The following is a 72,089-nucleotide window of genomic DNA, read 5'->3' on the forward strand; positions in this document are numbered from 1 at the left end:
CAAGTGGAAGGATGATGTCATCGTTGTAGTTCGTTACTTATTCATGTTCTTCATGTCTTCAGAGTAATACTTGTGTGTCTCAACATTCCTAGACTTTCTAGTCTAACCTAAACGAAGTTGACTCTAGTATATAATCAAGTGAATTTAGATGAGTTTTGAAACACTAAAATATGACAACTAAACTTGACATACCAACACTTGGTGAGTTTAACCGATCTATGCTCTAACAACAACTATCAGCATTGTAATTTGTTTTCTTCTCCATTAATCTTTGTTTTCACTAAAAACCCATTAAAAAAATATTAACCCTAGGTTAGAATTTTGCTCAATTAGTAAACTATTGTGGTTAAATTTATTATTTCTTTAACTCTTATCATTTAATTCGTCAGAAATCAACAATTTAAACGCCACATAATCCATAAAACAGTATTTTGGAAGATTTCGCGATTGAAAATCTTGTGCAAAATATCCAAACCTTAGATGAATCAAACATCCAATAAGATTATGTTAATTTAACTGAAAATATTTCCAGTTAAAAAGGTTTGGAGGTTAGTAAATAATTCATTTTAGTTGTTTGACTAATATTTTTTTTTAATAATTTTTTCTTTTTTCTCTGAACTAGACACCAATTTTTGGACGACACAATGTACTTCAGTCATCCAGACACGAACGTCTATGAAGAGTAATGAAAATATTCAATTTTTTTAATGAGTTAATGAATTACAAACCATTATAGAAGTATTCGATTTAAGAAGGAAAAGGATTTTTGAAGTTCAGTCATCAATACATGCACCTCTAAGAAAAGTTGTGTAGTCGCTAACCAACACTAAGACGGTCCAAAAATCCTAAGTCGTTCAGAATTTGACGACTGAACCAAGATAGTTTTTGAATTTTAGTTAAAAAGGCTTAGTCGTTTTGAATATGACGACTACTTATTGGCAATTCTTAAATTACCGATGCTAATACACTAAGAGTTTTTTTCTCTCTCTCCCTTTCAAGGTCGTCATAGACTCCTAATTATTTGATTCACACTAAGACCAGTATACCACGAGCATTCAAACTTTCCAACAGTATGCCAATCTAGTGCAAAAATCCATAATAATAAGATATTACAACAACAATAGATAAGGGAAGGCACTCCCCCTTTACAAAGTGGCGTAATAATATCCTATAATCAAAACAGATATTCTAAGGACGAATAAATAATCAAATTCGAGGTAGCAAGTAGCAGAATCTTTTTCCCGAAAAAAGATTACAAATTTATATAAAAAAGGAAGGACTCTTATATACTGCTATCCCTACAATTTCTTTTTTATGAACGCAAATTTAGTAGTTCTCGGTATTGAAGTGTACCATATTTGAGTTAATTGAACCCATCCTTAAAACACTCATATATTATATGACCTTTAATAAATTTATGAAACCCTTGCCTACTGTCATGATAAATTCTTTAAACTTACATAACAAATCTACTTGGTATTTTTGTTTCTCTTATAAACTTGTGACGCGTCTCTTTCAACTGTGTTAGAGCACTGCTCGGTCGAACTCGCAAGCGTTGCTATCTCAAGCTTGTTTGTCAAGTATAGTTTCCAAAACTATAATTCTTGATTTCTAGTCTACTTATAGCTAAGTCTCGGATTATGATAGTTGATCGAATTTTGTATAGTGGTAAGAAGGTTGTCGTTCTCTCGGACTTGTAAAGATTGATTTAAGATTTAAGATTATGGAAAGAACTGAGACTATGGATTCCACCATTGACCAATTTTTAAGTGATTCAGTTAACAACAATATTTATGCAATTCATACGTTTAATTTGATTCTAAGATATTGCCAATATTAGATTTCCAAAATATTAATTATTAATCGCAAGTATGGAACATCAAGAGCTCTAAGCTAAGCATGCACCATCAAGAGAGAACACAACTAATTAATCAAAATCTTATAATCAATTATAGTTCAGTGCAAATAATCATAAAGAAATTGCAATAATAAATTAATAAGAAAATACCACTTTATTATTGGAACAACGCTTCTTCCATAATCCCAGCATGTGATTCTAGTTCCTCGTTATTAAAAAGAAAACTAAATAGAAGAAATAAAAGAAAATTATGAAACTGGCTACCGGCTCACCGGCTCTCCAATAACTCCCCCTGGCTTCTTGTTCTCGACATCAATATATATATTTCAATAAAATCTAACCTTCCTCTTTTAATTCTCTTCCACATGTCATGTCCAATGGGAGTGTGTCACTTGTCTAAGAATACATAATATCACCTAATAAAGACTCGCCACATGTCCGACCACTTTCTTTTCTTTTCATGGGAAAGAAAATATTATATAAGCACATATCGATCTTATGTACGAGGTAAGTACTCATTTTGTCATTATCTCAATTCCAAAACAGATGTCATGTATTAATGCGGTGAAGTATATACTATGCTCAAAATCAATCTTCTTTAGTTGCAAAAGATATTTAGTTTTCTTTCTTCCTCCACCATGTCGACATACCTCGTACATTAATTATTGAGTAGGATTTTTCATTTTACGTGATACCTCCTAAATCCTTCGAGAACTAATCACCAAGTCCTTCATCCTGAAATCCACGAGACCAAAATGCCCAAGCATGTTAATTTCTTAAACCAACTTCAGCCTATCATCTCCTTTACTAACTTAAATTGGGCCTATCCCATTTAGATCCAAAAGTATCCACGACCCCTGTACTCCGTAGTCCATATTTTCTTCTTGGAATCCTAATTTTAGCCGATTTTCTTGGAAGAGCCCATTTTATTCATTTACCTACAAAAACACAATAAATACCAAAATAATCACCAACAATATATATTTTGGGTAGTAAATATGTAAGAATTAATCGCTCATCACACCCCCAAACTTATACTTTGCTAGTCCTCGAGCAAATTTATTCCAGAAAATAAAAACTCACTAGGTGGACCTAGTGACCGAGTGATAGTCTCGGGGAGGGTTTACCAGAGGTGTACCCACAAAACCTTTACTCCAGACCCTAGCTATCTACGCAGAACCTTGAAAGGCACTAAAGAATCTCCTTGGTTGGCATACTCTCATTGACTACAGGAGGAAGTACCCTGATGCGAAATTCCAATTGATGTACACGAGTTTGCACTCAGTATACTAAAATTCATATATAAGTGACAGAGATCTACTCAGATAGTTTCTGGACATCATAACCGGAGTCAACCAATCACATGGAAACATTAATAAGATGGATAAAGAGAAAAAATAGATGGTTTAAAGTGAACAGTGTTTTCCATATCTGTCTGAAGGCCTCTTCCAAGATGAACCTATCCTAATGGACTGAGATACCGGTCTGACTAATATGAACACAACTGGCATATACAAGGGGACCAGTGGTCGATAAACCTAACTCTAGGTCAACACAACTGGCATATACAAGGGCACCAGTGGTCGATTTTATTGAATTTATTCTGGTTGGTCTGATGGTCTGGTCTCAATTTTTTTTTTTTTCGTATCTCAATCACTCTATTTCACCCTAGCAATGGTAACAACTTGAATCGTGTGCCCCACCAAATCACTTAAAAAAATAAAAACAGAAGGATTAGGATTCAATGAGATATGGCGAAACTACCATGTTTATTTTTAATTCTAACACCTGAGCTCTGTGCTTTTATGAATAGACTCTTTAGATGTTTCCATCTAATCAGATTGGTTCCTCAACTCCTACAACCAAGATGTTCCCATCCACTTAGATTGGTTAGTGCCAACCTTAATAAGCATAAATTTTTAGGCTCTGGAGTTTATTTATTGCAACTAAAAGTTTCTCCCAAACTTAAATCTAACATTGTCCTCAATGTTCTAAAGATAAAATTAAAAGCATGAACAAGGAGAAACTGTTATCACTTGAAGCAAAAGAGTTAAGGAAAGATATTACCGTGTTGCAAGAGCATGGGTTACCTCCCAAGAAGTGCTAAGTTTAAAGTCTTCAGACAGACTAAGAAAGGATTAGTCACCTTATAGAATCATAAAGTAATAGCCGGAATAACTTCGGATCACCAAAACCAAATAGAGTTATCACAAGTAAAAGGAATATGCACCATGCCAAGAAAGTTAACAAATAAAGCACACCCTTGTCTAGTTTCCTGTTTAAGACAACTACATCTAGCTATGGTTCAGGTTCAGGTTCTATAATTGGGTCTAGATAATATATTTTCCTGGGTTGCATTTCCTCAAAAGTTAGATCCGAGTGTTCAGGTTCTAAGAGTCTAGAAAACTCAAATAAAAACTTAGAAGCATATAATAACAACCTAAATAATTGCGGATCCTTAAAGTCAATCAAATTTGACTTACACAACTGACCACAAAGAGAGTGGTGGTCTTCCTTAAACGAATATGTCGACCCTAATCCCCTAAAGTAATTAGGTTTAGTCTCGAACCTTAATATCTGACACATTTGAATTTCATAAGTTCCCACAATTGGAGAAAAATTTTTTGGTGGGAAAACAAAGTCAATCGAGGTATCGTAGCCTGGGTTAACCACATCAACCAGGGGATGGGTTTCTAACAACTTAACTTCTTTCTGGACATCATTAGGTTCAGGAAAACGTGTATGAAGATAATCTTGTAAAGTGATTGAGGCACATATGTCAAGTCCCTAGTGAGGGACCTTTCAAAGAGTTAAAGCACATGGAGAATGAAAATCACCCCCAAACTTAGAGTTTTCAGTGTCTCTAGGAAGACTAGTCACAACTTCCCTAATTTCTAGGTCATCAGCTTCCTGAAAATGGTCAATTGATTCTTCTAAGTCGGGTTCATCCTCACTGATATCTACGAGTCATTTTATTTTTCTAAGTCTAATGTTTCTGAACCGCTAGACTCTAAAACAATATTCTCAGAATAAACTCGTTCCTCAAAACTATCATCGGCTTCGTAAAAAGGAAATATTACATCGTCTAAAGCGGGGGTATTTCTAGTCAAATCCTCGTCCTTTTGAATAGGTAAATAATTATTAAAATTATTTGGATTCGAACTAGAAATAATATTATCATTGTAAAGCTCAATTGGAGCAATAAATTCCTGATCGATATGCCTATATGTATCCGATTCTTCATCAACACTATCCTCATCATAATCATCATTATAATAACATGAAAATGGTTGAACCTCATCTAAACAATTAGTTTTACCAATTCTAACCTCGTCATCTTGATTATGTGAATAACTATCTTCATTTCCAAAGGTACTATTGGAAACACTATATTGGAAATTAAGATTATTTCGAGCAGTTATGTTCTGGGCCTCAAACAAAATATTTTGAGTCGACTCACATGACTTCCTGATTGAATCTAGGAAAGAAAGTTCACTCGTTGCATTGCTTTCGACCATAACTAAGTTATTCATTTCTACTAACTTACGTATCGACTCAGCTAACTTACGTGTTGACTCTAGTAGAGATGAATTTTGCTCGTATGACCGGTTGGCGTGTGTATAGTAATTGGGCTCACCATGGTATGGACCATAACCTTCAAAATATTGGTGTTCCCAACCACTATTCACACTATGGTCAAAGTAATGTCCATTTTGAAAATCAGTCTTATATTCGTTGTATTGGCTATTGTAATACCAGTTCGACATTCTCAACACAAAATAAACCCACTGAGAGGGGATTCGCGGGTGTTCAAAAAAACTTACCTCCTGTTCCAGACGGGGGATGAACCGTTGAATTCGACTCGGGCCACGATTACGATGTCGTGTACGAACCCGAGAGGCCGAGACAGTATCGTAACTGTCGTCCTTCCCTGCAGCTATTTTATTTAAATTAACCCTTCCTTAGGGTTTTAAAAAAAAATCCAAAAAAAAAGGTCCCAAAAATAAAGTCCAGAAATAAAAGATTACAAAAATATAACCCTAATTACAGTTTATATAAAAAAAATATCTAATAAAAATAAATTAACTATATACAAAAATATTCTTCTTTACTCCTTTGGATTTCTCTTTTCTTTCCCTCTTTGGCTTCGCTTTAATTTTCAACATTTTCTCTTTTACATAAGCTCCGCACCAAGTCTGAAACAAAACTAGAAAATACCAAAACGCGTAAAAAGGAACAAAAATAATAAAATAAAAACAAAAACCTAAAAACAAGTCCGCGTCGGCGGCGCCAAAAGTTGATCGAATTTTATATAGTGCTAAGAAGGTTGTCGTTCTCTCGGACTTGTGAAGATTGATTTAATATTTAAGATTATGGAAAGAACTGAGACTATGGATTCCACCATTGACCAATTTTTAAGTGATTCAGTTAACAACAATATTTATGCAATTCATACGTTCAATTTGATTCTAAGATATTGCCAATATTAGATTTCCAAAATATTAATTGTTAATCGCAAGTATGGAACATCAAGAGCTCTAAGCTAAGCATGCACCATCAAGAGAGAACACAATTAATTAATCAAAAACTTATAATCAATTATAGTTCAGTGCAAATTAGAGTTGTCAATTTATAACCCGGCCCGCGGATTGACCCTAACCCGGCTTGTTTCAACCCGGCTCGGCTTGGCTTGTTGTCTAAACGGGCCGGGTTAGGGTTTCCATATATAGCCCTACTAGAAAACAAGCCGGGCTAGGGTCAACCCGCGGGTTACCCTCCAACCCGTTAAATTATGTTACTTTGACGAAATATAGAAAACCTGGCCTTGATATTTCTTACAATCAGTTCATTTCTTACTTTCAAGATGTTAAATCATATATATCTAAATCTTTATTAACTTTAAGTATACACAAACAAGCTGGTAACAAACATAGATCTATCAAATAAGATGCACAATAGAACAAGTCTAGAATTTGAAGATCCAGTGAATACCCATTCTTTTAATCCATTCAAATCAGGCAACCATTATATTAAATCCAAAGAAAGAGAGAAACAGACATATAAGGAGAGGATAAATATGTTGGTTTGTATACGATTTTTACCATACAAATATTAATCAACTGATTGAATAAATAAAAAAATGATAATCAACTGATTATCAAATTCTTAGAAAAATCTAGGTCTAAGCAAAGTGAAAGGCGGAGAATCTTGATCTAAAAAGGTAGAGAAGCAAAGTAAGAAAAAATAAAAAAGAGAGGAAGGACTAAGGAGGGAGGTGGAGGAGCCGAGGAAGGAAGGAGATAGTGATGCGGCAGAAGAAATGAGAAAGATTTGCTGTAGGGTTTTTAACTCTTTATTTTTGGTGAAAAAAAATACCATGTAAATAGATCATATATGTGATTGACGGAAAAATGGGCAAAGCCGCTTTCATAGTCCAGTGGTCTGTATGCTATGTGACCACCTAATTGACCTGGGTTCGAATCTCCACATTCACAGCTCATTTTTTTTTAAATTCGAATCTTCTCATTCACAACTAGTTTTCTTTTAAAAAAAATTGATAACAGTGACCAGCCAACCCGTCGACCCGTCAGGGCTGACCCGTCTAGGGTTAGGGTTGGGGTTTTTGGCTTGTCCATGAATAGTACTAGGGCTAGGAATGACCCTAACCCTACCACGGATTGGCAAGCTAGGGTCGGGTTGGCCCTAGCTTGCCCCGTTTGACAGCTCTAGTGCAAATAATCATAAAGAAATTACAATAATAAATTAATAAGAAAATACCACTTTATTATTGAAACAACGCTTCCTCCATAATCCCAGCATGTGATTCTAGTTCCTCATTATTACAAAGAAAACTAAATAGAAGAAACAAAAGAAAATTGTGAAACTGCCTACCGGCTCACCGGCTCTCCAATAACTCCCCCTGACTTCTTGTTCTCGACAACAATATATAGATTTCAACAAAATCTAACCTTCCTCTTTTAATTATCTTCCACATGTCATGTCCAATGGGAGTGTGCCACTTGTCTAAGAATACACAATATCATCTAATAAAGACTCGCCACATGTCCGATCACTTGCTTTTCTTTTCATGGGAAAGAAAATATTATATGAGCACATACTGATCTTATGTACGAGGTAAGTACTCATTTTGTCATTATATCAATTCCAAAACAGATGTCGTGTATTAATGTGGTGACGTATATATTATGCTCAAAATCAATCTTCTTTAGTTGCAAAATATATTTAGTTTTCTTTCTTCCTCCACCATGTCTACGTACCTCGTGCATTAATTATTGAGTAGGATTTTTCATTTTACGTGATACCTCATAAATCCTTCGAGAACTAATCACCAAGTCCTTCATCCTAAAATCCACGAGACCAAAATGACCGAGCATGTTAATTTCTTAAACCAACTTCAGCCTATCATCTCCTTTACTAACTTAAATTGGGACTATCCCATTTAGATCCAAAAGTATCCACGACCCCTGTACTCCGTAGTCCATATTTTCTTGTTCGAATCCTAGTTTTAGGCGATTTTCTTGGAAGAGCCCATTTTATTCATTTACCTACAAAAACACAATAAATACCAAAATAAGCACCAACAATATATATTTTGGGTAGTAAATATGTAACAATTAATCGCTCATCAATAGTAAGTGTAGTTGAGCTTTAGACTTCACGGCGTTCATAGAATGAAGACGAAGAACTACTCAAGGGAACTTGTGGAACTTCATCGACAAAAAGTATGTGGAGACTTGGACTCATCTATCACTCAAAAGTCTATCTACTTTATCTCCTATTTGAGACAAAAATTCGTATTGCTATATAGACTTCAATTATACACATTTGGTATTTCGAGCCAATTTTATCTCGCTTATTTATTTCTCGAAATGTGTGTTCGTAAGCTTTCGATTTAACCAAGTTCATCTTTTAATCTTGACGAAAGTCAAAAAATGATCATGTGAAAATCGCCTTGTAACATCTTACATGATTTGTGTGAGACGGTCATTTGATGTAGACTCGAAATGTTTCGTATTGATCATTCGATCACTTGAAAATTGCTTTGAAGCTAATAGTTTGTGTGAGACACCTATTGTCGTCTTCCAAGAATGTTTCAATGATTGAAGTAAGGGTTTACAACATATAACCATGATTGGATATAAACATAGTATGTATTCACATTTGTGTCAAGTACAAAATCTGTGAACCTTGGTATGCGTACCCGTACGCATACTGGCGGAAGTTCATATTCTGTGAACACCTGCTGGAGTTTGGAAAAGTAAATGGTATGCGTACCCGTACGCGTACTGGCGTAACTCAACTCAGTCCGGCTACTTAGGTATGCGTACCCGTTTGCATTTTGTTCATGAACTAACACATTTATATAATAAGGAATGCAATCTTTTACAAACCGTGACTATAATGTTCATGAAATGATTTGAGTGAATCAAAATCGATTTTGCTTCTATTGTGTCTCGTATACTTCTATGAGAATATAAATAATTGAACAACTCTAAAACTAGTTTCATTTGAGTCATTTGAACGAGTTATGATAAAGATGGATAAGGTTGATATGAAAGTGCTCATATGGCTAACCATTGGTTAACTATTGTTGAACCAACTAAGTGTACACGTTTAGGTACGGTTACCTTTATTTAAATGACGGTAGATTTCATTTGTGTATAACAAGCTAGGTTCGATCTAACAGTTGAAAGATATTAGCTTGAATCTAATCAGGTTTTCATCTAACGGTGAATGTTGAATGCTTTGTTACCAAGGTAACATTGATTGCAAACCCTGATTCGGGGACTATATGAAGGAGAACTCTAACAACTGGGAAACCTAATACCCACACCTCCTGTGTGATATTAGTTGCGACTAGAGTCGATTCTCCTTTAACCTTAGGTTTTTCACGAAACCATGTAGGTTAACGACTTAAAGACTTCATTGGGATTGTGAAGCCAGACCCAACTATTTTCTCTGTAGTTGCGTGTTCTGATCTTGCTGTTTTCTATCGTGATTGAGTACCATCTTCTTTAAGATTTGCTCGAGATTTATTCTCCAATAGGCAAGATTGAAAAGTAGTCACAAACATATTTGTCTCATCGTTTGTGATTCCGCAATATCTTGTTTCGTTAATCGATTAAGATTATTGTGAGGTGATTGATAATACTAGGCTGTTCTTCGGGAATATAAGTCTGGTTTATCAATTGGTTCATGTTCACCTTGATTTATCAAAAGTCAGAATAAAACTCATACATATATCTGTGGGAGACAGATTTATCTATACAATAGACTTTTCTGTGTGATAAATATTTTTTTATCAAGTCTTCGACTTATGGTCGTAGAAACTCTTAGTTGTGGGTGAGATCAGCTAAAGGAATCAAGTGCGTAGAGTCCTGCTGGGATTCAGGGACTAAGGAGCGCAACTATACCTTGATCAGTGTGAGATTGATTAGGACTCAACTACATTCCAGTCCGAAGTTAACTTGGAATAGGCTAGTGTTTGTAGCGGCTTAATACAGTGTGGTGTTCAAATCTGGACTAGGTCCCGGGGTTTTTCTGCATTTGCGGTTTCCTCGTTAACAAAACTTCAGGTGTCTGTGTTATTTATTTTTCGCCTTATATTTTGTTATATAATAGAAATATCACAGGTTGTGCGTTGAATCGATTAATTGGTAAATCCAACCTTTGGTTGTTGATTGAAATTGATTGATCCTTGAACATTGGTCTTTGGTACCGTTCAAGTTATTTCTCTTATATTCAATCGGGATCGCAAATTCCTATTTGTTTGATTGCGGATTAAATTGAGTAATTGAGATAAACTCTTGGATATACTTTTCTTGAGATTGAGTCTGACTATCTAGTTGATTATCTCGAAGGCATATTGGAGTTTGTCCATACAGATTGCTAATAGAAATATTAGGTGTGGTTATTAGACCCCTGCTTTTTCAATTGGTATCAGAGTAGGAAAACACGTTTAAAACCCCATAAGTCTGTGTTTGTAACGATCTGACTTTATGAACAGAGTTGGTATCTCTATAAACGTACCACAAGTCTTCGCTTGCCCAAAGTACTTATGGTGGAAAATTGCTATGCGTGCCTTTCTTTAAGCGCGTGATTTTCAATCATGGGTTTACATTGTTAATGGCTATGATCCTCCGGTTGTTACAATAGGCATTGTAACCGTTCCAAAAGATATTGGTGATTATGATGATGTTGAGATTCTTGCTGCAAAGCAAAATTCTGACGGATTGAATGCAATCATCCATGCCATTACCCCAGATCTTCAGCACCATGTGACTACGTGCACTCGGTCTAAAGATGTTTGGGATATCTTAGAAACCGTATTTGAAGGGAATACCTGTGAAAAAGAAGCTAGGCTTTAAAACCTAAATTCTGATTGGGAAAACCTTTGTATGACAGATTAAGATTCATTTGATGAGTTTGATCACAAAGTGTCTGAAATTGTTAATGCATCTTTTGCGTTGGGTAAGACTATTCCTGAAAAGGACATTGTGATGAAAATTCTCAGATCATTTCCATCTAGATACAATTCTAAGAAACATGCCATCGTTGAAGGAAATAACCTTGATGTGCTTTCCAGAAATACCCTCGTTGGGAAGTTAAAGATCTTTGATCATGAGCATGTATCCAAATCTGGAAAGGATAGTGCTTTCAAAGCACAAAAGAACACTAAATACTTGATAAAAGTAAAAGTGTTGGCATCTCCGAAGATGATCCTTCTAAGACTAATTCATCAGATGAAGATCTTGACAAGTCAGGCTCTTTGATCCCAAGAAAGTTTAGAGATCTTCTTTTGAAGAGAAGTAACCGGTTCACTAGAGATGAACCTAAGTCATCAGTTAAACCTCATAATCGTGTTCCTCCTAAAAACAGGGATGCCAACGATACTGATGATGAGGATATGCCACAGTGCTTCAAATGTAAAGGTTTTGGTCATGTTGAAAATGAGTATCCAAATCGTAGAAAATACACTGGAAACAAAAGTCTTGCTGCAACTCTTGATGAAATGTATGATCAGTATGATTCTAATGAAGACGAAAAATCAAGTGTTGTATTCCTCTGTGAAAATATTGATTTTGATAATTGTAGCAATACGTACATCAATCTCAATATTCTTCCAGGAGAAACTTCAACCAATTTGGAGGATAAAATGGACTTCTCTTTGTCTACTGGAAATTATGTTTCTAATCTTTCAGGTTCTAACATTTGTCTAACATCCTGCACAACCATGACGTTTAAACCATCCTCCACATTGACATGTTCTTATTGTACTATCAAGGGTCATGAAATCTCCAAATGTTTCAAGTACATACATAAGATAATATATGTCAACAAACTTCAACGAAGAGCAAATCGATTAACAAACAAGCTTAAACTTGTTCAGAAATCGTCTGAGGTATGTAATCTCATCTCTTCCCCGAAAAAGTTAATTTCCAAAGAAAAAATTAGACCACTAGAGAAAAGAAGTCGGTCTAGACATTATATGAAACATGGTTCTAAGAATTCCATTCAAGAAGGTTATGGTGGAAAGATTATTGTTCACCCCAGCAGAACTTAAATGTGTTGGTTGTGTATCTTGTCTCATGTGCATAGTTCAAAAAGAGACAAGGGTTTGCATACTTCAGGCTTTAGGAAAAGAAAATTTTTTTTGTCATATTTTCATCTTTTTGGTCTTGTTTTCACTTTTTGGAATTCTTCCATCTTTTCATATCTAATTGATATTGAAAGGACATTACTCTGTTTGAGGAATAAAAGAGGGTTAAAATCGACAATTCTGCCTTCTATAGGGTTGTGAGTTGTGTGTACGTGAATCCTTTAGTGAATAAAGGTTCCGTAACCCTACATTCCTTTTTCCTTCTCTAAGAAAAACTCTTTCTATCACAAGATTGCTTGTTGAGTCTGATTTGTGAATTCCTCTCACAATCTCATATTGGTATGGAGAATCCAAGCATTATGTCTTCTGATGGAAAAGATGTTAATATAATTGTTAAGCCATCAATCATGGAGGAAAAAGATAAATCTCCGATACCTTCAACTTTGAAAAGAAAAAGGAGGAATGTGAGAAAACCAAGAGTTGTTCCTTCTAATCAACAGAAGTTTTCTGGTGTTCTTGAAGAGTTGAAGGAAATAAGAAAGAAGATGCAGCAAATAAAGGCTTTTGTGTTTAGGACTCTTGAAATTCAGAAGCCCTGGTTCGGTATCAGTCAAGAAGGTTCGTTGAAATTGACTCATATCTCCATGAACCTTATGTTCTAATGACTGTTGACAACAAGGAGTTCAGGGACGATAAAGAATTTTTCAAAGGTCTTAATGTCTAGGAAACTTCTTATGTTGTGTTTTAAGAAGGATAACTAGATTTTGGAATAACCATTATTGTGAGTACACATAGCTATTTCCAACGATTTTCATCTTGCAATGTTTTTAGATTCATTTATTTAAATTTTAAAGTTTATTCAGAAGATGATTTTGCAATTTTAATCTTTATGGTTTTATATATTGCAACTTGTTATGGGATGTGTGTGTTTGCATCCGTGAACTATGATTGTCCCATACGTGGTCAAAAGTTAAGTCTTTCATATATCATTATGCAAATATTGATGAAAGATTGAATGAACTTTTGACAAACAAAAGTTAGCCTATTATGTCATTATATGCAAATATTGATGGAAGATAGGATGAACTTTTGTTTACAAAGATTAAGTCTATTATATGTCATTGTGCAAATAGTGATGAAAAATAGAATGAATCTTTTTTTATTCCGTAGTATTGGTCTTCCCCTGATCCACATCTTTGTGTATGTACCACGCGGCCCCGTAAGTTCTCTTATGTGAGCATTTCCGATTAAATTATTCACGGGTTCTCTTGTAGTTAATTTACTTGAGCTTTTTGGATACAAATTCACGTCTCATGTTATTTGTTAATGTCCAAATAAATCCTTCTTTTATTGTAAAAGTAAGGTCGCTCTTGTTGTTCCTTTGGGAATGATATTTTATGGCGATAGTTCTTATTTGAACTTGTGCTTAATTGCCATATCCTTGTGGGGAGTGCGGCCGTGGAATATTATATGGGTTATCTTGTATCTTTATAAACTTCTTGATGAAGCATTTAGTTTCGGCTATATGATTGCATCTAAATAAAGTTGATATATAGTTCTCTTTTGGTCATGAAGTATCTCTATGGAAATTTCATTAGGATCCCACTAGTTTTCGTACCTTTGCCAATTTATATTGACAAAAAGGGGGAGAATTAATGTATAGTCACACTACAAATACATATAATTTACGGATCATTATGTAAGGGGGATTGGTTTTCATGTGAGATTAAGTATTGACTAAGGGGGAGTGATACATATCACCATAGTATTGTTGTCAAAGTTGTGATACAATTGAACTTTGATGCTGTGTAATAATACTATGACACTGTATAAAAATGATTAAGAGCAACTATTTTCTCATTTTTATAGCTGCGGATCTTCAACAACAATGATGCCGAGTTGAACACATTTAGAATCATTGGAGTACTTGGAAGTGACGAATATTTCGAGTAATGTTGAAGAACCAGGGATATCAAGCATTTAGATGAGAAACTACAAATTTTATTTATTTTGTAATCCATATATATTGATAGTTTTGTCACTAAAATTGACAAAGGGGGAGATTGTTAGAGCACTGCTCGGTCGAACTCGCAAGCGTTGCTATCTCAAGCTTGTTTGTCAAGTTTAATTGCCAAAACTATAAGTCTTGATTTCTAGTCTACTTATAGCTAAGTCTCGGATTAGGATAGTAAGTGTAGTTGAGCTTTAGGCTTCACGGCGTTCATCGAATGAAGACGAAGAACTACTCGAGGGAACTTGTGGAACTTTATCGATAAAAGTTATGTGGAGACTTGAACTCATTTATCACTCAAAAGTCTATCTACTCTATCTCCTATTTGAGACAAAAAGTCGTATTGCTATTATAAACTTCAATTATACACATTTGTTATTTCGAGCCGAGTTTATCTCGCTTATCTATTTCTCGAAATGTGTGTTGGTAAACTATCGCTTTAACCAAGTTCATCTTTTAATCTTGACGAAAGTCAAAAAATGATCATGTGAAAATCGCCTTGTATTATCTTTCATGATTTGTGTGAGACAATCATTTGATGTAGACTCGAAATGTTTTGTATTGATCATTCAATCACTTGAAAATTTGCTTTGAAGCTAATAGTTTGTGTGAGACAGCTATTTTCGTCTTCCAAGAATGTTTCAATGATTAAAATGAGGGTTTAGAACACATAACCATGATTGTATATAAACATAGTATGTGTATTCACATTTGTGTAAAGTCCAAAATCCGTGAACCTTGGTATGCGTACCCGTACGCATACTGGCGGAAGTTCATGTTCCGTGAATATCTGCTAGAGTCTGGAAAAGTAAATGGTATGCATACCCGTACGTGTACTGGCATAACCAAACTCAGTCCGACTACTTAGGTATGCGTACCCGTTTGCATACTTAAGTAGGTTATGTTCTAAAATCGGTTTGTTCATGAACTAATACATTTATATAATAAGGAATGCAATCTTTTGCAAACCGTGGCTATAATGTTCATGAAATGATTCGAGTGAATCAAAATCGATTTTGCTTCAATTGTGTCTTGTATACTTCTATGAGAATATAAACAATTGAACAACTCTCTAACTAGTTTCATTTGAGTCATTTGAACTAGTTATGATAAAGATGAATAAGGTTAACATGAAAGTGCTCATATGGCTAACCATTGGTTAACTATTGTTGAACCAACTAAGTTACACGTTTAGGTATGGTTACCTTTATCTAAATGACGATACATTTTATTTGTGCTAAGTTCGATAAAAAGGTTGAAAGATATTAGCTTGAATCTGATCAGGTTTTCATCTAACGGAGAATATTGAATGCTTTGTTACCAAGGTAACATTGATTGCAAACCCTGATTCGGAGACTATATGAAGGAGAACTCTAGCAACTGGGAAACCTAATCCCCACACCTCCTGTGTGATATTAGTTGCGACTAGAGTCGATTCTCCTTTAACCTTAGGTTTTTCACGAAACCATGTAGGTTAACGACTTAAAGACTTCATCGGGATTGTGAAGCCAGACCCAACTATTTTCTCTGTAGTTGCGTGTTCTGATCTTGTTGTTTTCTATCATGATTGAGTACCATTTTCTTTAAGATTTGCTCGAGATTTATTCTCCGATAGGCAAGATTGAAAAGTAGTCACAAACATATTCGTCTCATCGTTTGTGATTCCACAATATCTTGTTTCGTTAATCGATTAAGATTATTGTGAGGTGATTGATAATACTAGGATGTTCTTCGGGAATATAAGTCTGGTTTATCAATTGGTTCATGTTCACCTTGATTTATCAAAAGACGGAACAAAACTCATAGGTATATCTGTGGGAGACAGATTTATCTATACAATAAACTTTTCTGTGTGATAAATATTTTTTTATCAAGTCTTCGACTTTGGGTCGTAGAAACTCTTAGTTGTGGGTGAGATCAGCTAAAGGAATCAAGTGCGTAGAGTCCTGTTGGGATTCAGGGACTAAGGAGCGCAACTATACCTTGATCAGTGTGAGATTGATTAGGGCTCAACTACATTCCAGTCCGAAGTTAACTTGGAATAGGCTAGTGTTTGTAACGGCTTAATACAGTGTGGTGTTCAAATCTGGACTAGGTCCTGGGGTTTTTCTGCATTTGCGGTTTCCTCGTTAACAAAACTTCAGGTGTCTGTGTTATTTATTTTTCGCCTTATATTTTGTTATATAATAGAAATATCACAGGTTGTGCGTTGAATCGATCAATTGGTAAATCCAACCTTTGGTTGTTGATTGAAATTGATTGATCCTTGAACATTGGTCTTTGGTACCGTTCAAGTTATTTCTCTTATATTCAATCGGGATAGCAAATTCCTATTTTTTTGATTGCGTATTGAATTGAGAAATTGAGATACAACTCCTGGATATACTTTTCTTGAGGTTCAGTCCGACTGTATATTTGATTCTCTCGAAAGTATATTGGAGTTTGTCCATACAGATTGCTAAGCGAAATATTGGGTGTGGTTGTTAGACCCCCGCTTTTTCAAACTGGTTTTGGTGGTCTCGTGGACCCTCGAACTCTCCTCTGCTCGATATCTTCATTTTCACCATCTTGTTGGCTACTCTCTCCTTGATTTGTATCACTGATCAACCTTCATTAATTAGGTTTAGTTTTACCTCTTCTTGGAGTTTGGTTTTGCTCGAACATTCTCTATTGTTTTTACATACATCTATTTGGTAAAGCCAAAAATCAGAAGTGAAGGTGGTGATAGTGGGAGATATGAAATAAAAGAACGATGGGAGATATGGAGCAGAAGAAGGTGTCGGTGAGAGATTGATTTGTAACTCGGGGCTTTATAAAAGTTTAGTTATTGGGGTGCTTTCATTGTTGGGTGTAAACAAAAATTCAAAGATGTAGTATTTAGGATAAACGAAAAAATATACGGGTGACAAATAAGATAAGTGGGGGTGGCAATTAATGAGAGTGGAAAATAGGTGGAACCTTTTTCATCACTTGGATTTTGAATTATATAAAAAATTATTTAAACACACGTAACAACATAACACACATATTGACGAAACTCACTAAACTAACCTCCTGAGCTTAAAATTCAAAATTATTTCCTTTTTTATCTTCGCCATTCCTTTCGAGATTGCGATCCAACTTTAGCATTTGTTTCACCCTTAAGTCTTTATCGATTGACAATCTTACTTAAATCTATAAATTTCTTCACTTTATTTTCTTATTGCTATAAATCGACATAACAACGTTGCACGATCCCGGTTGTGAGGATTAGCCGTGTCAATGCAGAAAGTATCATGAAATTTTGACCCAATAATTTATATTGACTAAACCATTTTGTCGTCGTTCTTCACCCCTATTCGGATTATGTTGCATAGTTTTTGCAAATAGCTAAATCTTCATCATCAATGAAGCTATAATCAAGCATATTTCTGGAGATAAAGTAAGAGTACAATTTTTTCTTTTTAAATGCCGGCGTAAAAGGTGTGATTTTAAAATGAGGATGAACGAGGTATATATATGAGGATTGTTTATAGAGTCTTGTACGCTTGGCCAAGTAAAAACAGCTATAGTAAAATTTAAAAGTTAAATAGACTAACAAATTTGAAACAATTTATCATTCAAATGTTTAAGCTAGAATTTAGTATAATGAACTTAAAATGTTTAAGCTAACAAACTTAAAATGATTTATCGTTTAATTGTACGCCCTCCCGATCTTTTAATCTCGTCGAAAATTTCATTTATAGATCTTTTATTAATCTGCCATATAAGTTTTTGTTCTGAATGTGAGTAATCATTCAGTTCCTTTCAAGTATTCTTCTCTGTGGTCGAATCTCATGCCTCAAATCTTGATTATCATTGTTAATCCAATTCTTATTACTTCGGGTTTCCGAAATTACCATGTTGTGCATAATTATACAAGTGAGCTTTGTATTATACATTTCATGAGTACTTAAACCACGATATGACCCGCAAATATGGTGAACTTTCGCTTCGAAATTCCGAAATTTCGTCCCACTCCTATTAAAATACCGGCATGAACGACCCAATTCTCCCCGAGGGATTGACAATAAGCTTAAACTAAGGTTGACCATTTTGGATAGGTTTCATCCGCAAGATCCCATGAGTGTATTGATGGTCGTTGATTGTGAAATGTACTTGGAGGAAAATTCCATATTTTCGATCTTCAAACAGAGACGGTTTGTACAAAACATGTATGTCATTTTGTGAACCCGGAAGACAACAAAAAGATGTGACTTATCGAACAATCATGGGAACCAACAACTTTAAGGATAACAGATACGTAATGACCCATATATTGACCGACCTAATAAGTAGGGCATCCCGTCCATACTGATGCATGATAGCAATCCCGAAATACTCCATCCTAGTTTTGCTTTAATATTTTTCTAACATCTCCCTCTGTTGGTGTCCGTCGATATGTTGGACTAAAATGGTTATTCATTATTTCACAAAAACAATGCAAGATACTTGTGTGAAGTTGTTTAGTCCATGCGAAGGTACTCATCGTTAGAATCCGCTGAACGCCAGTAACCTAGAACTTTTAGGGTCGAAGTAACATTTTGTTTAGGACTATAACCTCTAATATTTCAACTTTAATACATATATCTTCTTTTGGCTCTTGAGCTTTAGATATTTGCCTTGGATGTACCGACATCATAGTGTTGATTAGTTCACTTTCTTCATTCGACTCATCATTCAGTTATCGCAACATCAGATCGAACATTTATTTATTGTTATGATTCTAGTCGATATATATGAGCATCCGTCTTTTCATTAGAAGAATCCATCAATATACGAAGACTAAAAATAAATAAATCAAGGATAAAAATGAAAGAACAAATATACTACGATAAAAATTATGTGCGAGTAAATTGAACTTAGTGTGTATAGGTGGGGTGAAAACGGCCATTAACAACATAATCTCACCGTGGATCACGGCTATATCACCAGCGGTACAGAGAGTCCCGCTACCGATAGTTTCCAAGGGTTGGCCGATCCGGCAAATCTCTCTCAGTCTGAAGGATTCTACCACGTGGCATCGTAGGAAGACATGAAATCGGATACCCGATGAATTACTCCCGGTAATAGAATGCCACATCAGGATCACCTGTATCCTCGTTCGGGCCCACACTTACCCAGCCTGCCTACACTTTCGTTTCTCTTTCTCGTTCCTTCTCTCTACAAAAATCGTTCACCAGATCTAAAGAAGAAGAAAAATCAAAATCAAAAAAATCAAAGAAGAAGAAAAAGAGTTCGAGAAAGAAAACCAAAGATGTCGACAGATAGTGAAGATCTAGATGAAGATGAGCTATTACAAATGGCATTGAAAGAACAATCACAAAGAGATACAAATTATCATAAACAATCAAGAAATTCTTCTTCATCGTCAAAGAAACCAGTTGTTAATCTTGTTCAAAAACCCTCATCACAAACTAGAAAAAATAATAACCCTAATAATAACAGTAGAATGTCTAATCATCAAAGTAGACAAAGTATAGATGTTGACGATGATGATTCTGAGGTTGAATTACTTAGTATATCTTCTGGTGATGAAGATAACAACTCTAAAGATCCTGGTGTTGTTTCTAAGAATCGTGGAAAAAGTGGTGGTAGTGCTAGAGATGATGTTACTGATCGGAATTGGGATGGCAAAGAAGCTAATTGTTGGAAACGTGTTGATGAAGCTGAGGTAATTTAGAATTTCGAGATTCTGGTTTTTCTTTGATTTCCTATTGAATGACCAGTGTTAAGTTTATCTTAGTGAAACCTTATTGTGAAATTTAGGTCTGAAGTGTGGAACATAGGTCTGAAATGAGAACTTTAAGTCTGAACTGTGGGATTTAGGTCTGAGTTATCATACTTGTCTTATTTGTAGTTGAGTTGGATCCTAAATTGTGGAATTTAAGTTTGAATTGTGGTATTTGTAACGGAAGTTAGTTAAGTTGTGTCAGGAAACTTGGGCATTGCGAAATTGGCAAGAATGAGATAGTGTTGTACCCCGATGAGTTTGTATTTGAGGAAATTGGCCTAGCCGGTTTTGTTTTCTTTTACTGATGGTGTTGGAAGATATCTGGATTGTTTAAAATGCCATTACAATGAAAACTTAGAGACAATTCTCTCAAAATGAGCTGGTAATACTTAATAGCAACCCAAAAAGCTTGGATGTTACATACATTGAGGTGATGCCGTTCAAAGGTTATATTTTCTTTCCTTTCAAAAAATTACCTCTCTAAGCAGAAATAGCTATGCCAAATTGTCCATGGTAGCTGAACTAGTTTCAGTGGTGTTTCGCATGAGTTACTTTTCCAGTGTACGGAGCATGTTGGTTTTGTACAATAGTTTTAAATGGAGATTTTTGGGTTACCCAGGTCTTTAATAATTCTTTTATTATGGTTGATGACCCGAAGTCTGTATCTTTTCATAATCCATATTGAATGGTAATGGAAATTGTTAGCCTGAAATGGATGGGATTTTATTTGCTTTAATCTGTGAGGTGTCTGGTTTCACCCGAAGAATAACCGGTGCAATAAAAAATCGTGCAAGGATTTCTTTCTGCGAGGTGGAGTGGCCTTTGTTAGTTGTTAGTTGTTACTTGTTACATACCCTTTGCCGTGTCCATGCAAGTTAACACTGCCAATTTGTCTGGCATTCGGGGAGGCAGAAACGGGTGGTTCACGTAATTGCTGTATTTTTAATTCATCTAGCATAATGTGTGATATTTATAAATCTGTTGGTGAAGCTACAAATATTTTCATTTATTTTCTATAACTGCTATCTTGTTTGTGCGCAATGTTTACATGCTTCCTTTTGCAGCTTGCGCGCAGAGTTCGTGAGATGAGGGAGACTAGAGCAGCTCCAGTTCCTCCTGTGGCGCCAAAAGCTGCACGTGGTCGAATCGGATTTACAAATTTGCAGTCCTTTCCTCGAGGAATGGAATGTGTAGATCCCCTTGGACTAGGGTAAGTTTTTTTCATCTTTATGTGACCATAAATGCTTGCGTTTGTTACCAATGTTCATAACAGGGATGCTATATGGTGTACCAAGTACTAAATTATCTTATTCTAATCATAAATGACGTTTGCAAGTTTCTATTACTGTTCCCATTTTTTTTGTTAGCCCTTCCAGATATTAGCCCCGGGTCATTTATTGTATATCCCATCCCACTGCTAAATCAGTTTGAATTTTTTGTAAGTATGAGTTCATGACTGATGTTTAATTTTAAGTGTAATTAAACTAAGAACTGCATGGATTGAACGAAGTGCTCTACCGGTATAGGGAGACTGCTCTCTTTGCTGCATCTTCATCTTCATTTGTTTCTTAAGCCTCCTATTGGGGAATAAGTACACGGGTCAACACTTTTATGATTTTAAATGGATAACCAGATTGGGTGACGCAATTGCACACTACAGTTACCTAATAGATATGTGCCCACAACATGTTAACTTCCCTAGAAGTTTTTACTTTCTACGTCTCTCATGCTTCCTGTTGCCTCACTCTGTATAATATGTTGACAGGATAATAGACAATAAGTCGTTGAGGCTGATCACAGAGGCTTCAGAAAGCTCCCCGTCCAAGCTTGATAAAGATTATTTAGACAATAATCTCCGTGGTATTACATCTTAATTCATTTAGTATTTTTATCAGTGAAAAATGTATGCCAGTTTTTGTATTTCCTTGCAACTGCGCGATGATTAACTCTTTTTATTGTATTGATATTACAATCTCTTGACCAAATAAATAAAACTCATATTTAAAATTATCGCCAACATTTTCTTTGAAAATTGATAAATGCCTATTTTTTGCATTTATGCTGATGTTAGCTTAGGTTTTTGTTGATTTTTTTTTTTTCGATCACCTGGTTTTTGCTGATTCTGTTTGTTGAGTTAGTGGCTTCACTCTTAGGATGGTATGCAAATCAGATGTTCAAAAATCATCAACATATAGTATGTTTCATGAAAGTTTCATGTCTGAAGATCAATCATCAAATATTATATTTAATTCTAAATTCTGCTAGAGTCTTCATAATCGGTGACAAGCTCTGTATACCGCCTAACCTTAGACAGTAGGTTATATTGTGTTCAATTGCTACAAAACTCTGGTATTCGAGCACGTGCAAACAATCATATATTGTGAGCAATATATGGTACTTCTTCATTAACTGAAGAGGAGGGAATCTTAGGTATTTAGAGAAGATCTGGATACAAGCCTGGTTAAGAATTAGGCACATGAACTGTTTTGCGGTTAGCTGTAGCATTTCAGATATTCCGACAGTTTGAAACATTCTGAACATTACATGAATAGTATAAAGACAGCAACTCAATCTAGTCTTTTCATTACCACTAATCAAGGTAATATTTGAGATATTCTGACAATTTGAAATTGGTACGTAGAATCTAGCTCTTAACTAGTCACTATCTCGTTCTGGTAACTGAACCAAAATGAAATAATCCGACAAATCAAACTTTTTGAATCATCAGTAAACCGAATAAATCTTTTGAACTCGTGAGACCTTGTTAAAGATGGTACTTCCTTTTTTTGATCAGTAAAGAAAGGATTTGTCTATAAAAATAGGGTACAAAAATTTGATATCTGTTTAATTGTTTCCTTGCAGAGAAGTTGATGTATGTTTCTGACAAGTTTGATGCAAAACTATTTCTAGCCCGTATACATCAAAATACTTGTGCGGCAGATTTAGAAGCTGGTGCCCTTGCTTTAAAGACTGATCTGAAAGGAAGGACTCAGCAAAAAAAGCAATTAGTCAAAGAAAATTTTGATTGCTTTGTTTCTTGCAAAACTACTATTGATGGTATGTTATTTATGCCATTTGATTTCTCTCTGCTCTAATCCTTGTTGCCATTGTCGATACTGTGCTTTGGCTTTGCCTATTTCAGTTAAATCTAATATCACTGTGCGGAATAGACATCAGTACTATACAAGTTCCTTAGAGACCTTAGGAAAGATTTTTAACACCTAATAAGTCCAGTAATATTTCATATTAAATTAGTTTCTCCTTTCACGGTGAAAGAGGAAACTATAATATGATGAGCTGTGCCACCTTCAATGTGTGTTCTCAAGTCTGTGGCCTCATTGACGACATGCCTTCTATAGTCACCATGCTTTATCCGAGTTGTTTGGGCTACAGTGACATGGAAATAAACTGATTATTAAGCTGTGAGATTGCAGTTAGAGGGAACTTCTTCAGACTAGCAAAAGAGAGGACACATAAATTGTAGAATAGTCCCCAAGAGTACCAATTTGAGTCGGCAAAACAAAGTAATAGTCTGAGACTTTAAAGGAAATATAAACAACATGAAACTAAGCGGCTAAGTATCCTAGATATCTTCAAACATGTGAAGATTTTCCTTTCTCGAGGAGTTTTGATTTGGTAAATGGTATATCTTTGGTGAGTGCTTGATTGATTTATGTTCATGAGACTTCAATCACGCCACTAATAAAAACTGACGTGTTAGTTAAGCTTATTGGAGAGTGGAGACTACAGATAGTTGGAGGAACCCCTTGAAACCTTGCACAGTAGATGCAAAAAAGGGAAATCCGAGTCCTGAATGAATATTACCTCCCACATCTGGGTCGTTAAACATTCATCTGGAATTCGTCTAGCATCAACCTACAAGTGAATGTTTTATTGTGAATCAGCATAGATAGAATTCACAGGGTGAAAGTGGTGCAAGTCGTTTCCTTTATTTTTAGTAAATTCTTTGTGCTATCTCTTCTGGTTTTTTATGATTGTAAGCCTGTTGAATAGATATTGAATCGAAGTTGAAGCGAATTGAAGAAGACCCCGAAGGCGCTGGAACTGCACATCTATATAGTAGTATACAAAGTGTTAGTTCATTAGCAAATCGTGCATTTGAACCTCTATTTGAGAGGCAGGTGAGACAAGTCTACCGTTGAATATGGACTTATCAGCTACCTAGTGGTACCGTTGTGACTATTTTTTTCCTTTGCCAACATCAATACAGGTTCAAGCTGAGAAAATCAGGTCCGTTCAAGGTATGCTTCAGAGGTTCAGAACACTATTCAATTTGCCTAGCTCGATTCGCGGGAGTATCAGTAAGGGTGAATATGACTTAGCCGTCAGGGAATACATGAAAGCAAAGTCGATTGTTCTGCCTTCTCATGTAAATAGTGTTCTTCTCTAGTTCCTTGAGCAATTCTCTTATATATTTGACACCATTTTTTGCTGGTTAAGTCAATTTTGCGTGCTAACAGTGCCAAAATAGCGATTCCCCGCATTGGCCTTGTCTGTCTCCCTGATTGATCTTTTAGAAACAAAGTTTTTACTTGATATCTAAGAATCATGTTCTTTAGATCATCTCTCCCATTTATTTGTTTCTTTGAGCATGCAGTGAAGTGTTTGCCTCCTGTTTTTTTTTTTTCTCTTTATTTTATTTATGATTCATTTTAACTAGTTAAGTATTTAAGAGAAACACATATTTAGGTGTGGTTGCCATGGGACAGAATATTTAGGTTATCTAAATCTAACAAATCATCAGAACTGTGGTGTCTTAAAATATCTATAAGGTTCATCTCTTCAGAATCTGCAGTGGGGATTATCTAATTTTGAACTCATTAAATTTAAGAAAACGTACAAACTCAGGCATTAAGAAAACGTATTTTGTTCATTTTGTTTATTTGAACTTTATAAAATGTGGCTCTAATAATGTACTATACACTTGCAGGTCGGAATACTGAAACGTGTTCTTGAAGAAGTCGAAAAAGTGATTCATGGATTTAAAGGCATGCTTTATAAGTCGATGGAAGATCCAGAAATAGACCTAGCAGAAGTAACACTTTATTCTTATTTCTCGGCAATACGTTATAATTTCTTTCATAATTACATAATTAGTTCAAACACTGAAATAGCATGTGAAGTATTTTTTCTTCTAAAATGAAACAATGCGTGTGGGTCATCTTTCTTATCTTTTGCTACTGAAGTTCTTCGTTTTGGAACTACTTAATTGGACGCTAAGTTGCCAAGATGCAAACTGGAATTCTGGGTTTGCTCGAAGTATCCTTGGATCAGATTTCCTGTTAGATAGTCACATGCTGATATGATTGTTTTAGGGTATTTAGTTTTTTCCTTCCTTACGTTTCATCGGGAGTGTATCTGTGTTTGATGGATGATCCAGGCACTTTAATTTGTAAGTGCGTGATGTTAATGAATTTTGAAGCAAACTTTTGTTAATCCATAGTTGGTAAACAGTAGGATTTTCTATAACTTGTATGGCCGAGTATGAGTTTGCATCGGCAAGGAACGCACATCGAATGACATTCTTTGGCCAGAGTTCATAATATAAAGTTGATACCAGTTACTCTTGGCTTAATTCAGTCCTTTCTGCACATGGTATTTATCTTGTATTGTTGGTTTACCTGTAGCTTGAGAACATTGTGAGACTGTTGTTGGAGTTGGAACCTGAGTCAGACCCTGTCTGGCATTATCTTAATATTCAGGTTAGTATGTTATTTGAGATGTTGAAACGGCTCTTTGATTGCTTCCTGAATGAAATAATTGTAATTTATCCTCGCTTACTAAATCTGCTTGGTATTGTTTTGTTCTCATCTATGGCTCGTAATTCATTGTTGTCTTTGAATATACTTACTATGAGCAGAATAATAGGATACGGGGGTTACTTGAAAGATGCACGTCAAATCATGAAGCAAGGGTGGAAGCTTTGCAGAACAAGATCCATGAGAAAGCCCTGTCTGATGCAAGGTGGAGACAAATCCAGCAAGAGTCTAACAATTCTGTATGTGAAACAATCAAGTGAACCATGTTCGTTTTATTAGGAAAAATTAGTCACTCGATCAGTTTATAGCTGTATTATAGTTGCATCTAATACTTGTTCTATGACCCTACTCAGTCAGATTCCCTTCTTGGAGACACCAATTTGCAAGGAGATTCACAGCCAATAGATTTACCTAGTGAGGAAGTGGATGCTCTCAAGGGAAGGTATATTCGTAGGTTAACTTCCGTACTTATCCATCATATACCGGCATTCTGGAAAACAGCACTCTCAGTGTTTAGTGGAAAATTTGCCAAGGTATGCGGGTACTCTTTGACTCTTCAGATTTCTAAAGCGATGCTTTGATTTTCATTTTAAAGCAAGTTCATATCTGCATACACGTACTTGAGATTGCAAGTGCTTTCACCTTTCATACCTCGTCCTCTAATAATAAATGTGATTTTCTTTTGGGAGTTGGTACCTTATCAATGATTTATACCGTGCCGTTGTTCTACCTTAAAGATATTGTGTGATTTCTATCTTTCTTGTACTGTACGCATTGACATGTATTATATCCTCTGAGTACGTAAAGATCTCCTGAGTAATCGACCTTGTCAAGAATATGCGGCTTAATGGGAAATAAGATATATACATAACAAAAATCTTTGCAAGATGCCTGGAGTAGGAAAATCTTGGATGGTATATCCAATTGCTATACAAGCAAAAGAAAAAAAAAAAAAAGAGGAAGTTATTAGCTAATTAGTGTTAAAAATTTATGTCTACAACTGTCTGAATTTGGTGTTTGCATATTAAATATTTTTGTAAGGTTTGGTTGTTTTCCTCTTTTAGACTTTTAGAATGTAAAATCGTAATTCTTGCTGTGCGTGTAAATTTGTTTTGTGCAGTCTTCTCAAGTTGCTACTGAGAGCAATGCTAAGCCATCGATGGGTAAGACTGAAGATAGAGGTGGTGATGTCAAGTACTCAAGTCATTCCCTCGATGAAGTTGCTGGAATGATTCGCAGTACTATATCTGCATATGAAGTCAAGGTGAACATCCTATCTTGCATTCTCTATGAGAAAAAATATACTAGTTCAAATATCGTATCAGGATTAAATTTGTTCCAAAAGATACTGTTTGCTTGAGATAGTGGGTAGACATTACATGGAAAAACAATGTTTGGATACCTTAAGAATGAGGCATCTATCATGGCCTTCATGCTTGTATGTTGAGTTATTTCTTGTGCTATTATTAGGGTTTCAATAGATCATTGTAGCTAGCTTAGTTGTTTTTCTTTTTAAGCTGTATTCTGATCGGTAGATAGTCAACCACGGTGGTTATCACCAGTTATACGGCCAAATGTTTATGCAGCTTGGGCTATGAGCAAGTATATGTGTTCTAAGTGTTGTAATTGCATTATAAGAGTTTCTTTTCCTTGTGAAGCCATTTTTTTTTGTTTTGTTTTGTTTTGTTCTGTTTCTATTTTGTGAGTAGTGTTAGCAGGCGGTTCTAAAGGAGTTGCACTGTGCAACCTCTCATTTAAGAGATGTGACCCTAGCACGTGGTCAGTCGGACAGTTTGGTTCCACAATCAGCAAATAAAATGGGGGTTGCGCTGTATATCTCCCTTAGGGAGCTGCTTGCTAGCAATTCTCTATTATTCTTATCTTTCTTCTAAGCACTGATGCAAATGCTTAGATAGAGTTGAATGTGACAGCACAAAAGGGTATTATGTTGTACCATGAGATTTCAAGATCTATGTTAATGAGCTTGGACGATCATGATTATAGTCAGGGAGGTGGTTTTTCTTTACTTGTTTTTCTCAACGTTCCGTTTCTGTGTTTTCTTTACTCTGATTAATAAGATTCATCTCTTCAAGAGACAAGAGGTCAATTATGGTCTTTATGTTGTCCATGTTGTAGCACCTTTGAATGGGGGTTATTGTTGCTTTTAGGAGTTGTTCTAGCAATATTCATATTTAACTGTTTATGGAAGTGTTGAATAGCTTTTCCCTTTTCTGTTAGGTTTGTGAACTATATCCATTTCACCCAGCTGGTAGCCGTAGGTTTAAATAATTTTACTCAATCCCATCTTATATCTGCTTGCAATTGTGTCGATCCTTATATTTACTTTAGCATATCAGCACAATTGATTGGGAGGGTGAAAATAGTTTGAACTTTTTTGCTGTTCTTGATCAGGTCCATAACACATTTCGCGATCTTGAAGAGGCAAATATTCTGTGTCCGTTCATGAGTGATGCCATAGAGGACATATCTAAAGCTTGCCAAGCTATTGAGGGGAAAGAGTCCGCTCCTCCTAGTGCAGGTATTCATCAAATTTTTTAGGGTGCACACACCCTTTCATTTTCTTCGATTTTATTTTAATCTAAGGTCCGCTAAATGTTGCAGTTAAGACTTTGCGTACGCTTTATTCGGAAATCACAAAGATCTACATATTTAGGCTATGCTCATGGATGAGACTAACAACGGAGGAGATATCAAAAGATGAAGCTTGGGTCCCAGTATCCATTCTCGAGAGGAATAAGTCACCATATACAATATCTTTCTTGCCCCTAGCATTTCGTACGATGATGATCTCAGCAATGGACCAGATCAACTTGTGAGTCTAAATTAAAATTTTGTCATAAACTATTTGATTTATTCTGCACTTCCTCTATTCCTTTTTTTTCTTTTTTTTTTGAATGACGCCCGAATCACAAGCACTTGGATGTAAAGGCACCAGTCCACCATGATGAGATGAATAATTAGAGGAAAAACTTAATTGTAAAATCAACAATACACAATTTATACATCAATATATGCTAATATCACCTAGAAATTATAAACACCTACTGAAAGATATCTCAGATGTTCTGCTGTCAACTCTTACCAGTGAGTACCTGTAATGTACAGGTTATAGAGCAGACAACTTTTAAGAATCTGTAGTCCTTGTTACTTAAGTAGCAGGTACAACATTGCGCCTTCAAAACATTACCATGATCATGATAGAGAATTCCAGTTTTTTATTTTTAGCTTCGTCCAAAACTGAACTGTCTTGGTGTCACTCACAACTTTTGGACTGTTTCCTTCGGTTATCAAAAAGTTTAGCGGGCATATTTTGGTGATTGTTGTTCAAAAGAGTGGATGAAGCAAATTCTTAATCTAAGCTCATCCTATATTCTGTTTGGTTATCAGTGATTCAGGAAGCGCTGGCAGTTCATTTCCCTCCTTTTTCTTCTTCTTCTTCCACTTCTCGCCTCATCAATAATTGCAGCATCTTGTGGGATGCATCACTCTGTTTGCAAAGATGCTATAATATATAATGTGTTTGCATGCTAGTAATGCAGTGCGTCATATTCGTTACTGGCAGATACTATGATTCTGAATTTAATATTCAGCTTACGGTTAATTGTAATGATATCTGCATTTTTTATACAGACTCTAGAAGTCTAGGAAACACAACAAAGTTAAAAAACGGAGTAGTTTGACGTTTTTGGCATTTCCTTGGTTTACCTTTTTCCTTGATGTCCTTATACTTATCAGTGCTTGATATATTTGGCAGGATGATTCAGAACCTCAGGAGCGAGGCTGCGAAGTCGAATGACAGATCTGTACAGCTTCAAGAAATTCAGGAGTCTATAAGGATTTCATTTTTGAACTGTTTCCTAGATTTTGCAGGTGTGAGAGGACTAACACCTTGTGCATTTAACTCGGAGATTGTGCTTTGATTCCTTTTTAGATTCTTTGTTCTTGTTTTTAAAGCTTGGTTTGTTTTCTTGCTCTATACAGGTCATCTAGAAAGAATTGGTAGTGAACTTACGCAGAGTAGATCAAACAAAGACACTCCCCCCTTACAAAATGGATCTCTGTCGGAGCCTGAACGAAGAACCTGCGGCCTTCACCCTGGTAGCACTGTTACTGATCCACATCAAAAGCTGTTGATAGTTTTGAGTAACATTGGATATTGCAAAGACGAACTTTCTTCTGAGTTGTACAACAAGTACAAATATATCTGGCTATCTCGGTAATTAATGGGTTCTTGGTCTCTCATTTTTTATTTATAAATTTATTTACATTTATGCTGGTTAGGTGTTACTGTGGTTTTGGTATATGAAGTTAAGAGTCTTAAGACAATTTACTGCATAAAATCAAGGAAGAACTCTATTAAAAATGATCTGTTTATTTAAGGAGGTATTACGTCAATGACTTCAGGTGATTCTAGTTCAGAGGTTGCAGTTTCATTTTTACGCCGTGTTAGGCCTTCTAGGCTTAGAGCTACTTGTTCTACAGCTTAACTGACGTAATATTTGTATCTGATCATATGGTTATACACAATATTGCAGGGACAAAGACGAAGGGGATAGTGATGTACAAGATTTGACGACGTCTTTCTTGGGACTTGAGGAAAAGGTCCTTGCTCAGTATACTTTTGCGAAGGTATTGGACAATCCACCTTTAAAGATGCTCAAATACTCAGATCCTTAACTTATTTTGTCTTTATCTCTTGGTTTCATTCAGTGAAAGACAAAAACTGCTGTAATAAACAAGAAAATACCTGTGTTACAATGATACGCCTAAAAATAAAATCAGCCGTATCGATACGTATTTACATGGATACGCGTACTAATACTCCCAATACTTCAAGATACAACTCAGTTAAAAAACTGACTAAATATTAGAAAATTTAGATATTTTACTAGATTCTATGAGAAGTTTTAACTATAGTGACAAAATATTAGTTCCGAATCTGTCCACTGATCTTGCTCTAGACTTTCTTCATTCTTATCCAGACTTTTTCTCTCTTCAGTGAGGTTAATCATACAGATTATATTTTAATCATGCAAACACATGTATGTATTTTGTTAAGTTTCCATCTTATATATAATATATTTATGTTAAACTACTAATCAATATTGAGTATGCCGTATCGCCGTATTTTAGTTTTTCAAGTTGGTGTATCATAGTAGCGTATTGGTATCTTGTATCCGATACCGTATCCGTACCGTTGCAACACAGGAAAAAACACTGTTAACAATGCAGCCTACAAGATTCCTGATCTTAACAAGTAATTTATGAATTAGGATAGTTATTGTTGAATTTGGAATTACAAAATCTGATTACAGTTCAAGAGGATGAGAAGACGATTTCAGAGTACACCAGTCTAGGCATATGCCACCGTCACTGGTGTTGGTGTGGTTCAACATGTTTAAGTTTTTGAAATCTTCATTTGGTTCTGAGACAAAAGTCTTCATTCTAGTTATGGAACATTGAACAAAATGCTTCTGTTTTACTCTCTAGTTTCTATAGTTCATGCTTCTGGACTATTCAGTATTTTCTGAAGCATATTCTCACTAGTTTTTTGAGTTACAATCACAGATTCACTTCACATGGTTCACTATGAGTCTTTGACTTTTCCTTTTGAAGTGCATCCATGTTTCTTACTTTGGAAGATGTATCTAAATGTATTTACTTCCATACATCATGCTTCTGCTATTTAGTATTTTTTGAAGCATATTCTCACTAGTTTTTACTACTTAAAAATTGATATTGAGTTGCATTCACAGATTCACTTCACATGGTTCACTTTTCCTTTTCCTTTTGAAGTGCATCTATATTTCTTGCTTAGGAAGATGTATGTAAATGTATCTAAGTAAATATGTTCTTTCTTCATTTTCTAAAAACATAATATGTTCCTTCTTTGGTTAGTTCATCTTGGTGTGATTTCAGCCTTATTTCTATTTCCCAGGCAAATTTGATCAGAACGGCTGCAATAAACTATCTTCTGGATGGAGGAGTTCAATGGGGAGCTGCACCTGCTATCAAAGTAATGTTCTTACTTTGAGCAGAAGCCACAGTAGTTTATTTACTTTTTTTTTTCTTTTCATACAAAATTTTTAGATTTACTGTCATATACCAAATCCTCATCTCACATATTTTTAACAGGGTGTGAGGGATGCTGCTGTGGAGTTACTGCACGCCCTTGTTGCGGTGCATGCAGAGGTAGGCTTCCCTTTCATATTCTGGGACCTTTGTACATTTCCTGTGTTCGTCTCTTTTGTGCTTGATTGTGTTTTGAGCTGCTGATGGGTATTGAAAATTGAATCTTTGAATAACCAACTTTAATTTACCATTTTAAGGTGTTGCTGAATTCTTACTGTAAAGCCTTCTCCACTTAAAAAGTTTATGCTGAAATTCATTCGTAAATAGTTGTATGCCGAAGATGGTTGACTCTTTATGTGGGAAATCATATGAATTTTATGTTGAAAAAGTTACATCTCTATCAAATGTGCTAATCTTGAGTTCTTAAGCTGTTCTGTCGAGCTTAGTCTTCTTAACAGTATCTTTCAAGTTAGCAGCGACTTAAATGCTTAATTATTATATAATTGGAAAAGTTTTTATGAATTGTCTCAACTCTCAACCACTTTTTTTTTTAATGGTTTCAGGTTTTCGCTGGTGCTAAGCCCCTGCTTGACAAGACACTAGGCATCCTTGTGGAAGGCTTGATTGATACTTTTCTTGGTCTTTTCCACGAGAACAAAGCCAAAGAGCTCAAGTCATTGGATGCCAATGGTTTCTGTCAGCTCATGCTTGAGGTGATCAATCCTTACTGTTGAAAACGGTTTAGAAATTTAGTTTACTTCCAACCGAAAACCTAGTCTGCAATTGCTGATGCTTCTGTAGACTACAGTGGTGGTTTTTGCAAAACTTTGTGATGTTCCCATTTGCTCCCTGGAGCAGCAGCCAAATATGAGAAAATCATATCCTTTCTGAAAGAAACTTGGAATTTCAGCTAATAGCTTGCTGCAAGAGTTATTTCTTTGTTTGCAAATTTTTACTCTTGCCAACTTGGAATGATCATGACCATTTATTTTTTCGATCTCTGAAATGTAAACTGAATAAACCTTTGTTTTCATGAAAATATTCCTTGCTAATGCACCGTAGAATTATCATCTTTGAGTGCCTGTAGCATTTTGAAGCTCATAAATTTGTCTTTCCTGTATGGAGGTTGTATAAATATCCGGGAAGTAATAATTTTGTGTACTTTGCAGCTTGAATATTTTGAAACGATATTGAATCCTTATTTCACATCTGAAGCAAGTGAGTCTCTGAAATCTCTGCAAGGGGTTTTGCTTGAGAAGGCTTCGGAAAGTGTGACGGAGACTGCCGAGCCAGGTCATAACCGTCGATCCACTCGTGGGAGTGAGGAAGCACTTGCAGAAGACAGGCATCAGGGAATGACTGTGTCCCCCGATGATCTTCTTGTAAGTCTCCCTTCTCTTTCTTTAATTTTTAAACTGGAAATGGAAACCACATGAACCCTGTCAAAGAACAGAGAATAAGAGTAATTTTGCATGCTTCCCCATGTATACTCAATAATTATGGCCAACAGATTTTGGAATGATCACCCCGCTTTTCAAATTATGGCCTTAACAGACCTATTTTTTCTGATTTGCTGTAAACAACTTTCCAAAAAAACATCGGTCAATGCTGGTAGCGGTGATACCCATTTTGGGTTCAGGATAGAGAGGAGGGAAGTGCAGTCCTTCCTAATAAAAAGTGAAGTTGCCCAAAAACTAGCTCATGACTACTGCCTTTAGCTTCTGCATCTTTGGGGCTTATTTCTTTCTCTTCCTTTTGGATTCAAACCACTTCGAAGTGGGAAGCAAAACACCGTATGATATTACCAAATGTGGCCCGTAGAATGAACTTCACACATTCCAAATTGTACCCCTTATTGAAGTGTTAGCGTATGTCTGCAGGCACTTGCACAGCAGTATAGTTCTGAGTTGCTTCAATCTGAGCTTGAGAGAACTCGAATAAACACAGCATGCTTTGTGGAGTCAATACCATTGGACTCTGTTCCGGAGCCTGTGAAGTCTGCTTACTCTTCCTTTAGAGGATCAATGGATTCCCCGAGCAGAAGTTACAAAGCAGCAGCGACTCAGCCTGTTGGTTCCCCTGGCTTCTCCCATCAAAGGCGCAGATGACCTAATAAACATTTTCTTATACTCCTTTCTATATATATAGATATTGTTTGGTGTAATATTATGTGCTGTATTAACTCATCATTTTTGATCAAATCAAAGCATTCATACTTTCACTTTGGCACTTCTAGGTGGTTTCCTACACATGATTGTAATACCCTAGATGAACTTTGTGTTGTGTCCATTAGAAAAAAAAAGAAAGGAACAAAGATGAACCCTCTGGAAGTTTCTATTTCCTTCAATCTGTATGAGATTTGTGTCTTGTTAATTAATCGGTGATGAAAAAGATTTGGTGAAGCAGAAGTGCTGTAGTGTTCATTTGCCAATCCGACCACTTAGATGGGCACTCTATTGTAGCAGCTTATGCATTATCCGGTCAGATGCGGATCCCCCGATTCATTATAGTAGGCGGTCTTATCTAACAATGGTGTTCGAGCTTACATAAGAAAAGTTATTATTGGGGCGTCACACTCCAACAGAGGGGTTACACTTGGATTCTTAATGTCCAAAAAAATGGTTATGGGATATCCTAACACATACAAAATGTTTAGGTTTGGATTAATTCCAACCGTAGAATTTTATTCGCACGTAGTTTTACGTCCAGGTTTGGATCAGTTCCAACCGTAGAAGTTCATTTTACGTCCAAGTTTCTTTTACTTCCAACCGTAGAATCTGATTTTACGTCCAATTTTCTTTTAATTCCAACCATAGAAGTGATTTTACGTCCAGGTTTGAATTATTTCCAACCGTAGAAGTGATTTTACGTCCAGGTATGGATTAATTCCAACCGTAGAATTTTATTTGCATGTAGTTTTACGTCCAGGTTTGAATTAGTTTCAACCGTAGAAGCTCATTTTACGTCCAGGTTCTTTTTAATTCCAACCGTAGAATCTGATTTTATGTCTAGTTTTCTTTTAATTCCAACCGTAGAAATGATTTTACGTCCAGGTTTGGATTATTTCCAACAATAGAAGTTTATTTTACGGCCAGTTGTTCTTCCCACAAAAACTTTGTCCCAGAATTCACCAAGTATACAACAAAATTCATTAATTTAATTTTTATCTAGTTAAATTTAATTAAAATTAACTAAATAAGGGTTGTTTAGTCATTACAAAATTATTTTGGATAAGGGGCTTTTGATATTGCTTATGGATGACCCGTTTTTGTCCTATTAGGTGATGCCCCTCTAATGGAATGTGACGCTCCAATTATAGCCTTCTTACATAAACTATGTCGGTTGGCTAGGCATGCAAATCAAGCCTTCAAGCCTTCGTATATTAAGGTCATGGACCTGTGTATGATCCTCGGGATCCAACAAAGAGTGTGCTTTTTTTTTTTGCTGAATGTGACTCGGTCTCTGACTCGGTTCGAGTCAGATGTCAGACCGTTTGTTTTTGATTTTGAGTCATATTTGACTCAGACCTAACCCCTGATTCAGATCCATTTGAGTAAGGAAATAAAAGCCACTGACTCACATATTTTGGAGTTAGATGAGTCAAATCTGACTCAAAAAAACAAACATATTAAGTCAAATCCGGATGAGTCAGGTGATATCAGTTAGATCCAGAAGGGTCAGGAAAAAGCAAACAAGATGTAAGTAACTTGAATAATTATGAAACTGCCGCTGAAGTTAAATTTGGATAAGGAATCTCCCTCCTTTTAATGTGAGCAAGAGAATATCAAAACTTAACCTTTCATAACTGTCAGATCTCTCTACATTAACTTTTTAGCCAATAGATTTAGAAATATCCACAAAAAGATTCTTGTCATTAACTATTATTCTCTGTCGTTGGGTCATTAATTTTTTTTATCAGCCCTTAGATTTTAAAAGAGTGGTGTGAAGAGTACCTACGCAGACTTATGTGTGAATTGATTAAAAATCGGTATTTACGAAAACTCCATCTTTATAAAAATGAAGATAAACATTTAGGAACTTCATATCTTTCAAACTATATATCGGATTTTTGTGAATTTTACATATTTGGAAAACCCTTTGAATTGTCTACGCAAAGAGCATAAATAATAATACTTTTTTTTTCTCAATTTTTTTTCAAATTTTTTGGTTTTCAAATTTTCAGCTTTCCCTTTAACATTAAATAATGCTACCGACGTGCAACCCGCGTGTTGCTTACTTGTTATTATAGTGGGAATATGAGAACAGAAAGAATGATTATGATCTAAAGGAAATGAGCTCATTATAGCTTGCAATACACTATCAAGAATACATAACACATTTTGGATAACTTAGCCTATGTAAATAGTGGTCATGATTTGTCGTCACAAAAGATAAATTCATGGATGTGATCGTGTGTCGTAACTGATGGTTCTGATTGGGATTAGAAATGCATCTAACGGATAAAATTTACCATGTCACTAATGTTCCATTAACTCTTCATAATAAATATTTATTAAATTTACATGATAAATGTCAAATTAAAAATGACAATAAGTAATTATTATATTAATGATGGTAATAAATATATTCATCTTAACTAATACTTATGATTAGTTTGTATTGTTGTGAGTTTTACAAAAGTGCTTTTCCGATGTGCGTTACTGTGTTGAGCTATTTAAAAAAAAATTGAACGTGTGTAAAATATAAGCTAAAACTGATTTGAAAAGCGATTAAATTTTGTCTGAGAAATATTAGATTCAACTATTGTTGTTGTAGCAAATAACAAAAACAAGCATATCTCTGGATTTTATTCTATTTTATTTTACTATGTTAAAAATAAGTAAATTTTATACTATTAGACATATATGTAATATTAAATTTACTAATAGTACTATTATTAGAAGGTATTATTTTTCTTATCACATTTAAAAAAAACAATTATTTAATATTTATTGTTGATAAATTAAAGAATCTTTTAATGAATTTGTATAATATATAGTTTGAAAATAAAAAATAATTATCTTTAGAAAATAATATAACGAATAAAAATTGGTGATATACATATTTAGGGATAACTTTTGTCAGTTACAAAAAAGAATTGGGATATAAAAGAAAATAAAAATAAAATTAGGGTGGACTATATCTTTTGCTCTTGAAGCTTTTGAAAGTTCCTTCTGTCCAACTTTTAAAAGTTGATAGATTTAAAAGTGTTTTGCATAAAAAAAACTTAACAATATCTTTACCAAACACCAGGATGAAAAAATGTTGTTATAAATATGTTTTCAAAGTACTTTTCTCGAAAGAAAAAAAGTAGTACCAAACTCGGTTAGATTGGCTAACAATTATATAAGGGGACTATAGAGATGGTGGCAAGTATTGGTGCCCAGTCAGTAATTTGGCATCATCTCATTATTTGTTAATGAATGTTTAACTTTTATTTTTAGATAACATAGTTTATTATTATTATTATTATAATCTATTGTTATTAGGTTAAGTAGTTAACCATTTGACTTACTAAATAATCACGGTTTTATTATTTTTATTCAACGAATAACTTCACATTTGGATAGTTAATGTCATAGAATGTAGTGGTCTGAACCTCTACCAATAATGTTCTCATTTGTCCATTGCGGTTATCTGACATTGTGGGGTTTCCATGGTCGCCGCTTTGACTATCCATTTGCGGCTTCTCAGGAGGTCACCCATCTTAGGATTACTCTCTCCCGAGCATGCTTAACTATAAAGATTTTTGCCAACTCTGAAGCCAATTATGCTGAAATATTCACGATATTAAGAAATAAAAAACCATTACCTATATTCTATTCGATAAATACTACATGCCGAGTCGGAGTACTATGATACCACCACCTTAAATTGGAGCCGTCCTCGACTCTAGGATATGTTAAAATCCTAGACTCTGGTGTTCTTTTTCACTCATGAGACTCCTACCTGACACAACACGTCCAACTTTCTCTTTCACCCTTGATAGGAAACCCATGGTCGGCTCTGATACCATTTGTAATGATCTGACCCTCTGCGAATACTATCCTCACTCAGCCACTGTGATTATCTGACGGTGTGAGGTTTTTAAGGGGCACTGATGCGGTCATCCATCAACAGTTTCTAGGGATGTAACCCATCCCTGGATTACTCTCGCCCGAGAAAACATAAATACAGAGCTTTTTGCCAACTCTTGATCCAACTACGTTGAAAACGCCTCAATGTTAGGAAAGGACAAACCGTTACCAATATTTCGTCCAGTGAATTCTATCCGCCGAATTGATTACGTACATAGACAATCTAGAAATTTTGAAGAGCTAGAACTACATCCTATGTGAGTAGAATGGTTGTCATCAAAAATGGCTTGACGTTTTAAAATATAATAGCTTGAGTGAATGAATTAGCTTTTCTTTATGTTATTGAAATATTAAGAACATACAATAATATATGTATTGTTGAGTCAATTCTGAGTTTTACTATTTTCAGACTATTCTAAAAGGGGACAAAAATCAACAAGGATCCGAATACTGTTAACATCTACATAATTATTCTCGAGACGTATGAGTTCAAGTGCTGTAATTTTGTTAAATCTAACATAGTTTAATATTTTGGTTGAACTTGGTCACTAAAATAAGGGATATCCAGAAGGGCAATATCATTTAAAATAATAATTTTTTTTTGGAAAAAAATGCGAAAAATAATACCGATATAATTCTATGGCTGGCCTGAGGATAAAACTTGGGAAATGAAAGGCATAGTTTGGGAGAACGTGAAGGTGGAAAATGCTAAAAAGGAATCACAAATGAGTACATAAGAAAAAGTTTGCGTACTAAAAATAGAAATATCTATCGGTGTTTTCTTTTCTTTTGTAATGATAAGAAGGATAAACTTGATAATTAATAAATATTATATTTAATATCCATACATCAAAAAAATTCATAGCCAGATAAAAACTATGCCCGTACCGTAACGGCACGGGTTAAGCCCTATAAGGAGTATAAAGGAGAACCAACACACAACACATAAGTGCACAATCGGTTACATTTAGTTAGCACTTAGCAGAAATAAATGCACGGTTACATTTAGTTAGTACTTAGCAAAAATAAATGTAAAGTGAGGGAGTGTAAACCGGGTGTATAACAATTACCCCCTCCTCGAGCTGAAGTGTTTGAAGCTTGTTGAAACTGAAGTATTTCGGCTTATCCCTTAACATCCGAAAGACTGTACAACAATATAAATGTAAGATACATTGAGTGATTTTGTGTGGACCAATTTTCTTATAAAGTGAAAATCAAAAGCTGTATGTTTCATCTTGCTATGAATCCACGATTTGAAGCTAGATATAAGTTGTTCATGTAGTAACAATGAAGAGTAGGTGGTATTGGGAATGATATCTGAAAATCTGCAATAACTGACACAACCACACCTCAACTACATCAGTTTCAGCAAGAGCATGATACTCTGCTTCAGTGCTAGACTTTGCAGTAGTTGATTGTCTCATAGCGCTCTATGAGATGAGATTGTGTTCAAAGAACTTGCAAAAATTACATATAGACTTTTGGTCATCAGGAGTCTAGCCCAAAACTACATTACTATGACCCCCCACAGAAAAAAGGCTTTTAGTGAAGAAAAGACCGTGGTCAATAATGTAGTTCACATATGCAAGAATCTTTTGGTTCCAAACTAGCATATTTTTGGGTGTTCCTGAACTTCAACATTACTTGATGGTCACAAGATTATTGTGTTATAATATTGTGGGCTTACTATTGTGCACGGTTCTAGAACAACAATCCTATGCACACACTCTTCTTTGTAACTCAAGGAAAATTTCTCACGTCCTTACATGAATTTTATTCTTTGTAATCAATCTATATTGGGAAGTAATTCATAAATATGGAAAGTATTTCACGAACTTTACTTTGTTCGTAAGCAACCCAACGTTGTTCATCATTATAAATAGAGTACTCTTAGCAACCTAGAATCTCAATATTGGAACGATGTGTCCTAGTTGCGGTCAGAGTCGTCCTCGAAATACCTAAGTTTACTCTAGAAACATAATTAGGTTACAAATTTTTAAGTCTTCATTAAGGGATTTATGAATCCCGGTAAGATTATATTTTACCTGATAGTTCTTGATATCATAGAATCTTATCTTGATCATCGTAGTTTTTGTATATTCTAAGGTGAAAAAGTGGGGGTCTAACAACCACACCCAATATTTTGCTTAGCAATCTGTATGGACTAACTCCGATATACTTTTAAGAGAATCAACTAGACAGTCAGACTAAATCTTAAGAAAAGTATACCAAAGAGTTATATCTCAATTTCTCAATTCAATCTGCAATCAAACAAATAGGAATTTGCGAGCCCGATTGAATATAAGAAATAACTTGGACGATATCAAAAACCAATATCCAAGTGTCAATCAATTTAATCAATAATCAAAGGTTGGATTCACAATTGATTGAACTTACGCGCAACCTGTGATATTTCAATTATATAAACAAATATGATATGGAAAAGAAAAAACACAGACACCAGAAGTTTTGTTAAAGAGGAAACCGCAAATGCAGAAAAACCCCGTGACCTAGTCCAGATTTGAACACCACACTGTATTAAGCCGCTACAGGCACTAGCCTACTCCAAGTTAACTCCGGACTGGAATGTAGTTTAGCCCTAACCAATCTCACACTGATCAAGGTACAATCGCGTTCCTTACGTCTCTAAATCCCAGCAGGACTCGACACACTTGATTTCCTTAGATAATATTGTAAGAACCCTCAAGCTCGTCAACGTTATTAGAACAGTCAAGATACGATTTAGCCGCTCTTGACTCGATTAGTTAAATGTAAATTTTAATTATTAGTGTTAGAGCATTGCTCGGTCGAAATCGCATGCGTTGCTATCTCAAGCATGTTTGTCAATGTTAGTGATCAAAATTATAAGTCTTGATTTTTAGTCTATTATAGCTAAGTCTCGGACTAGGATAGAAAGTGTAGTTGAGCTCAAGGACTTCATGGTGATTCATCATACAAGTAGAAGAACTACTCAAGGAACCGGTGAAACTTCTCGACAAAAAGGTATGTGAAGACTTGAACTTATCTGTCACTCAAAATTCTATCTACTCTATCTCATACTCTTTGAGACAAGAAATTGTATGCTATATATATAGACTTGGATTAAACACATTTGGTATTTCGAGCCGGGTATACCTCGCCTATCTATATCTCGAAATATCTGTTGGTAAGCTTTTCGCTTCGATCCAGTTTTTCTTTACCTAGTGATGAAAGTCATGATATGTTTCAATCATCTTGAAAATTGCTTTGACGAGAAATGGTGTAACAACTATATAACGTCCTCTAAGAATGTTTCAATGATTGAAATGAGAGTTTAGATTACATAACCAATAGTGGACATAAGCATTCTTGTGGAAACACATTTATGTATAAGTCCTATTCCTTGAACCAAAGTTTGCGAACTTTGTTGATCAAGAGAACCGGAAGAATGGCGTGAGCCAAGTCCGCGAACTCCCGAAGTTATCAAACCCGAGATTTCTACTGGAGTTGACAAACTACTTGCGTGAAGCTAAGTCCGGGAACCCAATTTGCGAACCGGCGAAGTTCTCAAACCCGAAAATTTCTGCTGGAGTTTGTAAACTCTGCCCGGTAACTTAAGTCCGCGAACCTAGTCTGCGAACTTGAGAAGGTTATATATCTGAAGATGATTTCTGAACTTAAACTTAAAAAGACTAATGAATGCAGTTTGCAAACCGTGGCTATAAAAGTTCATGAACCGATTCAAGTGAATCAAATCATCTTCGCTTCACTTGTGTCTTATGTAGTACATAAGATTTCCTTGCAATTGAACAACTCTCTAACTAGTTCATTTGAAGTCATTTGAACTAGTTATGGTGAAGAAGAACTTTGTTGATATGAAATGCTCATATGGATAACCTTTTGGTTAATTATTGTTGAACCAACAAGTGCATACGTTTAGGTACGGTTAACAAACCTAGAAGCGTGCATTGTCAAGTGTGTGTAACAAGCTAAGTTTTCGATCTAACGGTTGAGAAATATTAGCTTGAATCTAAATCAGGTTTTCATCTAACGGTGAATATTGAATGCTTTGTTACTAAGCTAACAATGATTGCAAACCCTGATTTGAAAGACTATATAAAGGAGATATCTAGTATTGTGCAAAACTAATCCCCACACCTTACGTGTGATACTAGTTTGCTTGCTAGGTCGATTATCCTTTAACCTTTGGTTTTCTTCTTTTAAAACCAGGTTAACGACTTAAAAACTTTATTGGGATTGTGAAGCCAGACCGATACTACTTTTATCATAGTTGTGTGATATGATCTTGTATCTTCTATCGTACGAGTACAATCAGATTGATTGGCTTGAGATTGATATCTCCGATAGGAAATATATAAAAAGTAATCACAAACATCTTCGTCTCATTGTTTGTGATTCCGCAACATCTTGTTTCGCTACCATACGATTAAGATTGTTGTGAGGTGATTGATAATTCAAGGCTGTTCTTCGGGAATATAAGACCAGATTATCAATTGGTTCATGTTCACCTTGATTATTATCAAAATACGGAACAAAACCTTTAGGGTTTATCTATGGGGGACAGATTGACCCTTTGATAGACTTGTCTATGGGTGACATATTTGTTTATTGTCAAAGCCTGCGATTTTGGGTCGTAGCAACTCTTAGTTGTGGGTGAGATCATCTAAGGGAATCATGTGCGCAGTATCCTGCTGGGATCAGAGGCGTAGGGAGTACAACTATACCTTGGATCAGTGGGAGACTGATTGGGGTTCAACTACAGTCCAGTCCGAAGTTAGCTTGGAGTAGGCTAGTGTCTGTAGCGGCTTAATACAGTGTGTTCAATCTGGACTAGGTCCCAGGGTTTTTCAGCATTTGCGGTTTCCTCGTTAACAAAATTTCTGGTGTCTGTGTTATTTCTATTTCCGCATTATATTTGTTTATATAATTGAAATAATACAGGTTGTGCGTTTGAATCAATCAATTGGAAATCCGACCTTTGGTTGTTGATTGATATTGATTGATCCTTGGATATTGGTCTTTGGTATCATCCAAGTTATTCCTTGGATTTGATTAGAACTCGCAGTTCTTGCTTGAGTAAATCAAATCAAGAAGAGAGATATAAACTCGTTGATATACTTTTAATTGATTGAGTCTAGTTGATTCTCTTAAAAGTATATTTGAGTTTGTCCATACAGATTGCTAAGCGAAATATTGGGTGGTGTTGTTAGACCCCCACTTTTTCAATTGGCATCAGATCAGGACAACACGTTTAAGACCTTACAAGTCTGTGTTTGTAGCGATCTCACTCTATGGACAATTGTACTATCTCTGATAAACGCGTTACCAGAAATAAAAGTTCTATCTCGTCTAACTCTATTAAAGAGAAGGGTTCTACAATCTCGAATATAGATGAACCTTCTGTACTGACGAGACAGACTAACACTAACATGTGTACTTCCGATTACCCTTCAAATGTGAGCCTCTCCATTAATGGAAGAAATTCAGCTGAAGAGAGTGAATTGATTCTAAATCTTGTTAGGATCCAAGCTTCTAGATTCAATCGGTTGAAGCACCATTCAAGAGATTGCAAACTCAAAGGTAATACTGAAGCTCATTCTTCGTGTACGTCTCTTAAAGCTAGCCTTAGAAGAGATGCCTTGGAAATTGAATATCGCCTGAATAAGCTCTCTATTCAAGGATGCTCAAACCAATCTAATATGCCAAGTACTTCTGACACAACTAAAGATGGTTCATGCTCAGAAGTAAAAAACGGAAGCCCCTTCTAATAAAACGGATGTGCCTGAAGTCACCTTCACTCAAGGATATTGCAAATCAAATGGAGGGAAGAAATCTTCCAACGATGATATTAAGACTGTACCATCTAATCATTCTGATGGTCAGAAAGTATGTCTTGTCTGTGAGATAAAGAGTTCTGTTAAACAAAAGGGAACCTCTAGGTTGAATAAAAACTCCTTGGTTCAACTTCAACATACCTTAGATTTAATTCTTAAAGGTGTAACTGACATTCATATGACTAAACCAATTGGTTTTCGTACTTACCCTGTGTATGTTACCAGGAAAGTTAGTTCAATGAGTTCCTCGAACACTCAAGAACAAAACGGACGTCTTAATAAACATCGTCTAAAGGAAGATCATGTCGTGGTCTCAGGAAATAACGCTGCTTCTGTTGAGAAAGGAAATTGAGAAGAAAGAAGAAAAATTGATGAAATGAGATATAATCTGAAAAAGATAATTGAAGGGTATAAATGATTCTCCAACAGGTTGTCCTCCTCCTCAAACCAAAATTCTTCTGGTAAGAACTCAAACTATGTCTCGTATTTTGATGACAATAAGTTTTATGATAATTTCTCACATAAAAAGGAGTCCCTCTCTAGATTCAGGAGGAACATTAGACTTGACCATAAACACAAATCTCTTGATGAGATTGTGGCTCATACTTGTGCTAATTAATCACAAGGGTTGAAGATCTTACTCATAAAAACCCTGTTGAGTAAGATGTGTTAATATTCAGGTATACTTTTGGCATTTGCGTCTGTTAAGTTGAGCTATCTTCTTATCGTCCATAGGTAAGCTTTTTGATTGCAGACTCATTGTGCTTAAAGTATTGTTTCTAAAGTGTCATTAGGAAGTCTTCTTCTGAATCTTGTTTCTTGCTACAACTATGCTCAAAAATTGTCTTCCCGTGTTATGGAATTTTTCGAGTCTTTTGTTGCAAAAGTCTCTTTTGGGATTTTTTTCTTCTTTTCTGGGTAATGTTGCACTCGAACGGGTATCCATGTTCTGGCACGAGTCAACTGTTTAAACCCTAAAATCCCTTCCTCAGGAAACCCTTATATACTTACCTATTGAGTTGCAAAAGTCATGTACGCATACTCTAAGATGGTTTCTGGGATATCAAGAATGTCTTATTCTTCATCTTGCTATGGTGGTTTTGCAAGAGGAATCCTTGACAAAGGTGTTTTTGTTGAGTACAAGAAGAAGAGAACCCTTGTAGATGAAGATCATCCGAATGCTTCATGTTATTTTTCCTATATTGTCAATTATTTGATGGAAGTTAGGTTAAAATCTTTTGTTTTCAAGGATTATGTCTATTAATTGTCATTATGTAAATAGTGATTGAAGATAGAATGAATCCTTGTGTATTCCGCAGTATAGATCATCCCTGATCCATATTTTATGTATTACTGTGAGGCTCCGTAATGTATCTTATGTTGAGCATTATACAACCAAGTTGATTTTCTTAGCTTAGTTATTGTTCCGTGAGATATGTTATGTCGAGCATATTGAACTAAATTAATCATCTTGTTTGATTATTTAGTTATTGCTCCGTAAGTATTCTTATGTCGAGCAAAACAAATGACAATTAAATTGATTACTTTTGTAATTATTTTGGTTGTGTATTCCAATTAGATTAATTGTAGGTTCTCTTGTAATTAATCTAGTTGAGTATTTTCGTGACTCCATAAGGTTTTCTTCTGTTGAGTATATGAACGGTTAAGCTAATCATTATCTTATGGTTAACTTAGTCGTAGCTCCGTAAGTTATCTTATGTTGAGCACAATCAATTGAATTGATCACTTTTTGTGTTTAACTTAGTTGCGTATTCCGATTAAATTAATCATGGGTTTACTTGTGATTAATTTGATTGAGTTTTTGGAGATAGAAAATCATTCTCATGGTTTTTGGTGTCCAATAAAAATCCTTCTTTTCTTTTGAAATTAAGGTCGCTCTTGTTGTTCTTTCGGGAATGACATCAAATGGGGGAGAGTTCTTTTGAACTTGTGCTTAATGGTTATATCTTGAGGGGTGTGCGGCTGTGGAATTTTAGAGGAGTTATCTTGTATCTTTAAACTCCTTGATGAATGCATTTAGCTTCGGATTTATGATTGCATCTAAATTAGTTGGTATGTATTTTTTCTTTTAGTCATGAAATGTCTCTTTCGCGTTCTTGTACCTTTGCCAATTTTATTGACAAAAAGGGGGAGAATTAATATGTAGTTCACACTACAAATACATATGGTTTTCGGATCATTGTGTAAGGGGGAGTGGTTTCCATGTGAGATGGAGTATTGACTAAGGGGGAGTGATACATATCACCATAGTATTATTGTTGAAGTTGTGATACAATTGGACTTTGACACTGTGTAATAATACTATGACACTGTATAACAATGATCGAGACCGATGCTTTCTCATTGTTATAGCTACGGATCTTCAACAACGCTGATGATAAACTTACAACCTTTGGGATCATTGGAGTAATTGGAAGTGACGAAGATTTCGAGGAATGTTGAAGATTAGACATGTGGAATATGATCTACTAAAGTTTCTTTCTCTTTTTTGTATTCCATATGTATTGATAGTTTTGTCACTAAAATTGACAAAGGGGGAGCTTGTTAGAGCATTGCTCGGTCGAACTCGCATGCGTTGCTATCTCAAGCATGTTTGTAAATGTCAGTGATCAAAACTATAAGTCTTGATTTCTAGTCTATTATAGCTAAGTCTCGGACTAGGATAGAAAGTGTAGTTGAGCTCAAGGACTTCATGGCGATTCATCATACAAGTACAAGAACTACTCAAGGAACCGGTGGAACTTCTCGACAAAAAGGTATGTGAAGACTTGAACTTATCTGTCACTCAAAAGTCTATCTACTCTATCTCATACTCTTTGAGACAAGAAGTCGTATGCTATATATATAGACTTAGATTATACACATTTGGTATTTCGATCCGAGTATACCTCGCCTATCTATATCTCGAAATATGTGTTGGTAAGCTTTTCGCTTCGATCAAGTTTATCTTCACCATGTAACGAAAGTCATAATATGTTTCAATCATCTTGAAAATTGCTTTGACGAGAAATGGTGTAACAACTATATAACGTTCTCTAAGAGTATTTCAATGATTGGAATGAGAGTTTAGATTACATAACCAATGGTGGATATAAGCATTGTTGTGGAAACACATTTATAGATAAGTCCTATTCCTTGAACCAAAGTTTGCGAACTTTGTTGATCAAGAAAACTGGAAGAATGGCGTGAGCCAAGTCCGCGAACTCAGTCCGCGAACTTCCGAAGTTCTCAAACCCGAGAATTTCTGCTAGAGTTGACAAACTACTTGCGTGAAGATAAGTCCGCGAACTCAGTCCGCGAACTCAGTCCGCTAACCCAGTCCGCGAACCGGAGATGTTCTCAAACCCGAGAATTTCTGCTGGAGTTTGTAAACTCTGCCCGGTAACTTAAGTCCGCGAACCTAGTCTGCGAACTTGAGAAGGTTATATATCTGAAGATGATTTCTGAACTTAAACTTAAAAAGACTAAGGAATGAAGTTTGCAAACCTTGGCTATAAAAGTTCATGAACCGATTCAAGAGAATCAAATCATCTCTGCTTCAATTGTATCTTGTTTAGTACATAAGATTTCCTTGCAATTGAACAACTCTCTAACTAGTTCATTTGAAGTCATTTGAACTAGTTATGGTGAAGAAGAACGTGGTTGATATGAAATTCTTATATGGCTAACCTTTTGGTTAAATATTGTTGAACCAACAAGTGCATACGTTTGGGTACGGTTAACAAACCTAGAAGCGTGCATTGTCAAGTGTGTGTAACAAGCTAAGTTTTCGATCTAACGGTTGAGAAATATTAGCTTGAATCTAAATCAGTTTTTCATATAACGGTGAATATTGAATGCTTTGTTACTAAGCTAACATTGATTGCAAACCCTGATTTGAAAGACTATATAAAGGAGACATCTAGTATTGTACAAAAATAATCCCCACACCTTACATGTGATACTAGTTTGCGTTCTAGAGTCGATTCTCCTTTAAACTTTGGTTTTCTTCTTCTAAAACCAGGTTAACGACTTCATTGGGATTGTGAAGCCAGACCGATACTACTTTTATCGTAGTTGTGTGATCTGATCTTGCATCTTCTATCGTAGGAGTACAATCAGATTGATTGGCTTGAGATTGATATCTCCGATAGGCAAGATATAAAAATTAATCACAAACATCTTCGTCTCATTGTTTGTGATTCCGAAACATCTTGTTTCGCTATCATTGTTGTGAGGTGATTGATAACTCTAGGCTATTCATCGGGAATATAAGACCGGATTATCAATTGGTTCATGTTCACCTTGATTATTATCAAAAGACGGAACAAAACCTTTAGGGTTTATCTGTGGGAGACAGATTTATCCTTTGATAGACTTGTCTGTGGGAGACAGATTTGTTTATTATCAAAGCTTACGATTTTGGGTCGTAGCAACTCTTAGTTGTGGGTGAGATCAGCTAAGGGAATCAAGTGCGCAGTATCCTCCTGGGATCAGAGGCGTAGGGAGTACAACTGTACCTTGGATAAATGGAAGACTGATTGGGGTTCAACTACAGTCCAGTCTGAAGTTAGCTTGGAGTAGTCTAGTGTCTGTAGTGGCTTAGTACAGTGTGTGTTCAATCCGGACTAGGTCCTGGGGTTTTTCTGCATTTGCGGTTTCCTCATTAACAAAATTTCTGGTGTCTGTGTTATTTCTATTTCCGCATTATATTTGTTTATATAATTGAAATAATACAGGTTGTGCGTTTGAATCAATCAATTGAAAATCCGACCTTTGGTTGTTGATTGATATTGGTTGATCCTTGGATATTGGTATTTGGTGCCATCCAAGTTATTCCTTGTATTTGATTAGAACTCGCAGTTCTTGCTTGAGTAAATCAAATCAAGAAGAGAGATATAAACTCGTTGATATACTTTTAATTGATTGATTCTAGTTGATTCTCTTAAAAGTATATTCGAGTTTGTCCATACAGATTGCTAAGCGAAATATTGGGTGGTGTTGTTAGACCCCCGCATTTTCAATTAGAAATTAATCTAACAACGATCTAGAAACAAAACTAGCATTACTCGCGAAAAGTTAAGTGAAATGGACTGCTCTAACGTGTCATTCAGACATCAGACAAAGAAGGAATCATCAGATTTTTATGAAGGGCAAATGAGTTTATTTGTTTTAACCCGCCTGACTGCTCTTATATGTTTCTTGGGTGCCTTAATCATTTCTGGTCGGCCTTATCCCCAAGACCGATCGAGAAAAAATTCATTTCTTCTTGTGGAAATGTTATAAATACCCTCCATTTTTGTTGACCTTGCACAAATACCCTAGACGGGTAAAAAAATACTTTTTTGGAGTCAACTTGAGAAAGTTGCTTCTACTTTTTGGAAGAAACTTGTATAAAGTTGCGTCCACTTATGGAAGCAACTTGTGCTGGTTCCGTCCACTTATGAAAGCAACTTGTGCTGGTTGCTTCCACTTTACAAAAGGTATGGGTATTTTCAAAAATTGAATAAGGGTATATTTTAAGGGGTGAATTTTGAGGGGTATTTAAATAATGTTCCCTTTCTTCTTTTTCTCTTTTTCTTTCTTCTTTCCTCTTATTCTCTATTATTTCTTCTGTTTTTCTTTCAAGTCGACGAAGCGAACTGATTTTGGTGTGGGTGATTCGTAGAAGCTTGTGGTGTATCGATAGAGAAGGTGATGGTATTCAAGTTGATTGAGTTCCTAGAGAAGAAGAGATTGATGTTTCTATTAACTAGAGATAAGGTCTTTCTAATTAAGCTTCAAGTTTTTATTGAATTGATCAGTGTTTTGAGATGTTGATAGATGAAGATTAAGAGGGTTAATGTCTAATTGAAGTCGTAGTACTATTTTGAAGTTTGAATCAAAAGTTAAGGTTTCACAAGAAGAATTCAAAGAAGGATTTGAAGATGAAATTGATAATTAGGGAAGGCGAATTGAGATGTGTATTGATAAATTGAATGAATTAGGATCAAGGATGAAGAGTAATTCAAGATTAAAGAAGATTAAGGTTTTCTGTTCTTCTCCAAAATAGAAATCAGGGTTTCAGTAGAATTGATTTGGGAAATTAGCTATTCATAGGATGCTCAAGCTTGGGTAAGATTCCAATTTCGTTTGAGTTTAGTATTTTTGTTTCAGTTGCTTAGATTACTGAATTTTTGTGATTGTGAATGAAACTGTTGTTGAGTTGAGCTTAGTATGGAACTGTGGTTGTTAGTTAGGATTATGTGAGATCACAGGGAGGAAGGAAAGATGGAGTTATTACTAAATTTGTAATGAAGTAGTTAGATGAATGTTAGGTTAGCTGCAGATGATGATAAAGATGATTATAATGGGGATGTTGCTTGTTTGAGTTGTAAGGATAACATAAGATTGATTGTGACTCTTAAAATGGAGTCTGGTGATGTTGTTGCTGCAGTGAGAATAGTTAAATTTAGTTACATATGAGGGTGAATGTGTTACAATGGTGATTCATGTGAATCAGAATTTGTGGAAGTTACCAGTGGAGATGCATATTGAAATGGTGCTGGTGGTTTTGAATATATATGAGCCTGAGTTGAGAGAATGTGTAGGACTGGGTCTAGTGCTGATATTGTAGGTATTGATGAAGGATTAGTATAAATTACAACTAAAGAAGTGGATGCTGGATTGTTGAATATTATGAATTGCCTAAGTTGAGAATGATATTGTTATTGAAGATAATGGAAAAGTGGGGGTCTAACAACCTCACCCAATAATTCGCTTAGCAATCTGTATGGACTAACTCCAATATACTTTAAGAGAATCAACTAGACAGTCAGACTCAATCTTAAGAAAAGTATACCAAAGAGTTATATCTCAATTTCTCAATTCAATCTGCAATCAAGCAAATAATAATTTGCGATCCCGATTGAATATAAGAGAGATAACTTGAACGGTACCAAAGACCAATGTTCAAGGATCAATCAATTTCAATCAACAACCAAAGTTTGGATTTACCAGTTGATCGATTCAACGCACAACCTGTGATATTTCAATTATATAACAAAATATAATGCGGAAAAGAAAAAACACAGACACTAGAATTTTGTTAACGAGGAAACTGCAAATGCAGAAAAACCCCGGGACCTAGTCCATATTTGAACACCACACTGTATTAAGCCACTACAGACACTAGCCTACTACAAATATAACTTCGGTCTGGAATGTAGTTGAACCCTAATCAATCTCACACTGATTCAAGGTACAGTCGTGCTCCTTATGTCTCTGATCCTAGCAGGATACTACGTAATTGATTCTCTTAGCTGATCTCACCTACAACTAAGAGTTGCTACGACCCAAAGTCGAAGACTTGATAAACAAATCTGTATCACACAGAAAAGTCTATTGATTAGATAAATCTGTCTTCCACAGATATACTTACGATTTTTTGTTCCCTCTTTTGATAAATCAAGATGAATATGAACCAATTGATAACCCGGACTTAAATTCCCGAAGAACAACCTAGAATTATCAATCACCTCACAATATCGTAATCGATTAACAAAACAAGATATTGTGGAATCACAAACGATGAGACGAAGATGTTTGTGACTACTTTTCTATCTTGCCTATCGGAGATATAAATCTCAAGCCAATCTTATGATTGTACTCAAACACGATAGAAACAACACGATCATATCACGCAAATAAAGAGAAAATAGTTAGGTCTGGCTTCACAATCCCAATAAAGTCTTTAAGTCGTTAACCTACAGGGTTTCGTGAAAAACCTAAGGTTGTGTTTGATAACAGCGAAAGGAAACAATTCCATGGAAAGTATTTCCATGGAATCAGTTTCCGGGGAGGAACGGAATGACTTTCCATGGAATTCCATGGAATTGAGTTTAAAACATACTTTAGGCCACGCTTTTATTGCAATTCCATGGAAACAGATTTTTGACCAAACGACGGAAAACACGCTATCTCCATGGAAAGATAGCTAATTCCATGGAATTAACTCGTATCAAACACAGCCTGAGGTTAAAGGAGAATCGACTCTAGCTTATACAACTAGTACACACAGGAGGTGTGGGGATTAGGTTTCCCAGTTGCTAGAGTTCTCCTTTATATAGATTTCAAATCAGCGTTTGCAGTCCAAGTTACCTTGCTAACAAAGCATTCAATATTCACCGTTAGATGAAAACCGGATTAGATTCAATCTAATATCTTTCAAACATTAGATCGAACTTAGCTTGTTATACACAAATGAAATGTAACTTCATTTAGGTTTGAGTAACCGTATCTAAACGTATACACTGTATTAAGCCGCTACAGACACTAGCCTACTATAAACTAACTTCGGTCTGGACTGTAGTTGAACCCCAATATATCTCACACTGATCTAAGGTACAGTAGCGTTCCTTATGTCTCTGATCCCAGCAGGATACGACGCACTTGATTCCCTTAGCTGATATCACCCAAAACTAAGAGTTGCTACGACCCAAAGTCGAAGACTTTAATAAAAAAATCTGTATCACACATAAAAGTCTACAAGAATAGATAATACTGTCTCCCATAGAAATATCTACTAGTTTTGTTCCGTATTTTGATAAATCAAGGTGAACAGGAACCAATCGATAACCCGATATTCCCGAAGAACAGCCTAGAATTATCAATCACCTCACAATAATCTTAATCGACTAGCGAAACAAGATATTACGGAATCACAAACGATGAGACGAAAATTTTTGTGACTACTTTTCTATCTTGCATATCGAAGAAATTAATCTCGAGCCAATTTTACAATTGTACTCAATACAATTGAAACAACAAGATCAAATCACGCAACTGCAGAGAAAATAGTTGGGTCTGGATTCACAATCCAATGAAGTCTTCAAGTCGTTAACCTACAGGGTCTCGATAAAAACCTAAGATTAAAGGAGAATCGACTCTAGCTTATACAACTAGCATCACACATGTGGTGTGGGGATTAGGTTTCCTAGTTGCTAGAGTTCTCCTTTATATAGTCTTCAAATCAGGGTTTGCAATCAATGCTACCTTGGTAATAAAGCATTCAATATTCACCGTTAAATGAAAACCTGATTAGATTCAAGATAATATCTTTCAACCGTTAGATCGAATCTTAGCTTGTTATACACAAATGAAATGCACGTTCATTTAGGTTTGTGTAACCGTACCTAAACGTGTACACCTAGTTGGTTCAACAGTGGTTAACCAAATGGTTATCCATATGAGCACTTTCATATCAACCATATTCATCTTCAACATAACTAGTTCAAATGACTCAAATGAACTAGTTCGAGAGTTGTTCCATTGCTTAGATCTTATAGAAGTATACAAGACACAATCGAAACAAAATTGGTTTTAATTCACTCAAATCGATTCATGAACATTATAGCCATGGTTTGCAAATTGCATTCCTTAATATATAAATGTTTTAGTTCATGAAAAAACCAATTTTAGAAAGTAACACACTTAAGTATGCGTACGGGTATGCGTACTTAAGTAACCAGATTTGAGTTTGTTTTGGTTTTCAAATTCAGGAGAAATTCACGGACGTGAACTTTCCGCCAGTATGCGTACGAGTACGCATACTTTGGTAACCGGATTGAGTTGGTTTGAATTCCAAATTCAGCATAAATTCACGGTCGTGAACTTCCGCCAGTATGTGTAGGGTACGCATACTTACCCAGTGTCCATCAACCATTTAGTACACACACAAGTATGCATACATTTGGTTCCTGGTTTTGGACTTATACGCTAATGTGCGAACACACTGTATGCTTATATCCAAAGATGGTTACATATTCTAAACTCTCTATTTCAATCATTGAAACATTATTAGAGGATGTTATATAGAGGTTATTCACACTCCATTTTTCATCAAAGCGATTTTCAAAAGATTGAAACAATCAACATGACTTTCGTCACTTGTAAAGATGAATTTGGCCAAAGCGAAAGCTTACCAACAAATATTTCGAGAAATAGATAAACGAGATAAACTCGGCTCGAAATAACAAATGTGTATAACCGAAGTCTATATAGCAAATACGACTTTTGTCTCAATATAGGAGATAAAGTAGATAGAATTTTGAGTGATAGATAAGTTCAAGTCTCCACATACCTTTTAGTCGATGAAGTTCCACCAGTTCTTTGAGTAGTTCTTCGTCTTTGTATGATGAATGCCATGGAGTCTAGAGCTCAACTACACTTTCTATCCTAGTCCGAGACTTAGCTATAAGTAGACTAGAAATCAAGACTTATATTTTTTGCAACTAAACTTGACAAACAAGCTTGAGATAACAACGCTTGCGAGTTCGACCGAGCAGTGGTCTAACAGATAGAGATGGTGATTCTATGGTGTTGAGGATAAACTGAACTTGGTGTTGTTATCCAATACAAGGAGGAGGCCTGAAAGGCTTAGAAGTTGGCATTTCAGATATGAAGTGTTTGTATGATTGTGTTGTTTGAAGTGAGCTATAAATGAGGTTGATGTTAGCAGATTTGATTGAGAATCAAGAATAAGAAATGAGGATTGTAATTTAGTTGGGCTGAAGGTTGTAATTGAAGTAAGAAATGCATCTTTTGGTCTTGACATGTTTTATGTTGCACCATGATTATGCATTAGAAGTTTGGCTTAGGCATTTGGCCTATTAATCATCCTAGTCAGATTGTTTAACTGACTCTTTTCTTAGCTGACTCAGGATATCTGACTGAGCTGAATCGGTTCGACTCAGAACTGGCTCAGTGAGCCAAAACCAGACTTGACCAGTTGACCTTTGACTTGACCTAGACCAGTTGATCATTGACTTAACCTTTGACTGGACTTTGACTTGGACTTAGACGTTGACTGTTAGTTGACCTGTGACCGTCAATTTTACCGTTAGTTGACTTGAATGGACTAGACCTTAAGTTAATGGGAATGTTTAATGGACTTGGGCTTAGTGTCATGTTCTCTTAGTTTGATACTTTGGACCCTTTATGGTCCGAACTAGCTTTTGGTTCCTTCTACAAAGTTGTACATATTCATAAGACATATCTAATGGACTATAGAACCAATCTAATTGGGTTAGTAAACTTTTAGATAAACTAAAGGTATAGAATAATACGATGAAGAACCATAAATGGACATAGAACCATTTGATAGTTCACTTAGTTTATAACTAGACAATTGTATGAGATTATGTTATGAGCCTTGTATGAGACTTTTGGCTAATCTTTAGAGTGCTTGTGTAATTAACAACGATCGATCTAAAGAATGAACCAGTGGATTATGGATCTCAATATATGAGAGGCTTGTCATTAAAAGAGGTGGGAATCGATAACGAACTCTCTTTTATTCATTATTGTTTTACAAATCTATATCTTATGAAATGCATGCATATCTTTGTTAGTATATGATACGTGTATGCATGTATATATGTGTGTAATACAAACTAGTTTTATTTTACATTTTGGGATGGGCTTGGATGTTTAGAAACAACTAATATCCGTGTTTTGGGAGTATTTACTTATTTTTAAAAAGTGATTCTTTTCAATATTGACTGGAAAATGGTTACAATATTTACTTATTGTTAGCATGAAAGAGAGAAGGTTTCCTTTTGATTGGTGTGAGATGTATGCCCCAAAAGTTATATCTATGTTATTCTTATAGAAGTGAAAAGTGCTGGCACTATAGCTAAATAGGTGTATACTCGTATCACTGGATATTATTTTCCCTATTTCTGTACGGGCAACGCATGTCTCATACATGGATGTTTATTGTTTATTTTAAATTACTTTTGAAAGCTATTATATTATGTTTTGGTATTTGGAGTGAATGATGTTGAGAATCTTATATATGATTGTTGGACTTGTCTTGCGAGAGGTATAGGGTTCTCCATGATTAAGTTCTTCTGTCAGATATAATATTATCACCATTATATTTCTTTAGATACTTGATATGTAGAGTGCCCGTAGAATGAGTTACTGGTAGGGTACTTATCGTTATGACTTGAGGACGGAAACCTCAAGGCGCTTTAATGATCATTGAAGAATCCGCAACAGTCATGCCTTGCTACTCCGAAGGATTACGTCGCTTAACTATTATTAGTATTGTGAATGTGTGCCTCAAGATTGGTTGGTAGATCTTTATATTTCAGTACAACTATTATTTTCAGTACGATTATTATTTTAACATGTTTTATCAGTTTTTAGTGTTTTATCGGTTTTCAGTAAAACCTACATAGTCTTTAAATCATTCTAGTGATTACTTGAAAGTTAGTTATTGTTTCTATTGGTCACCCTTCAGGATGATGTGCTCACTCAATTCCCACTTTCAGTTTCAGAGACAGATCAAGATGTGCACGTGGCGATGAAAGCTTTGAGGAGTTGGGTTCGTTAGTTAGTTAGCTTCTGCTATGTTTATTTTGTTGTATATTATATTTGTAAACCAAATAATTATTGCATATGTATCGTCTTAGATGAGTTTTTGTATTTATTTCAGAGAGGGTTTAGATTCGGGTTAAGCTTTGTTTAGAACTTTTAAATTAATTCCTAATAAGATGATTTAGATCCTTAGTGCCTATTTATATAGTTAATCTCTTGGATTAGTCAGTTGCTAGCTTAGGGGGCGCTACAATGTCGGTATCATATCTCCCCATTATATCTTACATGAGAAACAATATATAAGAGTTGCTATGATACAAAGTCGACGACTTGATAAACCAATCTGTCTCACACAAAAAAGTATATTGAATAGATAAATCTATCTCCCACAGATAAACCAATGAGTTTTGTTCCGTATTTTGATAGATCAAGGTGAACAGGAACCAATTGATATACCGAACTTATATTCCCGAAGAACAACCTAGAAATATCAATCACCTAACAATAATCTTAATCGTATGTTAGCGAAACAAGATATTGTGGAATCACAAACGATTAGAAGAAGATTTTTGCGACTAATTTTTATCTTGCCTATCGGAGATTAAATCTCGAGCAAATATTAGAGAAGATAGTACTCAATCACGATAGAAAACAACAACATCATAACATGCAACTACAGAGAAAATAATTGGGCCTGGATTCACAATCCCAATGAAGTCTTCAACTCGTTAGCCTACAGGGTTTCGTGAAAAACCTAAGGTTAAAAGAGAATCGACTCTAGTCGCAACTAGTATCACACATGAGGCGTGGGGATTAGGTTTCCTAGTTGCTAGAGTTCTCCTTTATATAGTCTTCAAATCAGGGTTTGCAACCAATGTTACCTTGGTAACAAAACATTCAATATTCACCGTTAGATGAAAACCCGATTAGACTCAAGCTAATATCTTTCAACCGTTAGATCGAACTTAGCTTGTTACACACAAATGAAAGTGACTTCATTTAGATATGAGTAACCGTACCTAAACGTGTACACCTTTGTTGACTCAACAATAGCTAACCGAAGTTAGCCATATCAACACTTTCATATCAACCTCATTCATCGTAACCATAACTAGTTCAAATGACTCAAATTAAACTAGTTCTAGAGTTTTTCAATTGTTTATATTCTCATAGAAGTATACAAGACACAATTGAAGCAAAATCGATTTTGATTCACTCGAATCAAGTCATGAACATTATAGCCACGGTTTGCAAAAGATTGCGTTCCTTATTATATAAATGTATTAGTTCATGAACAAACCGATGTTAGAACATTATCCACTCAACTATGCAAACGGATACGTATACGTTAGTGGCAGGACTAAGTTTGGGTTCGCAAGTATTCGAATGGGTACACATACTACCAAACTCAGTAAAGTCCCGGAACTTGAACCTCACGCTAGTACGCGTACCGATATGCGTATTTGGTTCCCGGACCTTGACTAAATCAATCAGTACGCATACGGGTATGCATACCATGGTTCCCGGACTTGGATTACACATATGCAAGTGCGCATATTGTGCTTACATCCAATTGTTATAAACTCTCATTTCAACCATTGAAACATTCTCGGAAGACGACAATAGATGTCTCACACAAACTATTAGCTTCAAAGCAATTTTCAAGTGATCGAATGATGAATACGAAACATTCCGAGTCTACATCAAATGACTGTCTCATACAAATCATGTAAGATGTTACCAGGCGATTCTCACATGATCATCTTTTGACTTTCATCAAGAATATAAGATGAACTTGGTTAAAGCGAAAGATTACCAACACATATTTCGAGAAATATGTAAGCGAGTTAAACTCAGCTCGAAATATCAAATGTGTATAATTGAAGTCTATATAGCTATACGACTTTTGTCTCAAATAGAAGATAGAGTAGATAGACTTTTGAGTGATGGATGAGTTCAAGTGTCCACATAACTTTTGTTAATGAAGTTCCACAAGCTCCCCTTAGTAGTTCTTCGTCTTCAATCGATAAACGTTGTGAAGTCTAATGCTCAACTACACTTTCTATCCTAATCCGAGACTTAGTTATAAGTAGACTAGAAATCAAGACTTATAGTTTTGGAAACTAAACTTGACAAACATGCTTGAGATAGCAACGCTTGCGAGTTCGTCCAAGCAGTGCTCTAACAATCTCTCCCTTTGTCAATTTTAGTGACAAAACTATCAATACATATGGAATACGAGATAAATAAACTTTGTAATTCTCAATCCAAATGCTTGATTTCCTTGGTTCTTCAACATTACTCGAAATCTTCGTCACTTCCTAGTACTCCAGTGATTATGAACGTGTTCAACTCAGCATCATAGTTGTTGAAGATTCGTAGCTATAACAATGAGAAAACAGTAACTCTCAATCATTGTTATATAGTGTCATAGTATTATTACACAACATCAAAGTCCAATTGTATCACAACTTTGACAACAATACTATGGTGATATGTATCACTCCCCTTAGTCAATACTTCATCTCACATGAAAACCGCTCCCCCTTACATAATGATCCGTAAACCATATGTATTTGTAGTGTGTACTACACATAATTCTCCCCCTTTTGTCAATATAAATTGGCAAAGGTACGAAAACTAGTGGGATCTTAATGAAATTTCCATAGAGATATTTTATGACCAAAAGAGAACATATCAACTTTGTTTCGATGATTTCACATAGCCGAAACTAGTGTATTCATCAAGGAGTTTATAAAGATACAAGAAAAATCCTACAAATATTCCATAGCTGCACTCCCCACAAAGATTCGGAAATTAAGCACAAGTTCAATTAAGAACTCTCCCTCATAAAATGTCATTCCCGAAAGAACAACAAGAGCGACCTTACTTTCACAAGAAAAGAAGGATTTCTTTGGACATTAACAAACCACATGAAACATGAATTTGTATACAAAATACTCAATTAAATTAACTACAAGAGAACCCATGATTAATTTAATCGGAAATTCTCATATAAGAGAACTTACGGAGCCGCACAATATTTACACAAGGATGTGGATCAGGGAAATACCAATACTGCGAAATATTCAAAGATTCATTCTATCTTTCATCAATATATGCATAGAGACATATAATAGACTTAATCTTTGTAAACAAAAGTTCATCCTATCTTCCATCAATATTTGCATAATGACATAATAGGTTTAACTTTTGTTGTCAAAAGTTCATTCTATCTTTTATCAATAAAGACATATGATAGACTTAACTTTTGAGTAAATATGGGACAATCATAGTTCACGGACGAAAACACACATATCCCATAACAAGTTGCAATTTATAAAACCATAAAGATTAATACAACAAAATCATCTTCCAAATAAACTTTAGAATTAAAACAAATAAGAATAAAAATATTGCAATATGAAAATCGTTGGAAATAGATACGTGTACTCACAATAATTGCTATTCCAAACCCTAGTTATCCTTCTTAAAACACAAGTACAAATTATCATAAGAAGTTTTCTAGACATAATAAAGGCAATAAAAAAAAATAACTCCTAGGATGAACACAAACGAGAGTCATCAGACATGACCAGCAACCAGAGATCGAACATAAACAAGTTCATCAGTTGCTTTCTTCAGTTTGTTTTTCAGAAATTCAAGATTCTTTGTTGCAATTCCAAGTTGTTCACGTACGACCTCAAAATCTCGAATAAGATTTCCTGCCAGTTGAGATGACATCTGAACTGGAAATATTTTTTCATGATCAACAACATGATAGAAAGTTATGAGAACATGGTTCTCGTGAAACTCAATAACATTGCGCTATTCAAATTTGTTTTCCTTTTTGCATCGATCCATTGTGTGCACCACAAAGAGTCAGAGAGCTTTTGACGTTACAGAACGTGTGTGTATCAGGAGAAGAAAACCATGATACATATATATGAGTTCATCATAGGGAAACCCTAGGATTACTCGTTTACGTTAGGTAAGGGTCGGGTGCACGTACGCTCATGGTTGCGAACCAAGTTCAAAACCAAGAGAGCAACAGAGCCTAATTTAGAAGTAGTTTTGATAAAAAATCAAAGACAAATTCTAAACATATTGACATACTACTTAGATCAAAAGAACATAAGATAATTGTTGACGAACAACAAATCACCCGTCAATGAGAAGAAAACAAGAGTTTTTCAAGGTAAGCAACAAAGAGAATATTCTCAAGAGTTATTGATCAAAAATATTATACTATGTAATAATATACTGGAGCAGGGCTCAACAGTAAGATGATCATTTTAACAAGAAAAATAACAGGAATAATACAACAAAAACCACTTTATCAAGACAAAAGAACTTCTTGAGAATTATGAGCATCCTCACACAATTTCAACGAGGATGTTCTTTTGGGAAGTCAAGTTGTATTTTGATGAGCATATTGCTCATCAATGATATTAACATTTTTCCTTTTACTTTCTTGAAGATCTTCGGAAGAAACGAAAGGGTTAGTCAAAAGAGAATTAACAAGAGGATGGAAAGAGATACCTAAAACTGCCACCTTCCTTGCCTTCTTAATGATGCGTTTGAGTCTATTTATATTTGTCTTGAGCTTCGAGACATGATTATTGATGTGAACGTAATCAGGAGTAGACAATATATATTCAAGACTTTCTTCCGTGAGAGCCAAGGAATTTGAACTCTTCTTCTTCCTTCGATGACTTTTTCTCTTCACAGGAAGAGTCAGTTGTCCATATGACATTCTTCTCTTTACAATTGTAAATAGGCATTGTTTCATATTTACAATCAAGAATTGGCTCATCACACCACTTTTCTTGATTGCCGACAAGACCTTTTACTCCAGCAAAATGAGAGGCAGGTTTGATTACTTCTTTAGACATCCATACGAGAATGTTATGAAGTTTTTCATTTCGCAGTCGAAAACGACATCTCCTTTCAAGGTGACCTTTGTTCCCGCAATAATAACAGTTGTAGGGAATGTTTTTGACTGTTCTCATATGATCTGTTTTCGAAGGTGGATAATATTTGCTCATAGGAACATCAGCTGCTGAATGAGATTTTTCACTTTTGAAGTCAGTGAAATTTTCACTTAGGAACTTGTCATTAGCACAAACAAAATTTATCTTACTAGTACTTGGAGCATTTATTCCTTTATATCCCAGGACACGTGTATCACGATATTCTTTATATGCTCCCAACATAGTGGATAATTTTGTAGAGCTAGCACTGAATCTTTGCAGATTCTCTTCCAGTGATTTGACTTTATCAAGAGCAGCAACAAGATCAACATCCAATTGTTTTTCTCTGGAGAGAAGGATGATTTCTCTGTCGTTAAAAGTTTTTTTGAGAGTCATATCTTGCTTCAGTTTCTGCAAGTCTTTCTTTCAACACAAAGAGATTTCGACGAATATTATCACATTCATAATTCTTTGAACGCACATCTTCTTCACGATCTTTAAGTATAGATTGTAAGAGTTTGTAACCACAATCATATCCCCTAAAGAGTTTTCTCAATTTCCTGTTTTCTTGATAGAGAGGAGTCAAATATTCAACCAAGCAAGCTGTTGAATTCTTTTTCTTTATGAGATGGTCAAAAAGCTTGATATATTGTGAGACTTCCTCATCAAGATCTTATCCGACTTCTGAATCACTTTCATCTGAAAGATCATCCAACTGTTCATCTAGGAATTTTTCCCAGTTGAACACAGTTTCAGTTAATAGAGAAGATATGAGAGACTTCTCAGGAGACTCAATACTTTGCCCAAACCAAAGAGCTTCTGAACTGGTGTTGCGTTGTCAGAGAAAACACTACTGTCCATAGAGTCAGATTGCTATAAACACAAACTTATGAGGTCTTAAACGTGTTTTCCCGCTCTGATACCAATTGAAAAGGCGGGGGTCTAACAACCACACCAAATATTTATCTTAGCAATCTGTATGGACTAACTCCAATATACTTTTAAGAGAATCAACTAGATAGTCAAACTCAATCTTAAGAAAAATATACCAAAGAGTTATATCTCAATTTCTCAATTCAATCTGCAATCAAACAAATAGGAATTTGCGAGCCCGATTGAATATAAGAAATAACTTGGACGGTATCAAAAACCAATATGCAAGTGTCAATCAATTTAATAAACAACCAAAGGTTGGATTCACAACTGATTGAACTTACGCACAACCTGTGATATTTCAAATATCTAAACAAATATAATGTGGAAAATAAAAAACATAGACACAAGAAGTTTTGTTAACGAGGAAACCGCAAATGCAGAAAACCCCCGGGACCTAGTCCAGATTTGAACACCACACTGTATTAAGCCGATACAGACACTAGACTACTCCAAGTTAACTTCAGACTAGAATGTAGTTGAGGCCCAACCAATCTCACACTAATCAAGGTACAATCGTGCTCCTTACGTCTCTAAATCCCAGCAGGACTCTACGCGCTTTATTCCCTTAGCTGATCTTGTAAGGACCCTCAAGCTTGTCAACGTTATTAGACCAGTCAAGATATGATTTATCCGCTATTGACTCGATTAGTTAAACATAAATTTTAATTATTAGAAATTAATCTAACAACGATCTAGTAAGAGGAGCAACAAATTTACAAGAAGGAATCGATCCTTGTAAGAGGTTCAACACGTTTTTAGTAGATGGGGGAACCGATCCTATGAACATGTGCAACAAGTTTGTAGTTTTGAGGGAACCGATCCTATGGACATGTGCAACCGAATACAGGTAGTTACCAGAAGTTGTGGGGAACCGATCCTAGTACCTAGTCAACCGAATTTTGGTAACTAGCGTGACTATGAACAGTACTCACATGGAGGTAGAACCGAACTTGTTTTGGTAGAACCGTGAAACCCATAATTGGTTATTTGATAGGATAATTAATCACATAGTTCTTGGAATTCAGACGAACCAATTCTAAACTTGTTTGGAAGTGTGGAAAATCGTTTCCAAGATTGTAAGTATGAAAAAGGACTTGGAAAGTAAAGATGTCGACATAATTTGAACATGTGCAGTAACTCTTATCATTAATTGTTCAAAGATATTCCTTAATAGCTAAAGGAGAATCCCAGGATCGAAATAAATTGAGAATCTTTTAATTAAGGTTTCTTAGTTTTTATATGCTATTTAATTTCCAGCAATTAAATGCATATCTTTAAAAAATAATAATAATTATTGTGCATTTACTGATTATAGATTTTTCTATTGGGATTTCGGTCAATATTCGGACAGTGCATTTCCAGGAGTTATGAAAACCGATTTTGTGTTTATTGCATATCTTTGAGAATATTCGGTTTTGGAAATTACTTGGTGTCCAAACTTCCTTGTCTATGAATATTGAAGTTTCCATTTCTATCAAACTAATCCTCAGAGCCAGCAAAACTACCTAGTTGTATTGTTACTGGTGGATACGCCTATTCGGAGAGGAAAGTAACCTACTAAGGCGAAATCTCTTACGACCGCTCAGTTTAAAGACTTCTTTGGGATTTGGAAGCTCTATTAGTATCGTTGGTGGGAAACTAGATAATTGCATTTTATTATTTCTAGTTTTCGATTGATTTGATTGACTAACGGTTGTTGAACTTTGGTTGCACCTAGTTTGTTTATGCTTGAGAATCTTCTCTTCTGATATAAGATTCACTCAAACTAGATCGAAGTTTCAAATGAGATCTTTAGACTGTTTTTAGATCTAAAGACGTCTTGCGGTAATCCAACGTTAACAGACTCCGTTCTGTGTGTGATTGATCACAAGAGATTCAAGTTGATTGTGTGCAGGTGCTGATTGAAGATTAAAGAATATTTTAAGACAAAAAGACTTTTTGGGTTCATAATCTTTAGTGTGCACAATATTTGTTTCGTCTGGAAAGGGATCCAACTATAATCAGTTTATCTTTGTGATAGATTGGATTGATTAGTTGAGTAGATCGACATCAATACATTTCTTTGTGATTAATAGTATTGAATGCATAGTCTAACAATTACTTCGGTAATTGTTGAGAGATTGATCTAAGGACCCGACAAAGGAGTTGATTAGTTAAACGGAAGAGCCTTTGTCAGACTCATATCACGTTGTTTGAAAAGAGTTATTACTGAACAGATTTGTTGTTCCTTTACTGTATGAAATACGAACCAAAGAAGTTGTTCCAAGTGCGTGACTTATTAACAAGTTGGAGGCACAGGAATACTGAGGGAACTAGGTGAACTATAGGTTTAGTTGCTTGGTTTCAACTATACGAAGTTGGTTTATTTTGTATAGCGGCTTAATTATGAGAGTATTCAATTATGGACTAGGTCCCCTGTTTTTTCTGCATTTGCGGTTTCCTCGTTAACAAAATCTTGTTGTGTCATTTACTTTTATTTTCCGCAATTATAATTGTGTTTATTATAATTTAAAGTAAATCGCACAAAACGTCAATTCCTATTTTACTTGATGAACAATCCCTAGAGTTTGGTTAAGTCTGAACCTATTATCAAGTAAACATACTTCGTTGTTGTATTGTCTCGATCTCGTATACATAGACGATCACACGATGTATGAACCGATTAGTTGTATTGTCTCGAATTAGTCCATAGAAAATCACTTTCGGAAAAGGACTTATAGGTGGAAAAGTTTTAGATTGAGGTATATTTGGGTACCCTCGTCTTTTTAATTGGTATCAGAGCAGGCAAACACGAAAAGATCTAACAATCTGTGTTTGGTGCGATCCAACCTATACGAAATGAATTAGAGTTCTTATGAATCGAATTCGATTAACGTACCACCAAGATTTGACGGATCAAACTATCTATGGTGGAAATCTGCTATGAGATCTTTTTTCAATCACGAGAGTTTAATACATGGCTATTAGTCGTCGATGGTTATGATCGCCCGAAAGTAGCAAATTCGGAAACTGAGTTTAAACGCTTAGTAGATTACTCAACTGAAGAAAAGGCTTTTGCTAAGCAGAATTTAGATGGTTTGAATGCTATTGTACATGTTGTAAGTCGTGATCTACAACATCATGTATCAACATGCCTAACTTCGAAAGAATCTTGGGATAATCTTGATATCGTATTCGAAGGAAACACTTCAGAGAAAGAAGCTAGACTTCAAACTCTATTATCCGACTGGGAAAACCTTCGAATGGATGACAATAACACTTTTGAAGAGTTTTACCTCAAACTCTCTGAGATAATTAATGCTTATTTCTCTCTTGAAAAGACTCTCTCTGAAAAAGACATAATATGCAAAATTCTCAGATCGTTGCCATCAAGATCCGATTCTAAGAAACATGCAATCATAGAAGAAAATTATCTTTCAACACTCTCACGAAGCACACTCGTTGGAAAGTTAAAGATATTTGATCATGAATCACAGTCTATTCAAACTAAGGGAATTGCTTTTAAAGCTGAAAAGATTCTGAAAGCTCCAATTGAGAAAAATAGACATTTGGATGATTCAAATGAACAGATTGCAGAATTGTCTGATGATGAAATGGAACAATCATTATCACTGATCACTAGACAATTTCGAGATCTCTTAAAGAAAAGGAGTAAGAGATTCATTAAAGATACTCATCGATCATCTCGTCCACATGATCGTGTCCCAAGTCAAGAAAGATCAGGAAGATGACGATGAATATCAGCCACAATGCTTCAAGTGTAAAGGGTTTGGTCATATTGCTAAAGATTGTCCCAATATTAAGAAATAAACTGGAGGAAAGGCACTGCCTGTAATTCTTGATGAGACCTCTGATTCATATGATTCTGAAGAAGAGGAAACAACTAATATTGCATTGGTTGTTAATCTTATTTATTCCTCCTCCATCAGTGATTTACCCATTTTAAAAATGGATATATCTTTCGATGTTTGTAAATCATCTAATGGTAAAGGGAAAAATAAGACAAAAATGCAAAAACTGTCTCAAGAACAGAATTGCTAAAAGTTGCATATGCAACCTCAGTCAATCTCAGGATACTTCGTTAACCAGTGGTAACGAAAAGAGATTATTCCATATGATACTAGATCAAGGACACTCTTGTTGTTCTAGATTCCGTAGTGAGAGAAAATCTCACACTAATACCACTTAAACGGTATTAGAACATCTTCCTTACTGTGTGCCAGTTTTTGTGTAAGGAAGAAGAAAGTTCAAGGAACTTTTGTGTAAATTACGAGAATAAAATCTAGTAATTGAAAATATTTAATATATTTTTATTTATGGGAATATTATATTTTCTAGAAAAATATAAAGAGATCCTTCTATTCTTTGGTCATTCCCTGTCTGAACTATGGGTCTGGATACAATGTCTTCTATTGATAAGATGCTAGATCAGAAAGATCTCTTGAAGAATAAATCTGCATCATCTCTGGACGAGAAATCAATGAGTAATATCAAAAAGAGAGATTGGCTTAGCAAGAAGGAAAGAGAGAATATGCTGAAGAAAGATCAGTGTATTGAAGCATTGACACACTTCTGTGTTCAATCCAAGACTGAATTACATGTTCTTGCAGAATGCTTCTCGAAAATATCCCAACTACAAGAAATTATGGCCAAGCAACAAGGTTATCTACTGGAAGAGTTTCACAAGTGGAAGTGCGAAAGTAATAACCTATCCTTCACCAGTGCTGAGATGAAGGAGTAAATCCAGAAAAATATACTTCAGTTTTTTATTTCTTTCAATAATTGTAAAGGCTATTATGAATAAAGCTATCTTATTATTATGAATAAAATTATTATTTTATAATATTTCTTGTGATAGTTTTCGGTTACATAGCCTGTGCTTGAATGCTTTATTTTATTGCTATGTATGTTTACGGGATGTTTGATTTCGGTTTTATTACCTTGATATTCGATCTCATAATGTGTGAACCCTAAAGGTTTTGGTGACTTTTTGATTTAGCGGGATTAAGTTCTAGCCCATTGTTTGAGGGTGAAAACAGTTTCTGCTGTTTTTGGTAATTTCGTGTGTGTGGATGAGAAACGAGTCTAGAGACCCTAAACAATGTACTGCACGGGAGTACTTTTGATTTGAGAGATCAATCTGTACAACCCTGGCCTAAACCAAGAAATGGCCGTTCCAGGCTTGCTTCAGTCACAAAGTGAAGGAGAAGGGTTGGTCTTAGGGAGGGAAGCGAAGAAAGTGTTGAGACCAGAATAGTTGATTCTGAAGGTGTGGTTATTTACGAATTGTATCAGAAAGTAGAACTGGCTAGCTGAATGAAAAGCTATCAGGTGATTTCTGGATACTGTGTTGCTCTCCTGACCAAAACTTATTTTTTGGTGCAAATAGGTGAAGCCTATTTATACAAGTCATATTGAAACGTACCCTGGTCTCGTAGGAAGTGGAAACGATTGAGTGGCGAGTAATGTGTAACCGTCAAACATTATGCTTCCATGATGAAGGAAGTGAATTCGTTTACACCGTTACTTTTCACTACCACTAATTGTCCCGCTTCATGACAATTTCTTGTAACGGGCGCATTGCACGCCGCACGCTGTAAACCTCCAGACCAATACCCTGATGAGCATCCCCCAGTTTGTGACATGTTTGATGTCTCGAGTGTTTTCGTGGAAAACATGTAGCACTTTTCTACGTGTGGCAAGTCAAAGTCAAGGGACTTACCGCAGGAAAATAGCATGTAATGGTATTAGGCTTGTTTTGGCTGGTCACCTAAAACTTGCCACAGGTTTGTCAGTTCGGTGGCTAACTTCGATGGATGAGATCACATCTCATGAAGGAGGGTAGTCGTTGATTATGGCTACCTTGTGTTGGCGCGTGATAATTGCGCAGTGGCGTTTTGGTGCACGCTAGTGGAAATATGGCACGGCTGGCATGTCTCGTGCATGCCAGTGGCACGATGGTGCAAGTGGCGCCTGGCGTAGCCATGGCCATTATATTTAGGCAGTTGGTCGCCTGAATCTTGCCACAAGTCTGTCAGTTCGGTGGGGAACTTGGATGGCCGAGATTGCATCTCATGAGGAAGGATGGACATTGATTATGGCCTCATCTTGTTTGCATAGCGAAGTAGCGCCATTGTCATAGCGGCGCCTGGCGGAGCCATGGCATAGCGGCATGCCAGTGGCGTAGCCGTGGCAGCTATTTTGGCATATTGGTGTTAGACCCGAATATGGCTCTGGAAACATTGGCCATGTTACTAAGTTAATCTTGAGGCCTTAGGAGAGTCACTGGACTTAGTTGGCCTGGCAACTTTTAGCTAAATTAGGTTTGGCACATCGTAACCCTATTTAGCACTTGCGGCATGACTGCGACACGGTGTCGTGGCCAAATTTAGGTCTTGGCAGCGTGTCCAAGGCTAGGATTTGGCGCCATGGCCAAAGTTAGGGTTTGGCGGCGTGTCCAGGGCTAGGATTTGGTGGCGTGGCCAAGGCTAGGATTTGGCGCCGTGGCCAACGTTAGGGCTTGGCGGCGTGGCCAAGGCTAGGGCTTGGCGCCGTGACCAAGACTAAATTGACTCGTGGCGTGTTGTGGACTATGACCAAAATTAGGGTTTTGGCTAATGCTACTGAAGCAAAAGTCTTGTTTTGATCATGAAATCCTAATTGGAGTCCGTTATGGCATTGGCCACGAACAGAAAGTGGATTAGCACGTAATGGCGTCATTTGTGGCACATTGGCATGTTACTGCGGCAGAGTGGCATGTTGGCATGTTACTGTGGTAGGGTGGCATGTTGGCATGCCAATGTTGTTGTGGCAGAGCGCGTTTGGGTTGCCAGTTAATATGGCGGCGTGGCAGGGTGTGTTTTGCCTTTAATGTGTAGTGGCGAGTTTAGATCGACTTGATTGGTCAAGAAAAGGGGGCAGCCAAACATAAGGCGCGGCCACACCTCTAGTGCTTGTGGCGTATTTAAAGTGACCCGATTGGTCGGTAGGAAGGAGAGGGGCCGACCAATCATGGGTGTGGCTACACTTCTGGTGTGAGTGTGGCGGCTTTAGAGCAACCTGATTGGTCGATGGGAAGTGGGGCCGACAAGTAATGGCCCAACCATAACTTATATGCGCGTGTCTAGTTTGAGACGACCTGATTGGTCGAGGGAAATATGTCCGGTTTAGGATGGGGCGTGGCCAATGGAAAGTGGCGCCAGTTGGCCTAAGGCATGGCCACGCCTCCTTTTGCTGCTGCGGCTCCCTGTTTTCTGATTCTGGACAAGATTTTGCACCTACTAATCCATGACGGATTAATTACCTAGTTTGCCTAGGCTTACTTTCGACAAGCAAGGTCTGGTATAATGTGCAAGGCGCAAAAGTAATTGATTGAATTATATGTGTTGACACAGAGTTCTTTAAGTTCATAGCCAGAGAGCAGTATGCTTTCCGATTGAATACCTCATGCAAAGACCTTATCCTTGATATTTGGAAATTCGTGTTACTCTGCTGCGAGTGAACACAAATTGTCATGCCATATCAACATTAATGGTTCATCCGGGAACATAGCATAGAAAGCATTCAAAGAAACTTATATTAAGTGAATATAGGCAAGGCGCCGAAATTTACAGAACATGGGATGGTTGCTACGTGCGCCAGTCTGGATAAATTTCATGTAAATATATTGAATGTCTCAATAAATATGCCAGTGGAGAGGTTAACACTCATGGATCCGTTTCCTTACAGAGTGACGTCACATCAGATGCAAGGTTTTACAATTTTAACCCTAAGCTAAAACCACCAGCAACATTAAGTCCCCTGCTTAGCACGTAACAGTGGCGTTGTTGCTGGGTAAGCATGAGATGGTGACAGACAAGAGTAAAATCGAAAGGGAAAAACGTGAAGAGATTGCCAGGGAAATTCTATAACCTTTGGTGGAAGGCATGAGGAATCCGCGATCCTTGTGTTGGCTGCTCTGCGGAATTCTTACCTGGCCATAGGGTGTTGGCGTCAGCGCTGAAACTTTGGCTACTTATTGGCAGAGATGGCACTGCAATTTGGTCCACGAATCGGTGAATGGCGCTATCTGGCTAGGTCACGGAACGTATGGAGATGGATCTTTGCTTCAGTCCATGGAATGATGGAAACTGGCTTCAGTCCGCGGAACGATGAAAACAACACTCGAAACTTTGGCTGCCAAATAATGAAGATGGAGACGGCTAGGTCGCAGAAAGCTTGGAATGGTGAAGGTGGCGCTGCTTTGAGCGGCGGAGATGGTGCTTAAATCTTGGTCGTGCAGAGATGGCGCTGCGGAATGGCGCCGGTTGCTCAGTATGGTGGATAACGCGGTTAGCTTGGCTACGTCCGTGAAATGGTGGATACAACGCTTTGAACTTTGGCTACCAAACAGTGAAGATGGAGCCGGCGTTTTTTGCAGAATGCGCAGAGATAGTGCGGCTTTGATCACGGAGTGCTGGAGTCACGATGTTGCTTGATAGGATGTGGAGTGGGCGGAGATAGCGTTGCTTGTCTGGTGGGGCGCGCGGAGATTGCGCTGCTTTGAGCGGTGAAGAAGGCGCTCCTTTGGCTAGGTCACGGAATGGCAGGGAGAGCGCCTGGCTGGCATTGCGGGTCCGGTTGCCTTCTTCTGTGCATGACCCAAAAGAAGAAACCTTCTTCTACTCAAACCTCAAAATACAATGTATATAAAAGGCGTCGTCCACATTTTCGTATCGTTGGCTTTATCTCTATAGCGGCAAGCCTCTTTTCATCAGCATTCCAGGTGAGCCAATTATTCTTTCTTTCATATAGATCATCATAGAATTGCACCCATCCTCTTCACAGGTATCGTCTCGTGTCTTTTCATAGTTTTCCATTTTGTGTTCTTCATCATGTAGATTGCCGATGCAGACATAATGTAAAAAAAAAAAAAAAAATTTAGTGCACAATGGGATCTTCCGGTGATGATCATACCTCTGACTCTTCGGATAAATTTTTTGAAGTCGACGAACCCAGGTTTTCTTCACATGAGGAGATATTAAACCAAAGCAACCCTTTGTTCCATGCAGCCTGCCGGATTATACAAGGCATGTCTCTCACCCATCTCCGCATCGTGCAGGTGCGTGCCCAGGCTTTCGTGGCTTTGATTGACATGGAGGAGAAGTGAAGACGTGATGAAGCATCCCAGCAAGTCGGGAAATATCAACGTGATGAAGCTTCTCCACAACCCAGTGCCATGGCTGAACGATTCGCCTCTCGATTGAAACGGCGAAGGACTGATTCCAAGAAACTTCTAGACGAGAGCCAGTTTAATTACCATGTCCATGATAGTATCGTAATCCTTGATTTTGAGGTGGAAGAACCGGAGCATTCTCAAGAGGCTGTGGTTTGCGAGACTGGAGCAGCTTCTGAAGTGGATGTCGAAACTGCCGTTGAGGAAATCGAAGCGACCGCTGAGGATGTTGTCGAGGAAGATGGTGAGGCGGTGGAAGCATATGTTGGAGTCGTTGGAGAAGCTGTGGGGACATATGCTGGAACTGCTGCCGAAACGGATTCCGTATGGGATGTTGAAGCTGCTGCTGAAACGGCTTCTGGATGGAATATTGAAGCTGAAACGTCTTCTGGATGGGATGTTGAAGCTGCTGCTGAGATAGCTTCTGGATGGAATGTTTACTGTCGGAGAAGGTGTTGGGGCAAGTGCTTGAAAAATCTCTGATGGAGGCGTCATTGACCAAGGTGTTTTGTCATTGACAGCTGGTTTTCCCATTTTGCGGTTTCCTTTCGTAGAGAAAAACAATCTTTTCGTAGCT

General features: G+C 36.1%; 1 protein-coding gene across 1 annotated transcript; it reads left to right on the forward strand.

The window, feature by feature from the left end:
* Positions 1–19,666: 19,666 nt before the first annotated feature.
* On the forward strand, positions 19,667–34,517 carry LOC113347256 (exocyst complex component SEC5A-like). Its single transcript, XM_026590874.1, has 21 exons — positions 19,667–20,182; positions 21,307–21,452; positions 22,008–22,102; positions 23,105–23,299; positions 24,257–24,384; positions 24,474–24,632; positions 25,194–25,298; positions 25,891–25,965; positions 26,124–26,261; positions 26,376–26,555; positions 27,143–27,286; positions 28,435–28,561; positions 28,645–28,855; positions 29,798–29,913; positions 30,025–30,259; positions 30,579–30,672; positions 31,982–32,059; positions 32,179–32,235; positions 32,679–32,828; positions 33,285–33,497; positions 33,996–34,517. Exons 1-21 carry the CDS (start codon positions 19,766–19,768, stop codon positions 34,221–34,223), a joined length of 3,291 nt encoding a protein of 1,096 aa, XP_026446659.1. The 5' UTR covers positions 19,667–19,765; the 3' UTR covers positions 34,224–34,517.
* The last annotated feature ends 37,572 nt before the right edge of the window (positions 34,518–72,089 follow it).

This window comes from Papaver somniferum, chromosome 2 (genome assembly GCF_003573695.1).
Source record: "Papaver somniferum cultivar HN1 chromosome 2, ASM357369v1, whole genome shotgun sequence".
Classification (NCBI taxonomy): Eukaryota; Viridiplantae; Streptophyta; class Magnoliopsida; order Ranunculales; family Papaveraceae; genus Papaver; species Papaver somniferum.

Excerpts from the sequence above, each read along its gene's own strand:
- LOC113347256 (XM_026590874.1), top strand. The coding sequence starts at position 19,766 with ATGTCGACAGATAGTGAAGATCTAGATGAAGATGAGCTATTACAAATG. Across the intron at positions 22,103-23,104 it reads TTTAGACAATAATCTCCGTG|AGAAGTTGATGTATGTTTCT; the intron begins GTATTACATCTT and ends GTTTCCTTGCAG. Across the intron at positions 33,498-33,995 it reads TGTCCCCCGATGATCTTCTT|GCACTTGCACAGCAGTATAG; the intron begins GTAAGTCTCCCT and ends GTATGTCTGCAG.